At 46.3% G+C, this 61,471-nt stretch overlaps 1 protein-coding gene across 1 annotated transcript; it reads right to left on the minus strand.

The window, feature by feature from the left end:
• Positions 1-13,247: 13,247 nt before the first annotated feature.
• On the minus strand, positions 13,248-50,640 carry RIC3 (RIC3 acetylcholine receptor chaperone). Its single transcript, XM_089667278.1, has 6 exons — positions 50,405-50,640; positions 37,197-37,414; positions 32,088-32,169; positions 23,867-23,960; positions 20,877-21,022; positions 13,248-19,738 (listed from the first exon to the last, which is right to left on the minus strand). The coding sequence occupies exons 1-6, from the start codon at positions 50,517-50,519 to the stop codon at positions 19,272-19,274; spliced, it is 1,122 nt and encodes a 373-aa protein (XP_089523404.1). The 5' UTR covers positions 50,520-50,640; the 3' UTR covers positions 13,248-19,271.
• Positions 50,641-61,471: the final 10,831 nt, after the last annotated feature.

The following is a 61,471-nucleotide window of genomic DNA, read 5'->3' on the forward strand; positions in this document are numbered from 1 at the left end:
TTGTAGGATTTGATTCTGAATACAATTCCAAATGTACACTATAGTCCCTAAACCCCTTTACAGCATTGGGGGTTGAATAATTTTGGACACAACTGTACAGTATATACACACAGAAAAAGACAGAAAACTTAGAAAAAACAATATTGTTTACTTTCTACTATAAAACATATCCAATTAAAAAACAAAAATCTAATTTCTTCATAAATTTAGGCCAAACTGTATTCTGCAATATGTCTTTGATTAAAAAAAAAATCCCAGTAAGTGTACATTCATTGGCTTGTGTGAAAGTTATAAATGCTACAAATTATGGGAAATATACTTTTGAAGGGATTTGATCACCACTGGGTATTGAATATATATATATAAAGACCAACATCTTTTTTTTCAAAAATATTGTTTACTTTCTGCTATAAAACATATCCAATTAAAAAAAAAATCAAATTTCTTCATAAATTGAGGCCAAAATGTATTCTGCAATATGTCTTTGATTAAACAAAAACAAAAATCCCAGTAAGTGTACGTTCATTGGCTTGTGTGAAAGTTATACAGGCTACAAATTATGGGAAATATACTTTTGGAGGGATTTGATCACCACTGGGTATTGTCATTTTTTTTTTATATATAAACAAAAAAATGACTGAAAAATTTGAAAAAAAATATTGTTTACTTTCTGCTATAAAACATATCCAATTAAAAAAAAATCAAATTTCTTTATAAATTGAGGCCAAAATGTATTCTGCAATATGTCTTTGATTAAAAAAAAAAATCCCAGTAAGTGTATATTCATTGGCTGGTGTGAAAGTTATAAATGCTACAAATTATGGGAAATATACTTTTGGAGGGATTTGATCACCACTGAGTATTGTATTTATATATATACACACAGAAAAAGACAGAAAATTTAGAAAAAAAAATATTATTTACTTTCTACTATAAAACATATCCAATTAAAAAGAAATCAAGTTTCTTCATAAATTTAGGGCAAAAATGTATTCTGCAATATGTTTAATTAAACAAAAAAAAAAATCCCAGTAAGTGTATATTCATTGGCTTGTGTGAAATTTATAAATGCTACAAATTATGGGAAATATACTTTTGGTGGGATTTGATCACCACTGGTTATTGTCATTTTTTCTTTTTTTATATCTAAACTAAAAAAAGAGCAAAAATGTTGAAAAAAAATTTGTTTACTTTCTGCTATAAAACATATCCAAGTAAAAAAAAAAAAAAAAACTTCTTTATAAATTTAGGCCAAAATGTATTCTGTAATATGTTTCATTAAAAAAAAAATCCCAGTAAGTGTATATTCATTGGCTTGTGTGAAAGTTATAAATGCTACAAATTATGGGAAATATACTTTTGGAGGGATTTGATCACCAATGGGTATTGAATATATATATATATAAAAAGACCAACATCTTTTTTTTCAAAAATATTGTTTACTTTCTACTATAAAACATATCCAATTAAAAAGAAATCAAGTTTCTTCATAAATTTAGGGCAAAAATGTATTCTGCAATATGTTTAATTAAACAAAAAAAAAAATCCCAGTAAGTGTATATTCATTGGCTTGTGTGAAAGTTATAAATGCTACAAATTATGGGAAATATACTTTTGGTGGGATTTGATCACCACTGGGTATTGTCATTTTTTCTTTTTTTATATATAAACAAAAAAAAGAGCGAAAATGTTGAAAAAAAATATTGTTTACTTTCTGCTATAAAACATATCCAATTAAAAAAAAATCAAATTTCTTTATAAATTGAGGCCAAAATGTATTCTGCAATATGTCTTTGATTAAAAAAAAAAAATCCCAGTAAGTGTACGTTCATTGGCTTGTGTGAAAGTTATAAATGCAACAAATTATGGGAAATATACTTTTGGAGAGATTTGATCACCACTGGGTATTGTCATTTATATACAGTATATACACACAGAAAAAGACAGAAAACTTAGAAAAAACAATATTGTTTACTTTCTACTATAAAACATATCCAATTAAAAAACAAAAATCTAATTTCTTCATAAATTTAGGCCAAACTGTATTCTGCAATATGTCTTTGATTAAAAAAAAAATCCCAGTAAGTGTATGTTCATTGGCTTGTGTGAAATTTATAAAGGCTACAAATTATGGGAAATATACTTTTGGTGGGATTTGATCACCACTGGGTATTGTATTTATATATATACACACAGAAAAAGACAGAAAATTTAGAAAAAAAAATATTATTTACTTTCTACTATAAAACATATCCAATTAAAAAGAAATCAAGTTTCTTCATAAATTTAGGGCAAAAATGTATTCTGCAATATGTTTAATTAAACAAAAAAAAAAAATCCCAGTAAGTGTATATTCATTGGCTTGTGTGAAATTTATAAATGCTACAAATTATGGGAAATATACTTTTGGAGGGATTTGATCACCACTGGGTATTGAATATATATATATATATATATATATATATATATATATATATATATATATATATATATATAAAGACCAACATCTTTTTTTTCAAAAATATTGTTTACTTTCTGCTATAAAACATATCCAATTAAAAAAAAATCAAATTTCTTCATAAATTGAGGCCAAACTGTATTCTGCAATATGTCTTTGATTAAACAAAAACAAAAATCCCAGTAAGTGTACGTTCATTGGCTGGTGTGAAAGTTATACAGGCTACAAATTATGGGAAATATACTTTTGGTGGGATTTGATCACCACTGGGTATTGTCATTTTATATATATATGTATAAACAAAAAAAAAAGCCCGAAAATTTAGAAAAAAAAATATTGTGTACTTTCTGCTACAAAACATCCAAAAAAAAAAGCAAAAATCAAATTTGTTCATAAATTTAGGCCAAAATGTATTCTGCAATATATCTTTAATTAAAAAAAAACAAAACAAAACAAAAAAATGTATTTGCAGTTTCCTTATAAACTTTACAACCGTTATAAACAAAATAACGCACAGCGAAGAAATACAATATATTATCGACTCATCTCTGCGCTCTCTAATCTGCTCATCCCTGAACTTCGTATGGAAATTTTCCTTCCTCATTGCCCTGCAGCACAAGGGGGATTCCCTAGGCAAACTATTAACCACTTCAGTTTAACCCCTTTCATGACCGGGCTATTTTTTTGCTATTTAGCACTGCGCTACTTTAACTGGTAATTGCGTAACGCTGCACCCAAATTAAATTTATATCTTTTATTTTTTTCCCCACATCTTTTTTTTGGTGGTTATCTTGTCACCAATGGGTATTTTTTATTATAATGTATATATAAAAAAAAAGACTGAAAATTTTGAAAATAAAAATTGTTTACTTTATGCTATAGAAAAAAAAAAAATCAAATTTCTTCATAAATTTAGGGCAAACTGTATTCTGCAATATGTCTTTGATTAAAAGAAAAATAAAAAAATCCCAGTAAGTGTACGTTCATTGGCTTGTGTGAAAGTTATACAGGCTACAAACTATGAGAAATATACTTTTGGTGGGATTTGATCACCACTGGGTATTGAAATGTTTATATACAGTGGGGCAAAAAAGTATTTAGTCGCCACCAATTGTGCAAGTTCTCCCACTTACAGAGATGAGAGAGGCCTGTAATTGGCATCATAGGGAGACCTCAACTATGAGAGACAAAATGAGAAAACAAATCCAGACAATCTCATTGGCTGATCTGGAAAGAATTTATTTGCAGATTATGGTGGAAAATAAGTATTTGGTGAATATGAAAAGTTCATGTCAATACTTTGTTATATATCCTTTGTTGGCAATGACAGAGGTCAGACGTTTCCTGGAAGTCTTCACAAGGTTGGCACACACTGTTGCTGGTATGTTGGCCCATCCTTCATGCAGATCTCCTCCTCCATGCAGATCTCCTCTAGAGCAATGATTTTTTGGGGCTGTCGCTGGGCAACACGGACTTTCAACTCCCTCCAAAGGTTTTCTATGGGGTTGAGATCTGGAGACTGGCTAGGCCACTCCAGGACCTTGAAATGCTTCTTACGAAGCCACTCCTTCGTTGCCCGGGCGGTATGTTTGGGATCATTGTCATGTTGGAAGGCCCAGCCACGTTTCATCTTCAATGCCCTTGCTGATGGAAGGAGGTTTGCACTCAAAATCTCACGATACATGGCCCCATTCATTCTGTCCTGTACATGGATCAGTCGTCCTGGTCCCTTTGCGGAGAAACAGCCCCAAAGCATGATGTTGCCACCCCCATGCTTCACAGTAGGTATGGTGTTCCTTGGATGCAACTCAGCATTCTCTCTCCTCCAAACACGACGAGTTGTGTTTCTACCAAACAGTTCTATTTTGGTTTCATCTGACCATATGACATTCTCCCAATCCTCTTCTGGATCATCCAAATGCTCTCTAGCAAACTTCAGACGGGCCCCGGACATGTACTGGCTTAAGCAGGGGGACATGTCTGGCACTGCAGGATCTGAGTCCCTGGCGGCGTAGTGTGTTACTGATGGTAGCCTTTGTTACTTTGGTCCCAGCTCTCTGCAGGTCATTCACTAGGTCCCCCCCATGTGGTCCTGGGATTTTTGCTCACCGTTCTTGTGATCATTTTGACCCCACGGGGTGAGATCTTGCGTGGAGCCCCAGATGGAGGGAGATTATCAGTGGTCTTGTATGTCTTCCATTTTCTAATTATTGCTCCCACAGTTGATTTGTTCACACCAAGCTGCTTGCCTGTTGCAGATTCAGTCTTCCCAGCCTGGTGCAGGTCTACAATTTTGTTTCTGGTGTCCTTCGACAGCTCTTTGGTCTTCACCATAGTGGAGTTTGGAGTGTGACTGTTTGAGGTTGTGGACAGGTGTCTTTTATACTGATAACAAGTTCAAACAGGTGCCATTGATACAGGTAATGAGTGCAGGACAGAGGAGCCTCTTAAAGAAGAAGGTCCAGGTCTGTGAGAGCCAGAAATCTTGCTTGTTTGTAGGTGACCAAATACTTATTTTCCACCATAATTTGCAAATAAATTCTTTCCAGATCAGCCAATGAGATTGTCTGGATTTGTTTTCTCATTTTGTCTCTCATAGTTGAGGTCTCCCTATGATGCCAATTACAGGCCTCTCTCATCTTTGTAAGTGGGAGAACTTGTACAATTGGTGGTGACTAAATACTTTTTTGCCCCACTGTATATATATATACCTTCATACACACACACACAAAAAAAAAAACATTTTTTTTTTCAAAAATATTGTTTACTTTCTGCTATAAAACATATCCAATTTTCTTCATAAATTTAGGGCAAACTGTATTCTGCAATATGTCTTTTATTAAAAAAATAAATCCCAGTAAGTTTACGTTCCTTGGCTTGCGTGAACGTCATACAGGCTACAAACTTGGGAAATATACTCTTGGTGGTATTTGATCACCACTGGGTATTGAAATTATTTATATATATATATAGAAACAAAGAAAAAATCCAAAAATTATTTTTCAAAAATATTGTTTACTTTCTGCTATAAAACATATCCAATTAAAAAAAATCTAATTTCTTCATAAATTTAGGGCAAAATGTGTTCTACAATATGTCTTTGACTGAAATAAAAAAAAAAATTCTCAGTAAGTGTACGTTCATTGGTTTGCGTGAGACTACAAACTATGGGACACATACCTTTGGTGGGATTTGATCACGACTGGGGGTTTTCATTTTTATATATAAAATACACACAAAAATATAACACACACATATATATATATATACCGTATTTGCCGGCGTATAAGACGACCCCCCTACTTTTCCTGCTAAAATGTAGTGTTTGGGCTATACTCGCCGTATAAGACTACCCCTCTTCCAATGCACACCAGTGGCAGGAATAGTGCCCCATCATTGGTGTCAGTGGGAGGAATAGTGCCCCGTCATTGGTGTCAGTGGGAGGAATAGTGCCCCATCATTGGTGTCAGTGGGAGGAATAGTGCCCCATCATTGATGTCAGTGGGAGGAATAGTGTCCCATCATTGGTGTCAGTGAGAGGAATAGTGCTCCATCATTGGTGTCAGTGGGAGGAATAGTGCCCCGTCATTGGTGTCAGTGGGAGGAATAGTGCCCCATCATTGGTGTCAGTGGGAGGAATAGTGCCCCATCATTGATGTCAGTGGGAGGAATAGTGCCCCATCATTGGTGTCAGTGGGAGGAATAGTGTCCCATCATTGGTGTCAGTGAGAGGAATAGTGCTCCATCATTGGTGTCAGTGGGAGGAATAGTGCCCCATCATTGGTGTCAGTGGCAAGAATAGTGTCCCATCATTGGTATCAGTGGGAGGAATAGTGCCCCATCATTGGTGTCAGTGGGAGGAATAGTGCCCCATCATTGGTATCAGTGGGAGGAATAGTGCCCCATCATTGGTATCAGTGGCAGGAATAGTGCCCCATCATTGGTGTCAGTGGGAGGAATAGTGCCCCATCATTGGTGTCAGTGGGAGGAATAGTGACCCATCATTGGTGTCAGTAGGAGGAATAGTGCCCCATCATTGGTGTCAGTGGGAGGAATAGTGCCCCATCATTGGTATCAGTGGGAGGAATAGTGCCCCATCATTGGTATCAGTGGCAGGAATAGTGCCCCATCATTGGTGTCAGTGGGAGGAATAGTGCCCCATCATTGGTGTCAGTGGGAGGAATAGTGCCCCATCATTGATGTCAGTGGGAGGAATGGTGTCCCATCATTGGTGTCAGTGAGGGGTGGAATAGTGCCCCATCATTGGTGTCAGTGGGGGGTGGAATAGTGCCCCATCGTTGGTGTCAGTGGGGGGGGGGGAATAGTGCCCCATCATTGGTGTCAGTGGGGGGTGGAATAGTGCCCCATCATTGGTGTCAGTGGGAGGAATAGTGCCCCATCGTTGGTGTCAGTGGGGGGGAGGAATAGTGCCCCATCGTTGGTGTCAGTGGGAGGAATAGTGCCCCATCGTTGGTGTCAGTGGGAGGAATAGTGCCCCATCGTTGGTGTCAGTGGGAGGAATAGTGCCCCATCATTGGTGTCAGTGGGAGGAATAGTGCCCCATCATTGGTGTCAGTGGGAGGAATAGTGTCCCATCGTTGGTGTCAGTGGGGGGGGGAATAGTGCCCCATCATTGGTATCAGTGACACCAATGATGGGGCACTATTCCTCCCACTGAGACTTGCTGACCCTGTTCTCGTATGGTGCTGCTGCAGCCAGCATATGTGGTTGCAGCAGCACCTCTACACAGAACACTTACCTGCTGCTCCGGCACTCAATTTTCGCGGGGCCGCTCGGCTCCGCCCCCTCGCCGGTGATTGGCCGCCTGTGTGCCTTTCCTGAGCTACAGTTCTGGCGGCCAATCACCGGTGAGGAGGCGGAGCCGAACAGCCACACGAACATCCAGTGGCCGAACTGAAGGAGACGCCGCGCTTCCTGGACCGGATCGTCGTGGGACTGGATCCAGGTAAGAGACATCAGCCCCTGCAAACCCCTGTACTTAATGCCGCAGCCCCCCTAAACATGTGTACCGGCGTATAAGACGACCCCCGACTTTTGAGAAGATTTTCAAGGGTCAAAAAGTCGTCTTATACGCCGGCAAATACGGTATACACAAAAAAGACAGAAAATGAAAAAAAAAAAAATATTGTCTACTTTCTGCTATAAAACATATCCAATAATAAAAATTAAACAAAAAAAAAAATTCATAGATTTTTAAGAAAACAAAGCAAGTTTCTTCATAAATTTGGCCAAATTGTATTCTGCTTCATGTCTTTGGTAAAGAAAAAAAAAATCCCAATAACTGTCTATTGATAGTTTTTTTTTGAAAGTCACAGCGCTACGAACGATGGGAAATCATCGTGGAAATCATGAAGCAGACCGCAAGAAATTGTTGAAAACCTTCACAAGTCGCCATAAAGTCTTCAGAAATGGCGCCTGAGCACCGCACACAAATCAGGCGATTTTAAATCGGTGTGACCGCTGACTAAAGCTGAACGTGAAGAAAAATCGTTTTTCTTTTTTTTGTTTTACTTACACTTTAACTAAACGAATAGATGGGCCGATCGTTCCGGATCTATAAAGTACTAGATGGGCCGATCGTTCCGGATCTATAAAGTACTAGATGGGCCGATCGTTCCGGATCTATAAAGTACTAGATGGGCAGATCGTTCCGGATCTATAAAGTACTAGACGGGCCGATCGTTCCGAATCTATAAAGTACTAGATGGGCCGATCGTTCCGGATCTATAAGTACTAGATGGGCCGATCGTTCCGGATCTATAAAGTACTAGACGGGCCGATTGTTCCGGATCTATAAGTACTAGATGGGCCGATCGTTCCGGATCTATAAAGTACTAGATGGGCCGATCGTTCCAGATCTATAAAGTACTAGATGGGCCGATCGTTCCAGATCTATAAAGTACTAGATGGGCCGATCGTTCAGGATCTATAAAGTACTAGATGGGCCGATCGTTCCGGATCTATAAAGTACTAGATGGGCCGATCGTTCCGGATCTATAAAGTACTAGATGGGCCGATCGTTCCGGATCTATAAAGTACTAGATGGGCCGATTGTTCCGAATCTATAAAGTACTAGATGGGCCGATCGTTCAGGATCTATAAAGTACTAGATGGGCCGATCGTTCCGGATCTATAAAGTACTAGATGGGCCGATCGTTCCGGATCTATAAAGTACTAGATGGGCCGATCGTTCCGGATCTATAAAGTACTAGATGGGCCGATTGTTCCGAATCTATAAAGTACTAGATGGGCCGATCGTTCAGGATCTATAAAGTACTAGATGGGCCGATCGTTCCGGATCTATAAAGTACTAGATGGGCCGATCGTTCCGGATCTATAAAGTACTAGATGGGCCGATCGTTCCGGATCTATAAAGTACTAGATGGGCCGATCGTTTCGGATCTATAAAGTTTTACAGCTCGAGGTAAAATAAAGTCGGTCTTATCTCTACATTTATAAAACCAACGAGGAAGTAAAAAAAGAAAATGTAAGCAGGAAAAATGTTCCGTTTCTGTATCAGGGACACGGCGGCGCTCTTCTAATCACATGGAGTTCCTCTTCCCATTGGTTGCCAGATATTTGCATCTGCAGATCAAAAGGTAGATAAAGGGCCATAAAGAGGCCGATAGAGAGGGAGGGGCCAGGGTGGCATGTGGGAGGGGCCGGCAGTGCCGCAGAGGTGCCGAGTCAGCAAACGTCCCTTCTCTTTTTGTGCAGTTTTAGGGCCGGTGCACACTCCATGCAATTCAGTTGCTTTTTTTCTGCCTCCAGAACGCACAGAAAGTCGATGATCTGGCGATCGGTGTCATCGCTCACATCAGCGCTCGCCGCTCCGGTGCGTTCTGGTTGCAGAAAAGTGGAACAGGCTGCGTTTTTCCCAAACTGTACTGGAACGCGGTAAAACACATCGGAACGCAGATGTCGCCGCAATGTAACAAAACGCATTTCCTTGGTCTTCAGGATTTAAAATGAGCAACTTATGCAGGCCACAGACGGTTCGTTTATTGGCCGATTTTTCGTCTGTAAAAAGGAGACATCGGTCGTTCTGTTGTCAGTTGTGAAAATCAACCGTTTTTCACACATTTTCCAGCATGACCGATAAAAGAAATGAGGAGGAACCGCGAAAATCGGCCGATACCATCGCCCCACTAACAGTGCGAAAATCGGCCGATTATTCTTTCGGACGAAAAATCGGCCGATAAAGGAACCGTCTATGGCCTGCATTAACCACTTCCCGCCCGGCCCATGTATATAAACGGCCAGACGGTGGCAGTGCAGGGGAGGGTGGACGCGCTCCCTAGGAGCGCGCAGCACCGCGATCCGGTGCCCGCTGAGTCCTCCGGACACAGTGGAACACCGATCATCAGACGGGACCTCTGTGCAAGGTCCTGATCATGTGATCACTGATTCGCCAATCAGTGATCACATGAAGAGTAGTAAGCAAGATGTCACTTCTGACATCATTGCTTACTACGTGTGAAATCTGTGAATGATCACAGAGGTCACATGGTACAGGGCCATTCACAACAGCCTTGTACCATGTGACAAGCTGTGACCAATTACAGCTCACACAGTATTTCTCAATGGCTGTAGGAATGCAGCCAGAGAGAAGGAGAAATGATTCCTCTTACAGCCTTTATGGGTATAAAAGCAATCAGTGTAAAAAAAAAAAAAAAAACTGGCCACATTCCTTGTTCGAGGATTGCTGGAAGGAGCAAAGACTTGTGGGGGAGGTAGTCCTCAGAGAGACTGGGCTCAGAACTGTGTAGGACTACAAGTCCCAGGAACTGGGTGATCAGGAGAAGGAAAAAATGAAGAAGAAGCCAAGGGCATAGGAAGTCTCACGTGGAGAGTGAGAGGAGACAGTCGGAGACGCTGACTGTGGTCAGAGTTTGCCGGCGTGTCAGAGCTGGACTGTGTTGCTGCACTCACTCGGAGGCAGCTATCATCGGAGGGACTCAGCGAATCAGAGAGGAGGAGCAGCACCAGCTCTAAAGGAGATCAGGACTACAGAGCCCAGAGTTGCTGCCAATGCCAGGGTTCCTCAGGAAGCAGCCTTTGTCCGTCCATGGTTCCTCAGGAAGCAGCCTTTGTCCGTCCATGGTCCCTCAGGAAGCAGCCTTTGTCCGTCCAGGGTCCCTCAGGAAGCAGCCTTTGTCCGTCCATGGTTCATCAGGAAGCAGCCTTTGTCCGTCCATGGTTCCTCAGGAAGCAGCCTTTGTCCGTCCAGGGTTCCTCAGGAAGCAGCATTTGTCCGTCCAGGGTTCCTCAGGAAGCAGCCTTTGTCCGTCCATGGTTCCTCAGGAAGCAGCCTTTGTCCGTCCATGGTCCCTCAGGAAGCAGCCTTTGTCCGTCCAGGGTCCCTCAGGAAGCAGCCTTTGTCCGTCCATGGTTCATCAGGAAGCAGCCTTTGTCCGTCCATGGTCCCTCAGGAAGCAGCCTTTGTCCGTCCATGGTTCCTCAGGAAGCAGCCTTTGTCCGCCCATGGTTCCTCAGGAAGCAGCCTTTGTCCGTCCATGGTTCCTCAGGAAGCAGCCTTTGTCCGTCCATGGTTCCTCAGGAAGCAGCCTTTGTCCGTCCATGGTTCCTCAGGAAGCAGCCTTTGTCCGTCCATGGTTCCTCAGGAAGCAGCCTTTGTCCGTCCATGGTTCCTCAGGAAGCAGCCTTTGTCCGTCCATGGTTCCTCAGGAAGCAGCCTTTGTCCGTCCATGGTTCCTCAGGAAGCAGCCTTTGTCCGTCCAGGGCTCCTCAGGAAGCAGCCTTTGTCCGTTCAGGGCTCCTCAGGAAGCAGCCTTTGTCCGTCCAGGGTTCCTCAGGAAGCAGCCTTTGTCCGTTCAGGGCTCCTCAGGAAGCAGCCTTTGTCCGTCCAGGGTTCCTCAGGAAGCAGCCTTTGTCCGTCCAGGGTTCCTCAGGAAGCAGCCTTTGTCCGTCCAGGGTTCCTCAGGAAGCAGCCTTTGTCCGTCCATGGTTCCTCAGGAAGCAGCCTTTGTCCGTCCAGGGTTCCTCAGGAAGCTGCCTTTGTCCGTCCATGGTTCCTCAGGAAGCAGCCTTTGTCAGTCCAGGGTTCCTCAGGAAGCAGCCTTTGTCCATCCAGGGTTCCTCAGGAAGCAGCCTTTGTCCATCCAGGGTTCCTCAGGAAGCAGCCTTTGTCCATGCTTGGTTCTTTAGGAAGCAGCCTTTGTCCATCCAGGGTTCATCAGGAAGCAGCCTTTGTCCAAGCTTGGTTTTTTAGGAAGCAGCCTTTGTCCATCCAGGGTTCCTCAGGAAGCAGCCTTTGTCCGTCCAGGGTTCCTCAGGAATCAGCCTCTGTCCGTCCAGGGTTCCTCAGGAAGCAGCCTTTGTCCGTCCAGGGTTCCTCAGGAAGCAGCCTTTGTCCGTCCAGGGTTCCTCAGGAATCAGCCTCTGTCCGTCCAGGGTTCCTCAGGAAGCAGCCTTTGTCCATGCATGGTTCCTCAGGAAGCAGCCTTTGTCCGTCCAGGGCTCCTCAGGAAGCAGCCTTTGTCCGTCCATGGTTCCTCAGGAAGCAGCCTTTGTCCGTCCATGGTTCCTCAGGAAGCAGCCTTTGTCCGTCCAGGGTTCCTCAGGAAGCAGCCTTTGTCCGTTCAGGGCTCCTCAGGAAGCAGCCTTTGTCCGTCCAGGGTTCCAGATAACAGGAGGAGGCTTCACAACAGAGGTGAGAGGCAACTGGCTACAATCTCATGACCCTTCTCTTAAAGGGACAGCGCTACCCAAACTTGGGACTTCATTTGGGGATTTATGCCTTTAACTCTGCAAATTGAATTGAGCGCTCCAACGCAGGACTCTGGGCCCCAACAATTGGTAACACGCCAGCCAGTGGATAGGGGTTTTAGAGAGACTCAAGGTCCTCTCAGCCTCTAGGCAAGTATCACCTCTAGTTTGGACCCCCCCCCCCAGATTCAGGTGCCCAGCAGGGGTTTCCCACATGGATGAAAAATATATTTTAAATATAAGAAATACGAAAATGTTTTTGTTTGTTGTTGGTGGCAAGATTTTCTTTAATAAAAAAATGTCCAACTTCTTCTGCAATTCCCTTTTGAGGCTTTCCTTCCTTATGGAGGGTGTCAGTGATGGTGTCAGGTCAGCAGTCTTTCCCATGATTGGGATTCCTACTGAACCAGACTGAGGGACCATTTAGAGGCTCAGGAACCCTTTGCAGGTGTTATGGCTGAATGAGCTGATTAGAGTGGGACGCTTTGAGCCGAGATTATTCCACCTTTTCACAAGATTCTCATTTTCTGAGATTGTGGATTTGGGGTTTTCATGAGCTGTAAGTCATAATCATCACAATGATGACAAATCACGGCTGGAACTATCTTGCTTTGCATGGAATGAGTCTCATATATTAGTGTCACCTTTTAAGTTGCTGCACTGAAATAAATGAACTTTTGCACCATATTCTCATTTTTTGAGCTTCACCTGTGTATATATATATTTTATTTATTGAAATATATTGAATACGGCCAAAATTGTAGTATTTCAAATATATTTTTTTTCCATGTGGGTTTGGGACCAGGAATACTCGGTCCTCGCATCGTCAGTTGTTGATTTGTACGACTCTCTTTTGCTTTGTGACTGTTTATTGCTGTTTATTGTTTGTCGCCTCATTGGGGGGTGCAACCCGAATAAATACCCTCTCAGATAGTATGGTGCCACCTAGAGGGTCATTGGCACTGGGAATCCAGGACATGAGCAACAGCGGCTCTTCGGGGGCGGGGGGTAACAGCTATACAAAAAACACAGACAACGATTTGTTGTGCATTTTATTCGTTGTGTTTTATCAGCAGGATATACAAGGCGGGACGGCATGCAGGCGGGTGTACAGAGCCAATTGCAGATAGTTCTACCCCCTGGGGGGGGGGGGTAATAGAGATGTCATTTACAGAACACCAGGGCTTTTTTTCTACGAGAATAGGTGCAGGAAAGCCCCCTTTCTGAGTCTCCACCCCCTTGTCTCCACCCCCTACCCTTTGTTCCACCCCCTACCCACCTCTCAGCCCCGCCCCTTTTAGAGACTACAGAACAAAGTATCATTTTATGGTGATAAATAGGGACTTTAATGATAGCAAGGAAAGCAGGAAAATAGATCCTGTGCAGCCAGCAACAATAGACCCCACTCCAGCAACAATAGATCCCCTGGAGTGACAATAGATCCCCCACATAGCAACAATGGACCACCCAAAACAAACCTTCACCCCCAGAAACAAAAGATCTACCCCAGCATCATTAGGACCCCCCCTCTTTCCCCAGCAGCAACAACAGATCTCCCAGCAGCCAGCAATCTCTCCCTCAACAGTAGATCCCTACTAGCAACATAAGACCCCCCAGCAACAATAGACCCTCAAACAAAAACAGATACCCATCAGTGGCAATAGATCACCCAGCAGCCAGCATCAATAGATCCCCCAGAAGCCAGCATCAATAGATCCCCCAGGAGCCAGCATTAATAGATCCTCCAGTACACCACCCACCTCTTGCCATTACATATATTATATTGACAAAAGTATTGGGCAGTCGGCCTTTCCACACACATGGACTTTAATGGCCTCCCAGTCTTAGTCCGTAGGGTTCAATATTGAGTTGTCCCCGCCCTTCCCACACACATGACCTTTAATGGCCCCCCAGTCTTAGGCTGGCCATACACTATACAATTTTCTATCCAATTTCCTTTAGATTTACCTTCAGCTATATAGTGCAAGAGCCAGTCTAATGGGATACAACTGAAAGTGTTGTTTAGGTTTGACCTCATATTATATGGTATTTGGTAAATCTAAAGCAAAATTCTCAAGAAAATTATATAATTTATGGCCAGCCTTTGTCCGTAGGGTTCAATATTGAGTTGGCCCCGCCCTTTCCACGCACTTGACCTTTATTGGCCTCCCGGTCTTAGTCCGTAGAGTTCAATATTGAGTTGGCCCCGCCCTTTCCACGCACATGACCTTTAATGGCCCCCCAGTCTTAGTCCGTAGGGTTCAATATTGAGTTGGCTCCGCCCTTTGCAGCTATAACAGCTTCAACTCTTCTGGGAAGGCCCCCCACAAGGTTTAGGAGGGTGTCTATGGGAAGGTTGGACCATTCTTCCAGAAGCACATTTGTCAGGTCAGGCACTGATGTCGGGGGAGGAGGCCTGGCTCGCAGTCTCCGCTCTAATTCATCCCAAAGGTGTTCTATGGGGTTGAGGTCAGGACTCTGTGCAGGACAGTCAAGTTCCTCCACCCCAAACTGGCTCCTCTATGTCTTTATGGACCTTGCTTTGTGCACTGGTGGGCAGTCATGTTGGAACAGGAAGGGGCCATCCCCAAACTCCTCCCACAAAGCTGGGAGCATGAAATTGTCCAAAATGTCGCCTTAAGAGTTCCCTTCACTGGAACTAGGGGGCCAAGCCCAACCCCTGAAAAACAGCCCCACACCATAATCCCCCCTCTCCCAATTTTACACTTGGCACAATGCAGTCAGACAAGTACCATTCTCTTGACCACCGCCAAACCCAGACACGTCCATGGGATTGCCAGACAGAGTAGCGTGATTGGTCCCTCTAGAGAACACGCCTCCACTGCTCTAGAGTCCAGTGGCGGCATGCTTTACACCACAGCATCCAACACTTTGCATTGCACTTGGAAGGCTTGGATGCAGCTGCTCGGCCATGGGAACCCATTCCATGAAGCTCTCTACGCACTGTTGTTGGGCTCATCTGAAGGCCACACCAAGTTTGGAGTTCTTTAGCTATTGACTCTGCAGACAGTTGGTGACTTCTGTGCACTGTGCGCTTCAGCATGCGCTGACCCCGCCCTGTCATGTGATGTGGCCTACCACTTGGTGGCTGAGTGGCTGTTGTTCCCAGTTGCTTCCACTTTGTTATAATCCCACTAACAGTTGAGCGTGGAATATTTAGTAGCCAGGAAATGTCACGGATGGACTTATTGCCCAGGTGGCCACCTATCACGGGACCACGCTTGGAGTCACTGAGCTCCTGAGAGCGACCCATTCTTTCACCAATGTTTGTAGAAGCCGTCTGCATGCCTAGGGGCTTGATTGTATACACCTGTGTCCATGGAGGGGATTGGAGCACCTGAATCACATGATATGGAGGGGATTGGAACACCTGAATCACATGATATGGAGGGGACTGGAACACCTGAATCACATGATATGGAGGGGATTGGAACACCTGAATCACACGATATGGAGGGGATTGGAACACCTGAATCACATGATTTGTAGGGCGGGCCCAATACTTTTGGCAATATAGTGTACATTCAGCACTGGAGGTGCTGGAGCTGCGTTGCCCCACGTTCCTTCCTGAAAAAAAGCCCTGCCACTAAAGGAGAACTGCACTGTTACTATAAAGATTGAAGAGCTGCTGTGTCCCAGTAGATGGAAACATTTGTCATTTTTTAGGATAACAATGGGTTCAATTCATTTGATTTACAGACATTCACTGCTCAGCTGGTTTGGATCCTTCCCCTTGTCCATCTCTATGGGGGTATTTGTTTTGTGTGAAGGGATTTGCACCTGGGCTGTAGCCAACCTGAGCTTTGAGTATATTATCTGGGATCGTTGGGTTTCTCCTAACCTCAAGGGCATTGATTGCTTCTGCCTGCTACTGGAAGTGTTCTCCGGTAGGTAGAGGGAGAAGATACAATGTATGTGGTTATAGATAATCGTTCTACCTTGGCCGATCCCTGGGGGAAGAGGACAAACATTGTAAAGATCAAGGGTTCTAAACCTTACTGAGGCCTGGCAAACAGGAGGGTTCTTCAAAAAGTTTCCGCACTTTTTTTTTTTTTAAATAGTTAAACGTATAAAAGTGTGGAAACTCCCAAAAAAAAAGATCATACCCACACATTAAAAGTATGAGAATGGAAATTGAAATGTTGGAAGGCTTTGGATGGGGCTGGGTGTCACTGTGGGGTGAAGGGGATTCTGGAAGGGTCTATGGGAATGTCCAGAAGACTTTATAACGTTGTAAGACATGAGGTTTCTGGAGGGTCCTTGGGTCCCTTCAGGTGTCTGGGGGCTTAACAGGGGCCCTGTGGGAGACTGGAGGAGCATTTCGAGGGCTAGGAGGTACTGTGGAAGGTTGGGGGGCACAGTGGGACATTGTTGGAAGGTGGGGATGGAGACTCTGCAGCAGGCTTGAGGGCACTGTAGGACGATGGGGGCACTGTCAGAGGTTTGGGGGCATTGTGGAAGGATGGGGGTACTGTGTGAGACTGGAGGAGCATTGCGAGGGCTAGGAGGTACTGTGGAAGGTTGGGGGGCACAGTGGGACTTTATTGGAAGGTGGGGATGGAGACTTTGCAGCAGGCTTGAGGGCACTGTAGGAGGATGGGGCACTGTGAGAGGTTTGGGGGCACTGTGGAAGGATAGGGCACTGTGGAAAGATGGGGGCACTGTGGGAGACTGGAGGAGCACTACAGGGGCTAGGAGGCACTTGGAAATGTTGGCAAGCAAAGTGTTACACTGTTAGAAGTTGGGGTGCTATAGGGCTGGAAGTTCTGCAGCAGGCTTGAGGGCACTGTGAAAAGAGGGGACACTATGAGAAGCTGGGGGCACTGTGAGGGCTCTCATGGGGCCTGAGGGCACTGTGGGCAAATGTGGGAGGTTTGGGGCATCATGGAAGCTGGGACTTGTAGCTGACTAGATTCCTGGGAGGAGGGAGACCATTGCCTGGCATCAGGGTAAGGCCTGGTGGTTGAGAACCCATGTTCTAGAAGGCTCCTTTGCCTTCCAGGCTTTGTTTAGGTTTAGCTGAAGATAGGTCCAGTCTTTGCCTCCTAGCCTTCTAGACCTGGAAGATCTGCAGAAGGCTTGAGGGCATTGTGAAAAGATGGGATACTATGAGAAGTTTGGGGGCACTATGAGGGCTCTCATGGGGTCTGAGGGCCTTGTGGAAGGATGGGGCATCGTGAGAGGTATGAGGGCACTGTGGGGGCACAGGGTGGTTGAGAACCCATGTTCTCGAGGGTTCTTCTGCCTCCCAGGCTTTGTTCAGGGTGTAGCTGAAGATAAGTCCAGTCTTTGCCTCCTAGACCTGGAAGCTCTGCAGAAGGCTTGATTGCATTGTGGAAGGATGGGGCACTGTGAGAAGTGTGAGGGCACTTTGGGTGCTCTCATGGGGCCTTAGGGCATTGTGTGGGATTTTGGGGCACTGAGGGCAATTATGGGAGGTTGGGGGCACTATTGGAGCTGGGAGGCACTATACTAAGTTAGCGGATCTGCAGCCGACTAGATTTCTGGGAGTAGGGAGATCATGACCTGGCCTCAGGCCAAGGCCAGGTGGTTGAGAACCCATGTTCTCGAGGGCTCTTCTGCCTCCCAGGCTTTGTTTAGGGTGTAGCTGAAGATAAGTCCAGTCTTTGCCACCTAGACCTGGAAGCTCTGCAGAAGGCTTGAGGGCATTGTGGAAGGATGAGGCACTGTGAGAGGTTTGAGGGCACTGTGGGGGCTCTCATGGGGCCTGAGGGCATAGTGTGGGGTTTCGGGGCACTGAGGGCAATCATGGGAGGTTGGGGGCACTATGGGAGCTGGGAGGCACTATGCTAAGTTAGGGGATCTGCAGACGACTAGATTTCTGGGAGTAGGGAGACCTGGCCTCAGGCCAAGACCTGGTGTTTGAGAACCCATGTTCTAGAGGGCTCTTATGCCTCCCAGGCTTTGTTCAGGGGTTAGCTGAAGATAGGTCCAGTCTTTGCCTCCTAGACCCTTTACCTGAAGAAAAGTTCTGTTCAGATTGTTGTCAGACTGGGCTTAATGGTCCACAATAGGCCTATCCTATCAGAGAGGTCTAAAGAATTCTTACCTGGTGTGTGACGGGGACTGAAGATACTTATACATTGCCACCCGTCTGGCCTACAGAGTACATATTAGCCTTTGACAAAGGCCGGACGAGTGCTAACCTGGTTCATGGTAGAGGCCGAAGATGTTGCCACCCGTCTGGCCGACAGAGTCCATACTAGCCTGTGGCAGAGGCAAAAGATACTAGAAGATACTACTACATGGAGGGAAGTTGTTACTACTACTTTGGGTATCTTGTACCACCACCCTCTTTCCATTTAAGACATTCAATTGATACATTTTACAGAAGAAGATTAAAGGCCCCGAAGTCTGATTGCCAGTTCTGGAGGGTTGGTGAGTATCTGGGTACAGTTACAGGGAAGGTGACTAGTAGGTGAAGGCCCAATAAAATCCAGCAGCTCCTTCTGGGGTCATTGCTACAGTTGCACACCAGCAGAACAGGCCAGGGCCACGTCTATAATACACAATGCAAGTCTTCCGGAGTCCAGGAAGGAATACTACCGAGGTTGGCTCCTTGTGGAATTTTTCGTACTGTAAGCATCTCTGGTCCACCTGTTGACTTTATCGTAAGGCGAGTCACATCTGGTGCCGGCAACAGACAGCTGAGATCTACAGGAACAGTCCACCCTGAGTTCATTTACATATCTCCTTCTCGTGCTCACCAGCCAATCCTATTCCAAGCCTGATTTTAACTGGCATGTGGCCACTCAGTACAAATACATAATATAGGCGATTTTATTGGTTGGCCTTCCAAAATGTCCTGATGGTCATACGTAGGGATACGTATGTAAGGGGTACATGGGTGAGCTCGGTGGTGGGTTTGTATTTCTGAGGTCATTCTTCACCAAGTTATATTTGTCCCTTTTAGATGTTTTGCCACTCGGTGGTCGCCATATTGCCATTGGTTCTTCATCCACAATGGCAGGCTTGGTTCACTGATGATGGAGCTCCATCTATTTCTAGACTAGGAGACCATTTAATACTCAGATCCCTTCTTGCCCCGTTTTCGCAGAGTTCCCGTGTCATCGCAAACGTGACCATTGAGCGCGGCTGGTGACTGGGCGTCTGCGGTGGAGTCTGGGATGGAATCCTCTCCATACGGATCCCCTTCGCTGTCACTGGCTGTGCTGAATCCGGCGTTTTCTGCGATGACCTCTGGGTCTTCCTCGTCTTCGCTGTCACTCCACGTCTCCGCGTTGTCCTCCGGGTGCACCGCTGAGCTGTAGATGGGGGGGTCACATGGTTCACATTGGACTCGTCCATTATCACCGACCTCTGGTGCGTTTTCTGCGTACAAGCGGCTCTCTTCTTCTCCAAACTCCATCTGCTCTGCAATCTCTTCTGCGGAGGGTTGCGTGAAGACGGAGCGATCGACCAGGATGGTGTCGTGCTTCCGCCGGCGCTCGGAGGGGTCGTGGACGGGATAGGTCTCCTCCGGATAACCTGTTGATGTGAGAAACAAGAACATTGGTCAGTAAGGATGACTGAGATGGAGCGTTCTCGCCAAAACTGCGCTGAAAGATCTGGACGTTACTGCAACGTGCGGCAAAGATGGCTGCCATGGGCACCGGAACCCCCGGCTGCAGTCCCAATGATGTCACAAGGGGACTAACCCCCCCCCCCCCCCGATAGCAACAAAGATAAATGAAGAAAATAAAAAAGAAATAAATCATAATAAAAATAATAGTTACAAAATATTGAAAGTAAACCTGTTGGGAGAACATTAGAGTGTAAGCTCCTCTGTACAGAGACTGATGGGACTGTGGGGGAGGGGACATTAGAGTGTAAGCTCCTCTGGTACAGAGACTGATGTGACTGTGGGGGAAGGGACATTAGAGCGTAAGCTCCTCTGGTACAGAGACTGATGTGACTGTGGGGGGGGGGGGCATTAGAGTGTAAGCTCCTCTGGTACAGAGACTGATGTGACTGTGGGGGGGGGGGGGTATTAGAGTGTAAGCTCCTCTGGTATAGAGACTGATGGGACTGTGGGGGAGGGGACATTAGAGCGTCAGCTCCTCTGGCACAGAGACTGATGGGACCGTGGGGGAGGGGACATTAGAGTGTAAGCTCCTCTGGCACAGAGACTGATGGGACTGTGGGGGAGGGGACATTAGAGCGTAGGCTCCTCTGGTACAGAGACTGATGGGACTGTGGGGGAGGGGACATTAGAGTGTAAGCTCCTCTGGTACAGAGACTGATGGGACTGTGGGGGAGGGGACATTAGAGCGTCAGCTCCTCTGGCACAGTGACTGATGGGACCGTGGGGGAGGGGACATTAGAGTGTAAGCTCCTCTGGTACACAGACTGATGGGACCGTGGGGGAGGGGACATTAGAGTGTAAGCTCCTCTGGTACACAGACTGATGGGACTGGGGGGGAGGGGACATTAGAGTGTAAGCTCCTCTGGTACAGAGACTGATGGGACTGTGGGGGAGGGGACATTAGAGCGTCAGCTCCTCTGGTACAGAGACTGATGGGACTGGCTCAGTGATCTCTGTACAGTGCTGTGGTATATGTCAGAGCTATATCTATATATGTATGAAATGTCAGGTTGAGGATCCGTAGATTTCACATTCCGGTACCTTCCCAATCCTCCATGTATGGGGCCTCCTCAGCTTCCTGCTCCGGCGATATCCCCTCCAGAATCTTCCCCTCCTTCATCACTCGGGTGATCTCCTTCAGCCTCTGCAGCAGCTGCTGCTCCTCATCTGTGCTGACATTATCCCCCCTGCAATGAGGAGCGCCACAGATTAGTGCATCTCTGAATCTACAGAGCAAAGACAGGCGAGGATCTACTATACAGTGCAGGAAATGTGTATTTGATCCCCTGCTGATGCTGAATGTTCGCCCATCACACAGAAATGATCGGTCTAACAATGGAATGTTCGCCCCTCACACAGAAATGATCGGTCTAACAATGGAATGTTCGCCCCTCACACAGAAACGATCGGTCTAACAATGGAATGTTCGCCCCTCACACAGAAATGATCGGTCTAACAATGGAATGTTCGCCCCTCACATAGAAATGATCGGTCTAACAATGGAATGTTCGCCCCTCACACAGAAATGATCGGTCTAACAATGGAATGTTCGCCCCTCACACAGAAATGATCGGTCTAACAATGGAATGTTCGGTGTAACACTGAGAGACAGAATACAACAACAAATTCAGCAGAAATGCGTCTAACAAATGATGACTGATCTGCATGTTCATGAGGGAAAGAAGGATTTGATCCCCTTCACAAAACATGACTTAGTACTTGGTGGCCAATCCCTTGTTGGCCATCACAGAGGTCAGACGTTTCCTGGAGTTGGCCCCCAGGTTCGCACACCTCTCAGGAGGGATTTTGGCCCACTCCTCTTGGCAGATCCTTTCCAAGTCATTAAGGTTTGGTGACTGACGTTTGGCAACTCGAACTTTCAGCCCCTCCACAGATTTTCCATCGGTTGAAGGTCTGGAGACTGGCTAGGCCACTCCAGGACATTAATGTGCTTCTTCTTGAGCCGCTCCTTTGTTGCCTTGGCCGTGTGTTTTGGGTCATTGTCATGCTGGAACACCCATCCACCACCCATTTTCAATGCCCTGGTTGAGGGAAGAAGGTTCTCACCCAAGATTTGAGGGTACATTGCCCCGTCCATCGTCCCTTTGATGTGGTGCAGTTGTCCTGTCCCCTTAGCAGAACCCCCCCCCAAAGCGGAATGTTTCCACCACCATGTTTCACAGTTGGGATGGTGTTCTTGGGGTCATAGGCAGCATTCCTCCTCCTCCAAACACAGCGAGTTGAGTTGATGCCAAAGAGCTGGATTTTGGTCTCCTCTGACCACAACACTTCCCACCAGTCCTCCTCTGCATCATTCAGTTGTTAAGTGGCAGACTTCAGACGGGCCTGGACATGGGCTTTCTTGAGCAGAGGGACCGTGCGGGCACTGCAGGATTTCAGTCCTTGTCGGCGTAGTGTGTTACCAATTGTTTTCTTGGTGACTGTGGTCCCAGCTGCCTGGAGATCATTGACAAGATCCTCACGTGTAGTTCTGGGATGATTCCTCACTGTTCTCATGATCATTGACACTCCACGAGGTGAGATCTTGCATGGTGCACCAGACCTAGGGAGACTGACACTTGTTTTGTGTTTCTTCCATTTGTGAATGATTGCACCAACTGTTGTCACCTTCTCACCAAGCTGCTTGGCCATAGTTTGGTAGCCCAGTCCAGCCTTGTGTAGGTCTACAATCTTGTCCCTGACATCCTTGGACAGCTCTTTGGTCTTTGCCATGGTGGAGAGTTTGGAATCTGATGGTTTGATGGCTCCTGTGGACAGGTGTCTTTTATACAGGTAACACAATGAGATTAGCAGCACTCCCTTTAAGAGACTGCTTCTAATCTCAGCTTGTTACCTGTATGAGAGACACCTGGGAGCCAGAAATCCTGCTGAATGATAGGGGATCAAATCCTTCTTTCCCTCATGAACATGCAGATCCGTCATCATTTGTTAGACGCATTTCTGCTGAATTTGTTGTTGTATTCTGTCTCTCAGTGTTACAGCGAACATTCCATTGTTAGACCGATCGTTTCTGTGTGAGGGGCGAACATTCCATTGTTAGACCGATCGTTTCTGTGTGAGGGGCGGAACATTCCATTGTTAGCCCGATCGTTTCTGTGTGAGGGGCGAACATTCCATTGTTAGACCGATCGTTTCTATGTGAGGGGCGAACATTCCATTGTTAGACCGATCGTTTCTGTGTGAGGGGCGAACATTCCATTGTTAGACCGATCATTTCCCTTTTTTTGGGTCCGCACTAGAATCGGATCGCAGGGTATTCACACCTATGGGATCCGATTCTACACCGCATTTTGCAGACTGCTTTTGGGGTGTCGTTCACTTAACATACACACCCGCCGCGGTTCGCATGATCGGGGGGCGATTCTGATGTGGTGCGGAATTTGCGCAGAAAACACAGCAAATTCCGGACCGCTAAAGGACGGGTTCTGTTCCTCCGTCTTCCTGATCCGTGTTCAGGGGCGGACTGACCATTCAAGCACTGCCCGAGGGCCCAGGGTCAGTAGGGGGCCCCATGAGATGCCCCTGGTAACTTTTATAGTTTTTTTGGGTGTGCTTTGAGTGTGAGCAAGGACACAGGGGCCCCATGATCCCCTATTGCCCGGGGGCCCCATGAGTTGTCAGTGCGCCCCTGCCCATGTTACACATTATTGGGTCATAATTGGGAATCCGGGGTGAATATGTATCGTTGTGTCTGCTGCGGGCTGAGAATCTAGAGCAGGCCATACACGGGTCGAATCCCGAGCGATTTTTCGATTGAAAATCGAAAACATTCGTTCTGTAATCCGACGGTGCCAACAATGATTTCGAAAATCGGTCGTTTTTTTAACGAATTTTACACGAAATGGGGAGGAACCACGAAAATCGGCCCGGCTAACAGAGCGAAAAACGTCCGATTTTCAAACGAAAAATCGTTCGAAAATCAACCCGTGTATGGCCGGCCTGATGCCGGGTTAATTTTCTGCCTTCACGGGAAGATATCGATCTCCAGGTTTGATTGGGCGCGGTCGTACCGCTCGCAGTTGGGTCCGAGGCGGGAGATGATTTTTTCCATGGCCTCCTCGGTCTCGCGGAGTTTATCTTGCAGCTGGCTGAGCTCGTAGTCGGCTGAAACAACAAAGAGAAGCCGGGTGAGAAATACGGAATAATCTGCCGCCAGATACAACATTCATCATCGTCCGCCGCAAACGAACAAAAACACGCCGAAGATTTATCAATGGGAAGATTTCAATTAGGATCCCCCGTTTCCTGCAGCCGCCGCGGCGTAACCTCGCCCTTTCCCCTGAATTTCTCTCTGATATCGCCGGCGTGCGCTCGTCAGCTGACGCGGCAGATTTATTGTTTGAGAAGATGAAACGCGTTTCCTGATCTTCGCTTTGTGTCCCCAACTCAGGGCAGACCCCCCCCCCCCCGAGAATTGTTCGGCCTGGAAGCTGGAAAACCAGGAATTGTTTCTTGACTTCGTATTCGATGTGTTTATACCGGGATCGGCGACCTGCGACGCGTTTAGGGCTCATTTACACTCGCTTCGACTTTTAGCCCGGGTTCACATACATGCGGTGCGGTATATCGCATGTGATTCGCACAGGAACCGCGCCGCATTCCCTGCCAATCACATGCGGTTTGTGTGTGGTGTGATCAAAGCCAGCTCATTACTACCCCCGTTCAACAGATCCCCAGCTCATTACTACCCCCGTTCAACAGATCCCCAGCTCATTACTACCCCCGTTCAACAGATCCCCAGCTCATTACTACCCCTGTTCAGCAGATCCCCAGCTCATTAGTACCCCTGTTCAGCAGATCCTCAGCTCTTTACTACCCCCATTCAGCAGATCCCCAGCTCACTAGTACCCCTGTTCAGCAGATCCCTATCTCATTAGTTCCCCTGTTCAGCAGATCCCCAGCTCATTAGTCCCTCCATTCAGTAGGTCCCCAGCTGTATAGTACCCCTGTTCAGCAGATCCTCAGCTCATTAGTTCCCCTGTTCAGCAGATCACCAGCTCATTACTACCCCTGTTCAGCAGATCACCAGCTCATTACTACCCCTGTTCAGCAGATCCCCAGCTCATTACTACCCCTGTTCAGCAGATCCCCAGCTCATTACTACCCCTGTTCAGCAGATCCCCAGCTCATTACTACCCCTGTTCAGCAGATCCCCAGCTCATTACTACCCCTGTTCAGCAGATCCCCAGCTCATTAGTACCACAGTTCAGCAGATCCCCAGCTCATTAGTACCCCTGTTCAGCAGATCCCCAGCTCATTACTACCCCTGTTCAGCAGATCCCCAGCTCATTAGTACCACAGTTCAGCAGATCCCCAGCTCATTAGTACCCCTGTTCAGCAGATCACCAGCTCCTTAGTACCTCTGTTCAGCAGATCCCCAGCTCATTAATACCCCTGCTCAGCAGATCCCCAGCTCATTAATACCCCTGCTCAGCAGATCCCCAGCTCATTAGTTCCCCTGTTCAGCAGATCCCCAGCTTATTAGTTCCCCTGTTCACAAGATCCCCAGCTCATTAGTTCCCCTGTTCAGCAGATCCGCAGCTCATTAGTAAACCCAGCTCTGCTGATCCCCCGCTTAGTAGTAGACCCCCAGCTCTGCTGGTCCTCTAGTTTGCTGATCCTCCTCTCGCTCTGGTCCCTGCATACCTCCCGCTATATTGCTCCCATGCAGCACACCACATGTGACATTGCTAGTTTCTCCTGCTCCACTCCCCCAGCTCTGCTGATCCTCCACCACTCAGTCCTCTCTCTCTGGTCCCCGCTCATCTTCCACTATAGCATTCCCATGATACACACGTGTGCCGTCCTCTAGTTGCTCCGCCCTGGTCTGGTCTCACCTTCCTGGTTCTCCTCTCTGCACCCCAGATAAGACGCCTGCACCAGACACTCCCAGAATATAGACACATGAACTGAAAGTGACTACTGATGACGTCTTTCCGGTGCACTTGTTGGTCTCCCAGTGCATCCTGGGATATCCCGTACCTGCAATACCTCCGAAACAAAGCTGAATAGAAGCCCCTCAAATGCTGCAGGTGATGTCAGCGAGCTTTGTCATAGACTTCAATGGAGGCTTTGGGGACGCTTTGAAACACCAAGAAAGCGGCATGTCATTTTATTTAGGGGCTTCGATTGGCATTCAGAGTGCTTTAAAAAAAAGCGCGTTCAATGCCCCATTTGGAAGCACGTGTGAACGAGGCCTTAGGGGTCATAAAACATTCAATGGACAGACCTCACAAGCATTCTCCCTGTAACAAATTATCCCCTAATATGATTATTTCCTATGATCGTCAGCTCCATCTAGTGGCCACATTGAGTTATTAAGCAATTGTGGTTTTCCAGAAAAGTATCCCGTTATGGCCACTAGATGGAGCTGATAATTTTAGGAAACAATCACAATAGGCCAAATAATTCGTTACAGCTGGGAGAATGTTTGTGATATTCGTCCAGCAATTTATTTTCCAGACTCCTGTGTGTTGTGTTTCAACATATTAGACGGCTGGGGAGTCAGAGAACTTCAGCGCATTGTAGTCTGACTCTGCTTCCAATGTTTCCACTCAGAGTTGTACCTCCGATAGGAAGTTATATCATAAATAACGAACGTGAGCTGACATTCGTAGTACAGCTATGAGTGCAAAAATCAATTAACAGGTGCAGTCCCAGGACATGCCTGTCAGACCTCAGATCAGTCCCAGTGCATGTCTGTCAGACCTCAGATCAGTCCCAGTGCATGTCTGTCAGACCTCAGATCAGTCCCAGTGCATGTCTGTCAGACCTCAGATCAGTCCCAGTGCATGTCTGTCAGACCTCAGATCAGTCCCAGTGCATGCCTGTCAGACCTCAGATCAGTCCCAGTGCACACCTGTCAGACCTCAGATCAGTCCCACAGTACATGCCTGTCAGACCTCAGATCAGTCCCAGTGCATGCCTGTCAGACCTCAGATCAGTCCCAGTGCATGTCTGTCAGACCTCAGATCAGTCCCAGTGCATGCCTGTCAGACCTCAGATCAGCCCCAGTGCACACCTGTCAGACCTCAGATCAGTCCCAGTGCATGTCTGTCAGACCTCAGATCAGTCCCAGTGCACACCTGTCAGACCTCAGATCAGTCCCAGTGCATGCCTGTCAGACCTCAGATCAGTCCCACAGTACATGCTTGTCAGACCTCAGATCAGCCACAGTACATGCCTGTCAGACCTCAGATCAGTCCCAGTGCATGCCTGTCAGACCTCAGATCAGTCCCAGTGCATGTCTGTCAGACCTCAGATCAGTCCCAGTGCATGCCTGTCAGACCTCAGATCAGTCCCAGTGCACACCTGTCAGACCTCAGATCAGTCCCACAGTACATGCTTGTCAGACCTCAGATCAGTCCCACAGTACATGCTTGTCAGACCTCAGATCAGCCACAGTACATGCCTGTCAGACCTCAGATCAGTCCCAGTGCATGCCTGACAGACCTCAGATCAGTCCCAGTGCATGTCTGTCAGACCTCAGATCAGTCCCAGTGCATGCCTGTCAGACCTCAGATCAGTCCCAGTGCACACCTGTCAGACCTCAGATCAGTCCCACAGTACATGCTTGTCAGACCTCAGATCAGCCCACAGTACGTGCCTGTCAGACCTCAGATCAGCCACAGTACATGCCTGTCAGACCTTAGATCAGTCCCAGTGCACACCTGCCAGACCTCAGATCAGTCCCAGTGCATGCCTGTCAGACCTCAGATCAGTCCCAGTGCATGCCTGTCAGACCTCAGATCAGTCCCAGTGCACACCTGTCAGACCTCAGATCAGTCCCACAGTACATGCCTGTCAGACCTCAGATCAGTCCCAGTACATGCCTGTCAGACCTCAGATCAGTCCCAGTGCATGTCTGTCAGACCTCAGATCAGCCCCAGTGCATGCCTGTCAGACGTCAGATCAGCCCCAGTGCATGCCTGTCAGACGTCAGATCAGCCCCAGTGCATGCCTGTCAGACCTCAGATCAGTCCCAGTGCATGCCTGTCAGACCTCGGATCAGCCCCACTGCATGCCTGTCAAGACGTCAGATCAGCCCCAGTGCATGCCTGTCAGACCTCAGATCAGCCCACAGTACATGTCCTCAAATCAGCCCCAGTGCATGCCTGTCAGACCTCAGATCAGCCCACAGTACGTGCCTGTCAGACCTCAGATCAGCCCCAGTGCATGCCTGTCAGACCTCAGATCAGTCCCAGTGCATGCCTGTCAGACCTCAGATCAGCCCACAGAACGTGCCTGTCAGACCTCAGATGAGCCCCAGTGCATGCCTGTCAGACCTCAGATTAGCCCCAGTGCATGCCTGTCAGACCTCATATCAGTCCCAGTGCACGCCTGTCAGACCTCAGATCAGTCCCAGTGCACGCCTGTCAGATCTCAGATCAGTCCCAGTGCATGCCTGTCAGACCTCAGATCACCCCGCGGTGCATAAACAAACATCTTGCTGGCTTCTTCTGGGTTCAGGTTCTTTGGACATCTTTATTGGTCGGGCAGAGCAGCACGCAGGAGATAGTTCAGCCCAGCAGATGTCAGGATTGCACATGCGCAGCTCAGTGTACAGCATTAGATGCAGAGAGGCAGGAAAAGAGCCTTTATTGCAGAAGAGACCTAATATATACAGTCAGGTCCATAAATATTGGGACATGGACACAATTCTAACATTTCTGGCTCTATACACCACAATGGATTTAAAATGAAACGAACAAGATGTGCTTTATCTGCAGACTGTGAGCTTTAATTTGAGGGTATTTACATCCAAATCAGGTGAACGGTGTAGGAATGACAACAGTTTGCATATGTGCCTCCCACTTGTTAAGGGACCAAAAGTAATGGGACAGAATAATAATCATAAAACAAACTTTCACTTTTTAATACTTGGTTACAAATCCTTTGCAGTCAATGACAGCCTGAAGTGTGGAACGCATAGACATCACCAGACGCTGGGTGTCATCCCTGGTGATGCTCTGCCAGGCCTTTACTGCAACTGTCTTCAGTTCCTGCTTGTTCTTGGGGCATTTTCCCTTCAGTTTTGTCTTCAGCAAGTGAAATGCTCAATCGGATTCAGGTCAGGTGATTGGCCATTGCAGAACATTCCACTTCTTTGGTGTCTTTTGCAGTCTGCTTTGGGTCATTGTCCATCTGCACTGTGAAGCGTCCAATGAGTTGTGAAGCATTTGGCTGAATATGAGCCGATAATATTCCCGAAACACTTCACAATTCATCCGGCTGCTTCTGTCAGCAGTCACATCATCAATAAATACAAGAGAAGCAGTTCCATTGGCAGCCATACATGCCCACGCCATGACACTACCACCACCATGATCACTGATGAGGTGGTATGCTGAGGACCATGAGCAGTTCCTTCTCCATACTCTTCTCTTCCCATCACTCTGGTACAAGTTGATGTCGGTCTCATCTGTCCATAGGATGTTGTTCCAGAACTGTGAAGGCTTTTTTACATGTCGTTTGGCAAACTCTAATCTGGCCTTCCTGTGTTTGAGGCTCACCAATGGTTTCCATCTTGTGGTGAACCCTCTGTATTCACTCTGGTGAAGTCTTCTCTTGATTGGTGACTTTGACACACATACACCTACCTCCTGGAGAGTGTTCTTGATCCGGCCAACTGTTGTGAAGGGTGTTTTCTTCACCAGGGAAAGAATTCTTCGCTCATCCACCACAGTTGTTTTCCGTGGTCTTCCGGGTCTTTTGGTGTTGCTGAGCTCTCCGGTGCATTCCTTCTTTTTAAGAATGTTCCAGTTGTTTTGGCCACGCCTAATGTTTTTGCTATCTCTCTGGTGGGTTTGTTTTGTTTTTCAGCCTAATGATGGCTTCACTGATAGTGACAGCTCTTTGGATCTCATCTTGAGAGTTGACAGCAACAGATTCCAAATGCAAATAGCACACTTGAAATGAACTCTGGACCTTTTATCTGCTCATTGTAATTGGGATAATGAGGGAATAACACACACCTGGCCATGGAACAGCTGAGAAGCCAATTGTCCCATTACTTTTGGTCCCTTAACAAGTGGGAGGCACATATGCAAACTGTTGTCATTCCTACACCGTTCACCTGATTTGGATGTAAATGCCCTCAAATTAAAGCTGACAGTCTGCAGTTAAAGCACATCTTGTTCGTTTCATTTCAAATCCATTGTGGTGTATAGAGCCAAAAATGTTAGAATTGTGTCCATGTCCCAATATTTATGGACCTGACTGTAGATACAGTATACAGAGTATATAGACCTAGTATATAGATACAGTATACAGAGTATATAGACCTAGTATATAGATACAGTATACAGAGTATATAGACCTAGTATATAGATACAGTATATAGGTCTAGTATATAGATATAGTATATAGGCCTAGTATATAGATATAGTATATAGACCCAGTATATAGATACAGTATATAGGTCTAGTATATAGATATAGTATATAGGTCTAGTATATAGATATAGTATATAGGTCTAGTATATAGATATAGTATACAGACCTAGTATATAGATACAGTATACAGAGTATATAGACCTAGTATATAGATACAGTATACAGAGTATATAGACCTAGTATATAGATATAGTATATAGGTCCAGTATATAGTGTGGGAACTCGCTTCAAAGTGGTAGAGCTTTTAAACGCACACAGCTACTCGCTTTCTTTTTCAGGGCCTTTTTAGCCCACTTTTATTTAAATGAAACAGTTCAATAACATAAGAGGTTCCCACGCAGGGGTATCCACCATCACACAAAACAAAACTCAGCCTCCTGGCTTATACTCCGCTTGATGTCTGCCTCCTGCAGACTTCTTCAAGACACAGCTCTTGCACACCGCTGGCCACTAGCACACAGCTAGTCTCTAGCAGCCCCTTGCTGCTTTTGGCTTCCACCTCCCCTAGGTGAAGCCCACCTGACTCCTAGCTGCCGGGGTGGAGCCCTGCCGACTCCTAGCTGCCGGGGTGGAGCCCAGAACCCTGGTCCTGACCCTACAAAAGAGCCGCGCACACCTGTGCAATCAGTGTAATGGCCATTCCCAAAACCTGGTCCCAGGATTGGAGATTTCATCCCTCCCAGATCTCTTTGAAATCTCCAGGCTCCAGATCCCAAAACAGACCTTACAAACAAAGGAGGAAAGTGAAAAGCCACTTTCCTCCGTATCAAACACTTACCCTGGAGCCCCTCAACCTGCCTTGTTGAGAATCCAGGGTGACAGATCACCACACTGTCACAATAGATACAGTATATAGGCCTAGTATATAGATATAGTATATAGACCTAGTATATAGATATAGTATATAGACCCAGTATATAGATATAGTATATAGGTCTAGTATATAGATATAGTATATAGATACAGTATATAGACCTAGTATATAGATATAGTATATAGACCTAGTATATAGATATAGTATATAGACCTAGTATATAGATATAGTATATAGACCCAGTATATAGATATAGTATATAGGTCTAGTATATAGATATAGTATATAGGTCTAGTATATAGATATAGTATATAGACCTAGTATATAGATATAGTATATAGGTCTAGTATATAGATATAGTATATAGATACAGTATATAGATATAGTATATAGACCTAGTATATAGATATAGTATATAGATATAGATATAGTATATAGATATAGTATATAGACCTAGTATATAGATACAGTATATAGATATAGTATATAGACCCAGTATATAGATATAGTATATAGATACAGTATATAGATATAGTATATAGACCTAGTATATAGATATAGTATATAGATATAGTATATAGGTCTAGTATATAGATATAGTATATAGACCCAGTATATAGATATAGTATATAGACCTAGTATATAGATATAGTATATAGACCCAGTATATAGATATAGTATATAGATACAGTATATAGACCCAGTATATAGATAAAGTATATAGGTCTAGTATATAGATATAGATATATTTTTCCTAACGTTGCGCTTTGCTTCCACTTTCCCGCGGTCTCCAATCTATGTAACCAAATGGCACAAGTTTGCCGAAAACCTCCTAATTTTCGCAGCAATTTTGGTGAAGTGAAAATCCCGAATTTCACTCATCCCAACGAACAAACACATTCTGCAGTAACCGCGGCGGGATTCCTGAATACGATCGATGGAACTACACAGACATTCCTACCGACAAATTCCGCCGCCTGACCCGCGTCGGCTGAAACAAAGACATTTAAAGGGGCCACCTACTGATTTTCCTCTTGAGGTTTCCATTGCTGATCGGCGCGGTTTTCGGCTCTGCGAGTTTTGCGCTTTTCCCTTTGGAGGAGAGCTGAGAAGTCATAAACATTGGTCAGAAAATGTTATTAGACCCAATTCTAAGAAAAATGTATTTTGCAGCAAGACAGCCGAGCGAGATGGAGCAATGATATACAGAAGCAGACAACGATTATTAATTCATGTCTCATTTTACCGAAATTTTACCAAAATCATTTCACATATTTTGCATCTGTTGGGGGGGAGGGGTGCTTGAGGATGGAGGTTGGGAACCCCTGAAATACAGAATTCACCATCACCCTCCTCAAGTGTCCTGTGTTGGGATACTGCAAGCCTAAGCCCTCGCAGTGGGGTCCCTAGGCAGGTGCGGGGGGTGCGCGCCGCGCCGGGTGACACCTATCACACGGGGTGACACCAGACCGGCTCCACGAAAAGGTAAGTTTTAAAGCAAGCCGACGATCCCCGCAGGATGGATCGGATCTGTGGATTCAGCATAAAGGATCAGAGCAGGGGCGGACTGACCATTGGAGCACTCAGGCACTGCCCGAGGGCCCGGGGTCAGTAGGGGGCCCCATGAAATGTCCCTGGTACCTATTATAGGCTTTATTCAGTGTGCTTTGAGTGTGGGCGAGGACACAGGGGCCCCATGATCCCCTATTGCCCGGGGGCCCCATGAGTTGTCAGTTCGCCCCTGGATCGGAGTCCAATCCATTATGCTCCCCATTCCGCAGATCCGATCCATCCTGCGGGGATCATCGGCTTGCTTTAAAACTTACCTTTTCGTGGAGACATCAGTTAACCCCGTATTGGTTACAAGCCGACAATCCCCGCAGGATGGATGGGATCTGCGGATTGGGGAGCATAATGGATCAGTCTCCGATCCATTATACTCAATCCGCAGTTCCGATCCATCCTGCGGGGATCGTCAGAGGGGTGACACCAAGTGTTACAGCACCGGGTGACACCAACCATAGGGACACCCCTGAGCCCTCGTTCACACTGATGCGACTTGTCATGTGAATTGACCATTCAAATCACATCAAAAATGGAACTGTTCTAATTGGTGCGACTCCAACTGTGTCAAAGTCGCCCGGATGGGAAAAGTAGTTCCTGCGCAGGGACGGACTGACCATTTGGGAACCCAAGCACTGCCCGAGGGCCCAGGGTCAGTAGGGGTCCCCATGAGCTGCCCCTGGTACCTTTCATAGGCTTTTTTGGGTGTGGTTTGAGTGTGGGCGAGAATACAGGGGCCCCATGATCCCCTATTGCCTGGGGGCCCCATGAGTTGTCAGTCCGCCCCTGTTCCTGCGCTGCTTCTTCCGATTTGGGGTGCGACTTGCTTAGACATCTGTGTATGAAGTCGCACTGCCGCCCAACAGTCGCAAGTGAAGTTGCACGATCCAGTGTGAACCAAGTGTAAAAGGATAACTGGGGGCCACAGACTGGGCTGGGGTGAATATGGGGAAAACCTCGATTCATTTTGGTCGAATCCTTGCAATTCGAACAGATTTCCTCTCCAAAGATATTTACTAATAAAAAATTAAACAATACAAAAAACTTTATTTAATCAGATCCATTATTGTCTTATTATTTTATATCTATTTTTTTCTTATTTTCTTGTGTTTTTTTACAGAAATTGGATTTTATTTGGCCCTCCTAAGGCCCCACTCACATTTGGCTATTGGGAATTGCGGCCGAATCGCCGCAATTCAGCCCGCAATCTCCAAATCGCGGCAAAACGTACATTGCACATTTGCAATTTTGCTGTGATGGTTGCACATCAAAACGCGTGTAAAAATTCCTCTGTGATCAAGCCCCCCGGTGGGCGGGGCGAAACACGTCAGAGGGCGTGGCTGGCGTGATGGCTGAGGCCATCCTCTATACATGGGACTGCACAGGTGGTGAGAGCGGCGTCTCTTCTTCTCCTCTGGACTGACACTTGGGCACCGCTCCCCTGCACCTGCTGGTGAGGTGATTTCTCTGATACTCAGATTTCTGAGCAGCGCCATGACGTCTCATGCTTTAGTACTTAAAAACTTGCCTGGTTCAGTGGCAAAATGTGGTCCCTCGGCTTCTTTGGTGTGACAAATGTGGACAAGGCAGTCCATTCAAGTGCATAGGTTGCCCAATGCTCAAGACATGTAGATAGCAGGAAGCTATATGCCTGCCCAACACACGTAGCTAGCGGGCACCCATGTCTCTGCTCAACAAACGAAGCTAAACAGGAACCCATGTTTCTGCTCAACACACGTAGCTAGCAGGAACCAACGTTCCTGCTCAACACATGTAGCTAGCGGGCACCCATGTTCCTGCTCAACACACGTAGCTAGCGGGAACCCATCTTCCTGCTCAACACACATACAGTTGCAAGAAAAAATATGTGAACCCCTTGGGATTACGTGGAGTTTTGCATGAATTGGGCATAAAATGTGCTCTGAACGTCATCTAAGTCACAACAATAGAAGAACACAGTCTGCTGAACATAATACTACACAAACATTAGATGTTGCCATGGTTTAATTGCACATAACATGTAAACATTCACAGTGCAGGGAGGAAAAAGTATGTGAACCTTTGGACTTAATAACTGGTTGACCCTCCTTTGGCAGCAATAACCTCAACCAAACGTTTCCTGTAGTTGCAGATCAGACCTGCACAACGATCTGGAGTCATTTTGGACCACTCCTCTTCACAAAACTGTTTCAGTGTAGCAATATTCTTGGGATGTCTGGTGTGAATCGCTCTCTTAAGGTCATGCCACAGCATTTCAATGGGGTTGAGGTCAGGACTCTGACTGGGCCACTCCAGAAGGCGTATTCTGTGCTGTTGCAGCCATTGTTTTGTTGAATTACTTGTATGCTTTGGGTCATTGTCCTGTTGCATCACCCATCCTCTGCGGAGCTTCAGTTGGCGGACAGATGGTCTTACGTTTTCCTGCAAAATGTCTTGATAAACTATGGAATTCATTTTCCCATCAATGACAACAATCCGTCCAGGCCCTGAGGCAGCAAAGCAGCCCCAAACCATGATGCTCCCTCCGCCATGTTTCACAGTGGGGATGAGGTTTTGATGTTGGTGTGCTGTGCCTTTTTTTCTCCACACATAGTGTTGTGTGTTCTTCCCAAACAACTCAATCTTGGTGTCATCTGTCCACAGTATATTCTGCCAGTAGTGCTGTGGAACATCCAGGTGCTCTTTTGCAAACTTCAAACGTGCTGCAATATTCTTTTTGGCCAGCAATGGCTTCCTCCGTGGTGTCCTCCCATGTACTCCATTCTTGTTTCATGTTTTCCTTATTGTAGATGTGTCAACAAAAATGTTAGCATGTGCCAGAGATTTCTGTAGGTCTTTAGCTGACACTCTGGAATTCTTCTTTACCTCATGCAGCATTCTGAGCTGTGCTCTTGCAGTCATTTTTACAGGATGACCACGCCTAGGGAGAGTAGCAACAGTGCTAAACTTTCTCCATTTGTAGACAGTCTGTCTTACCGTGGACACATGAACATCAAGGCTCAAGGAGATACTTTTGTAACCGTTTCCAGCTTCATGCAAGTCAACAATTCTTGATCGTAGGTCTTCTGAGAGCTCTTTTCTGCGAGGCATGGTTTACATCAGACAGTGCTTCTTGAAACCAGTAAACACAAAACAGGTGTGTGTTTTTTAAGGGCAGGACAGCTGTCAGCAACACATCCAATATCATCACACTGATTGGCGTCAAGGTTGGCTCACTCCTGGCTCCAATTAGCTCTGGGAGAAGTCATTAAGCTAGGGCCTCACATACTTTTTCCTCCCTGCACTGTGAATGTTTACATGTTATGTGCAATTAAACCATGGCAACCTCTAATGTTTGTGTAGTATTATGTTCAGCAGACTGTGTTCTTCTATTGTTGTGACTTAGATGACGTTCAGATCAAATTTTATGCCCAATTCATGCAAAACTCCACGTAATCCCAAGGGGTTCACATACTTTTTCTTGCAACTGTAGCTAGTGGGAAGCCATATTCCTGCTCAACACATGTAGTTAGCAGGCACCCATGTTCTTGCTCAACACATGTAGCTAGCGGGCACCCATGTTCCTGCTCAACACATGTAGTTAGAAGGCACCCATGTTCCTGCTCAACACATGTAGTTAGCAGGCACCCATGTTCCTGCTCAACACATGTAGTTAGAAGGCACCCATGTTCCTGCTCAACACACGTAGCTAGCGGGCACCCATGTTCCTGCTCAACACACGTAGCTAGTGGGCACCCATGTTCCTGCTCAACACACGTAGCTAGCGGGAACCCATGTCTCTGCTCAACACACGTAGCTAGCGGGCACCCATGTTCCTGCTCAACACACGTAGCTAGCGGGCACCTATGTTCCTGCTCAACACACGTAGCTAGCGGGAACCCATGTTCCTGCTCAACACACGTAGCTAGCAGGAAGCCATGTTCCTGCTCAACACACATAGCTAGCGGGAACCCATGTCTCTGCTTAACACACGTAGCTAGCGGGAAGCCATGTTCCTGCTCAACACACGTAGCTAGCGGGAACCCATGTTCCTGCTCAACACACGTAGCTAGCGGGAACCCATGTTTCTGCTCAACACACGTAGCTAGCGGGAAGCCATGTTCCTGCTCAACACACGTAGCTAGCGGGAACCCATGTTTCTGCTCAACACATGTAGCTAGCGGGAAGCCATGTTCCTGCTCAACACACATAGCTAGCGGGAACCCATGTCTCTGCTCAACACACGTAGCTAGCGGGAACCCATGTCTCTGCTCAACACACGTAGCTAGCGGGAACCCATGTCTCTGCTCAACACATGTAGCTAGCGGGAACCCATGTCTCTGCTCAACACACGTCGCTAGCGGGCACCCATGTTCCTGCTCAACACACGTCGCTAGCGGGCACCCATGTTCCTGCTCAACACACGTCGCTAGCGGGCACCCATGTTCCTGCTGAACACACGTAGCTAAGTGATACGTGATCAGGGACCCAAGAAGAAGATGAATAAGTCAGCCCTCTACATGGTATAATTTGACACAATGCAACTTTCTACTCAGAAAAACCTTTTTCATTTGAACATCTGAGATTTACCTTGAAGAGAATATAGAGGATGTACAGCAGGATCCCGAATCCATAGATGGGAATAATCTGCCCCACCAGGCTTTGTCTTCCGCTGCTCCCTCCGCCCCCTCCGGTCTTGGTCTTGGACACAGACTCGGACAGGTGGGACCTTGGAAAAAAAGTGCCGGGATTTCTGCTGTCCGATGACTTGCCATGAGGAACGGATGACGGGAACCGACCGGGACCTCCTGAAAAAAAGGGCAAGACCTTCAGGCAACGAATATTATTTCTAGATAAATCCGGGCGAATGCAACGCAACATAATGAACGTGTGAACCAGGGGTGGACTGACAACTCATGGGGCCCCTGGGCAATAGGGGATCATGGGGCCCCTGTGTCCTCACCCACACCCAAAAAAGCCTATGAAAGGTACCAGGGGCATCTCATGGGGCCCCCTACTGACCCCGGACCCTCAGGCAGTGCCCGAGTTTCCAAATGGTCAGTCCGCCCCTGGTGTGAACTAATGCAAAGCAAGGCAATGAATGTAACAAACATTATTTCTAGCTAATCTCTAGGGGAATGCAACGCAAACTCAACAAAACGCATCAACTAACCCAGTGCAATGCAACAAACACAACCAATATGATTTCTAGCTAAATTTCAGGGAGATATAAAAATAAAAATTTAATTTGTACATTTGGAATTGTCTTTTTAAGCCTCCTCTTGGGAGGAGTTATGCAAATATCAAAATGCCTTGATGGGTGGGTCTCTGGTTTGTGTTGGAGAACGTACTGGACTGACTGGATCAGTCAATAGTTGTAGGTGGGTGATTGTGTGTGCATAAAGGAAGAAGTTCCTTCCAGTAGGTATCGTAAAGCTAGCAGCCCAAGACTGAATGGTGGTAGAGGACTCTTGGACTGCTTCCTTTCCTATATGGCCTTATGGTCGTTTCAGTGAGAAGTCTTGGGTAGGAGAGTGTCAGGAACCATAAACCAGATGGAGACAGAAAGTTCAGTTAAAATCACACCTTTAATGAAACAGCAAAAATAACAGTTCAGGAATGTAGTCAAAAACAGAAGCCAGGGTTTGGATGCCAGAGCGGGTAATCAGATGAACCAAGGTCAGGAAACCAGAAGTCAGTGTAGTCAGGAGTCAAAAATTAGGAACAGGAACCAGAATTGTCTTTTTTAGTCTCCTGTTGGGAGGAGTTATGCAAATATCAAAATGCCTTGATGGGTGGGTCTCTGGTTTGTGTTGGAGGACGTACTGGACTGACTGGATCAGTCTATAGTTGTAGGTGGGTGATTGTGTGGGCATAGAGGAAGAAGTCCCTTCCAGTTGGTATCGGAAGGTAGCAGCCCAAGACTGAATGGTGGTAGAGGACTCTTGGACTGCTTCCTTTCCTATATGGCCTTATGGTCGTTTCAGTGAGAAGTCTTGGGTAGGAGAGTGTCAGGAACCATAAACCAGAAAGTTCAGTTAAAATCACACCTTTAATGAAACAGCAAAAATAACAGTTCAGGAACGTAGTCATAAACAGAAGCCAGTGTTTGGATGCCAGAGCGGGTAATCAGATGAACCAGGGTCAGGAAACCAGAAGTCAGTGTAGTCAGGAGCCAAAAATCAGGAACAGGAATCAGAAGAGAAGTCATCCAGACAGAGTCATACACAGGAACACAGGAGGGAACACACTGGAGATCACAGACCATGCCAGGGCATCATGACTTGATGGGTGGGTTTCTGGTTTGTGTTGGAGATCATGCTTGACTGACTGGATCAGTCTATAGTTGTAGGTGGGTGATTGTGTGGGCATAGAGGAAGAAGTCCCTTCCAGTAGGTATTGGAAAGCTAGCAGCCCAAAATGGAATGGTGGTAGAGGACTCTTGGGATGCTTCCTTTCCTATATGGCCTTATGGTCGTTTCAGTGAGAAGTCTTGGGTAGGAGAGTGTCAGAAACCATAAACCAGAAAGTGCAGTTAAAAATCACACCTTTAATGAAACAGCAAAAATAACAGTTCAGGAACGTAGTCATAAACAGAAGCCAGGGTTTGGATGCCAGAGCGGGTAATCAGATGAACCAGGGTCAGGAAACCAGAAGTCAGTATAGTCAGGAGCCAAAAATCAGGAACAGGAACCAGAATTGTCTTTTTTAGCCTCCTCTTGGGAGGAGTTATGCAAATATCAAAATTCCCCCACGCTCCCGCTGAAATAAAGCCCCGCTCTCATGAACCATACTTCAAAATTGTAATTTTCTAGTCACCGGGTGCTTCTTCTTTCCTTACCAAGACTTCTTGATGGGTGGGTGTCAGTCTGGAGGAGTGGGAGTTCTTAGGCAGGCTGTATTTGCATGAAGACCACCCTAGGCAACACCGAGCCTCCATGATTGTCAAAACTGAAATGATTGGACCGGGAACAGTCAAGCTGGGTAGGAAAGATCTAGATGATGCTGGTTGTCCTCCAGCGAGGAAATGAGGAGGAGCTCTACCTGACTGGCTGAAGTTTCTAATGCACATTGTGAAATCAGAGTAGGCCATTTCAGACCAGGAGAGGAGCCGGTACACCTGTGCAAGATGGAAGGGAGGAGTCAGTACAACTGTGCAAGACTGAAGGGGAGGAGCCGGTATACCTGTGCAAGACTGGAGGGGAGGAGCCGGTACATCTGTGCAAGACTGGAAGGGAGGAGCCAGTACACCTGTGCAAGACTGAAAGGGAGGAGCAGGTACATCTGTGCAAGACTGGAGGGGAGGAGCCAGTACACCTGTGCAAGACTGAAGGGGAGGAGCCAATACATCTGTGCAAGACTGGAGGGGAGGAGCCAGTACACCTGTGCAAGACTGAAGGGGAGTAGCCGGTACACCTGTGCAAGACTGAAAGGGAGGAGCCGGTACATCTGTGCAAGACTGGAGGGGAGGAGCCAGTACACCTGTGCAAGACTGGAGGGCAGGAGCCGCTACACCTGTGCAAGACTGGAGGGGAGGAGCCAGTACACCTGTGCAAGACTGGAGGGGAGGAGCCGGTACACCTGTGCAAGACTGAAGGGGAGGAGCTGGTACATCTGTGCAAGACTGGAGGGGAGGAGTCAGTACACCTGTGCAAGACTGGAGGGGAGAAGCCGGTACACCTGTGCAAGACTGAAGGGGAGGAGCCGGTACACCTGTGCAAGACTGAAGGGGAGGAGCCGGTACATCTGTGCAAGACTGGAGGAGAGGAACCTGTACACCTGTGCAAGACTGAAGGGGAGGAGCCGGTAAACCTGTGCAAGACTGAAGGGGAGGAGCCGGTACACCTGTGCAAGACTGAAGGAGGAGGTGCCGGTACACCTGTGCAAGACTGAAGGAGGAGGTGCCGGTACACCTGTGCAAGACTGAAAGGGAGGAGGCGGTACACCTGTGCAAGACTGGAGGGGAGGAACCTGTACACCTGTGCAAGACTGAAGGGGAGGGGCCGGTACACCTGTGCAAGACTGAAAGGGAGGAGCCGGTACATCTGTGCAAGACTGGAGGGGAGGAGCCGGAACACCTGTGCAAGACTGGAGGGCAGGAGCCGGTACATCTGTGCAAGACTGGAGGGGAGGAGCCGGTACACCTGTGCAAGACGGGAGGGAGGAGCCGATACACCTGTGCAAGACTGGAGGGGAGGAGCCGGTACATCTGTGCAAGATTGGAGGGGAGGAGCCGGTACACCTGTGCAAGACTGGAGGGGAGGAGCCGATACACCTGTGCAAGACTGGAGGGGAGGAGCCGATACACCTGTGCAAGACTGAAGGGGAGGAGCCAGTACACCTGTGCAAGACTGAAGGGGAGGAGCCGGTACGCCTGTGCAAGACTGGAGGGGAGGAGCCGATACACCTGTGCAAGACTGGAGGGGAGGAGCCGGTACACCTGTGCAAGACTGGAGGGGAGGAGCCGATACACCTGTGCAAGACTGAAGGGGAGGAGCCAGTACACCTGTGCAAGACTGAAGGGGAGGAGCCTGTACACCTGTGCAAGACTGAAGGGGAGGCCGGAAGTCATATTGGAAAGCTCCGTATACAAAAGGCCAACGCCTCCTTTGACTTGTCCTTGAGTCAGCTTTGAAAATCTCACTCCAAAACTTAATTCCAACTTCTGAGTCCAGACAAAGCCGGAACACTTGTTTTCTTCAATTTTGAAAGTTATGAACATTGTCGAAGGGCCCCGAGGTTGAAGGGAGCCATTTGCTGGACGTCTAACAAACATTCCGGGATTGAATTGTATTTGAGGTTGACAAAAGGCGAGACTATCACCGACCTGTCATCCATGATGGATTGCAGCACGCTATGCTTAGGAAATAGAGTGTGGAACAATGCGTCGGAACACGCTGTAATCTTTAATTAAACGTCAATTCCTATGATGGGCAATGCCAGTGGAAGGGCCAGGTCACTGCCGCTTGATTGGGGAATGTCGCTGGATGTTGGAAGGGACCGGAGCAATCAATATTAATTCCTGTACTGACAGACAATCTACATCAAGGCCGGCTGGACTTTCCAGGGTGAACACTTCATCATCCTGGGAAACGCGTTCATCGAATGTTCCTGCAACTCAACATCACGCAAAAGACGAGATATCACTTCCATCCAAAGTTACATTGTTCCTTTCTAAAGCAATAATACAATGAGCATGTATATACAATTACATATACAATGATGGTTGCCCCGAATGGACCTGGCTGGGGGCGGGGGGATACAATACTCCTTCACTGGGGCCCAAACCAACAATGGAGGGTAAAGGCCAGCTGAAGAAAACAAGCAGAAACTTGTGCCAAGCCCTTCACTCTCTAGACCAGGGGTCTCCAGACTTTCTATGCAAAGGGCCAGGTTGCTGTTGTTCAGGCTTTAGGGGCCCGAACTGTGGTCAGTTGGAGTAGTAAATGCCCTGGCAACAGTGCCCCATCATTGGTTGTAATGGGAGGAATAGTGCCCCATTGTTGATATCAACGAGAAGTACCCCGTTGATGGTGTCAGTAGGGGAAATGGTGCTCCACCATTTCAATTCAGCTCCAAGGGCCAGATAAAGGCAAGGAAAGGGCCGCATCCGACCTTCGGGCCACAGTTTGGAGACCACTGCTTTAGACATATTATGTTCAAAGAGCTGAAGTGGCTATTATGGGAATTATGACTATTGTTTGGTTCAGGGCAGAAGATATGGGTTACAATAACACCTTAGGGCAAGGCTTTGTAATCTGATTGTGCAATGTGTATAGAGATTTTCTATTCAATCTCCTTTAGATCTATCAAAACAATGCAGTCGAAGCCCAAACTAAACAATCCACACAGGTAGGCTCTACTGCATCTTTAATTTTGGTAGGACTAAAGGAGATTGTTCTATAAGAGTGCAAGAGGTATGGTCAGCTTTAAGGTTTGGAGTTAGGATGCAGGTTAGTTAGTTCGAGGTTGAAGGCTGGGTTTTAGGTTACAAGTTAGGTTCAATGAACATTAGGTGTTAGGTTGAGGATTATGAGATAGGTTGAAGTTTTGGAGTTAGGTTGAAGGTAAAGGAGTTAGGTTAAAGGTTGATTGAAAGGATTGAAGGTTATACAGTATTTGAGTTTGAGTGTTAAGGAGTAAAATTAAATATTATGTTGAAGTTTCAGAGGTAAGTTGAAGGCAAAGGAGTTGGATTAAAGGCTACTGAGAAGGAAAAAAGGATGGAGGTTAGTTTGAAGTTGAAGGAGCTAGGTTGAGGGTTAGGTGTTAGGCTGAGGGTTAAGGAGCTAGGTTGAGGGTTTGGTGTTAGGTTGAAGGTGAAGGAGCTAGGTTGAGGTTTATGGAGTTCGGTAGAGGTGAAAGAGCTAGGTAGAGGGTTAGGTGTTAGGTCAAGGATTAGGGAGTTAGGTTGAGGGTTAAGGAGTTAGGTTGAAGGTGAAGGAGCTAGGTTGACAAATAGGTGTTAGGTTGAGGGTGACGGAGCTAGGTTGAGGGTTAGGTGTTAGGTTGAAGGTGAAGGAGCTAGGTTGACAATTAGGTGTTAGGTTGAGGGTGACGGAGCTAGGTTGAGGGTTAGGTGTTAGGTTGAGGGTGAAGGAGCAAGGTTGAGGTTTATGGAGTTAGGTTGAGGTGAAAGAGCTAGGTAGAGGGTTAGGTGTTAGTTCAAGGATTAGGGAATTAGGTTGAGGGTTAAGGAGTTAAGCTGAAGGTAAAAGAGCTAGGTTGAGAGTTAGGTGTTAGGTTGAGGGTGAAAGAGCTACATTGAGGGTTAAGTAGTCAGGTTGAGGTTTTGGAGTTACTGTACATTTACAGTTAAGGAGTTAGGTTGTAGGTTAGTTAGTTTGAGGTCTAAGGCTGGGTTCTAGGTCACAAGTTAGGTTTAAGGTTAATGAAAACGACTGAAGGTTAGGTGTTGAGGGTTATGAGATAGTTTGAAGTTTTGGAGTTAGGTTGAAGGTAAAAGAGTTAGGTTAAACGTTGATTGGAAGAATTCAAGGTTACATGTTAGGTTCAATGATAAGGAGTGAAGTTGAACATTATGTTGACATTTAGGAGGTAAGTTGAAGGCAAAGGAGTTAGGTTAGGCTACTGAGAAAGAAAAAACGTTTGAGGTTAGGTAACAGTTGAAGAAGCGAGATTGAGGGTTAGGTGTTAGGTCAAGGATTAGGGAGTTAGGTTGAGGGTTAAGGAGTTAGATTGAGGGTGAAGGAGTTAGGTTGAGGGTTAGGTGTTAGGTTGAGGATTAAGGAGTTAGGTTGAGGGTTAAGGAGTTAATTTGAAAGTGAAGGAGATAGGTTGAGGGTTAGGTGTTAAGTTGAGGGTAGTAAAGTTAAAGGAGTAAAGTTAAATATTATGTTGAAGTTTCGGAGGTAATTTGAAGGCAAAGGAGTTGGATTAAAGGCTACTGAGAAGGAAAAAAGGATTGAGGTTAGGTTGAAGTTGAAGGAGCTAGGTTGAGGGTTAGGTGTTAGGTTGAAGGTGAATGAGCTAGGTAGAGGGTCAGGTGTTAGGTCAAGGATTAGGGAGTTAGGTTGAGGGTTAAGGAGTTAGGTTGAAGGTGAAGGAGCTAGGTTGAGGGTTAGGTGTTAGGTTGAGGGTTAAGGAGCTAGATCGAAGTTTTGGAGTTACTGTAAGTTTATGGTAAAGGAGTTAGGTTGTAGTTTAGTTAGTTTGAGGTCTAAGGCTGGGTTCCAGGTTACAAGTTAGGTTTAAGGTTAATGAGAATGACTGAAGGTTAGGTGTTGAGGTTTATGAGATAGTTTGAAGTTTTGGAGTTAGGTTGAAGGTAAAGGAGTTAGGTTAAACGATTGGAAGGATTCAAGGTTACATGTTAGGTTCAATGATAAGGAGTAAAGTTGAATATTATGTTGAAGGTAAGTTGAAGACAAAGGAGTTAGGTTGAAGGCTACTGAGAAAGAAAAAACATTTGAGGTGAGGTAGAAGTTGAAGGAGCGAGATTGAGGGTTAGGTGTTAGATTGAGGGTTAAGGAGTTAGGTTGAAGGTGAAGGAGTTAAGTTGAGGATTAGCTGTTAGGTTGAGAATTAAGGAGTTAGGTTGAGGGTTAAGGAGTTAGTTTGAAGGTGAAGGAGATAGGTTGAGGGTTAGGTGTTAAGTTGAGGGTAGTAAAGTTAAAAGAGTAAAGTTAAAAATTATGTTGAAGTTTCGGAGGTAATTTGAAGGCAAAGGAGTTGGATTAAAGGCTACTGAGAAGGAAAAAAGGATTGAGGTTAGGTTGAAGTTGAAGGAGCTAGGTTGAGGGCAGGGGTGGACTGACCATTTGGAAACTCGGGCACTGCCTGAGGGCCCGGGGTCAGTAGGGGGCCCCATGAGATGCCCCTGGTACCTTTTTCTTAGGCTTTTTTGAGTTTGGCCAAGGACACAGGGGCCCCATGATCCCCTATTGCCCGGGGGCCCCATGAGTTGTCAGTCCACCCCTGGTTGAGGGTTAGGTGTTAGGTTGAGGGTTAAGGAACTAGGTTGAGGGTTAGGTTGAAGGTGAAAGAGCTAGGTAGAGGGTTAGGTGTTAGGCTGAAGGTGAAGGAGCTACAGTCAGGTCCATAAATATTGGGACATGGACACAATTCTAACATTTTTGGCTCTATACACCACAATGGATTTGAAATGAAACAAACAAGTTATGCTTTAACTGCAGACTGTCAGCTTTAATTTGAGGGTATTTACATTTAAATCAGGTGAACGGTGTAGGAATGACAATAGTTTGCATATGTGCCTCCCACTTGTTAAGGGACCAAAAGTAATGGGACAGAATAATAATCATAAATCAAACTTTCACTTTTTAATACTTGGTTGCAAATCCTTTGCAGTCAATTACAGCCTGAAGTGTGGAACGCATAGACCTCACCAGACGCTGGGTGTCATCCCTGGTGATGCTCTGCCAGGCCTTTACTGCAACTGTCTTCAGTTCCTGCTTGTTCTTGGGGCATTTTCCCTTCAGTTTTGTCTTCAGCAAGTGAAATGCTCCATCGGATTCAGGTCAGGTGATTGGCCATTGCAGAACATTCCACTTCTTTGGTGTCTTTTGCAGTCTGCTTTGGGTCATTGTCCATCTGCACTGTGAAGCGTCCAATGAGTTGTGAAGCATTTGGCTGAATATGAGCCGATAATATTCCCGAAACACTTCACAATTCATCCGGCTGCTTCTGTCAGCAGTCACATCATCAATAAATACAAGAGAAGCAGTTCCATTGGCAGCCATACATGCCCACGCCATGACACTACCACCAACATGATCACTGATGAGGTGGTATGGACGGATCATGAGCAGTTCCTTCTCCATACTCTTCTCTTCCCATCACTCTGGTACAAGTTGATGTCGGTCTCATCTGTCCATAGGATGTTGTTCCAGAACTGTGAAGGCTTTTTTACATGTCGTTTGGCAAACTCTAATCTGGCCTTCCTGTTTTTGAGGCTCACCAATGGTTTCCATCTTGTGGTGAACCCTCTGTATTCACTCTGGTGAAGTCTTCTCTTGATTGGTGACTTTGACACACATACACCTACCTCCTGGAGAGTGTTCTTGATCTGCCAACTGTTGTGAAGGGTGTTTTCTTCACCAGGGAAAGAATTCTTCGCTCATCCCCCACAGTTGTTTTCCGTGGTCTTCCGGGTCTTTTGGTGTTGCTGAGCTCACCGGTGCGTTCCTTCTTTTTAAGAATGTTCCAAACAGTTGTTTTAGCCACGCCTAATGTTTTTGCTATCTCTCTGAGGGGTTTGTTTTGTTTTTTCAGCCTAATAATGGCTTCACTGATAGTGACAGCTCTTTGGATCTCATCTTGAGAGTTGACAGCAACAGATTCCAAATGCAAATAGCACACTTGAAATGAACTCTGGACCTTTTATCTGCTCATTGCAATTGGGATAATGAGGGAATAACACACACCTGGCCATGGAACAGCTGAGAAGCCAATTGTCCCATTACTTTTGGTCCCTTAACGAGTGGGAGGCACATATGCAAACTGTTGTAATTCCTACACCGTTCACCTGATTTGGATGTAAATACCCTCAAATTAAAGCTGACAGTCTGCAGTTAAAGCACATCTTGTTTGTTTCATTTCAAATCCATTGTGGTGTATGGAGCCAAAAATGTTAGAATTGTGTCCATGTCCCAATATTTATGGACCTGCCTGTATCACCAACAGACATTAGCACTTAATCTTTCAGGTGCGCCTACGTTCTCGTGGATCGCACGTTCCTGAACTGGGCACACAACTCATAAGGAACACATCCTCCTGTACTGTTCTTTCCCAACATTCCCCATCCCCCGACATAAGTATACAAGTAGATAGGTTAGTAATCCATATACCTATACCGGGTTCTGTAATACTCTCTATGGATTGGCTGCTCTGCTATCTCCCATTGACACAAAGATATACCTGACCTCGATCTGTTATAATTTCATCCCATAGCCGTCTGGGAAGCGGGATGTACATATGGTGTCCGTGTTCGGACCGTCATCTCTATCCGCATGTATATCGGCCTTAACTTCCCTAATAAAATGTATTTTTGTTTTCTGCGCATTATATCGGCCCGGATGTTATTTTCATAAATTCCTCATTGAATGTGTCAGAGGCGACAGAAAACGACTTCATAGCGCCGAACAAAAGTCGTTCCGATTCCCAAAACAGCATCGAAGTCCAGAGATAATATTCCACAGAATATAAAACCAGGAAAGTCATAGAAGAGGATACAAAGCGATACATTCACCCACAATAAATACTGTGATACATTCACCCACAATAAATACTGTGATACATTCACCCACAATAAATACAAAGAGATACATTCACCCACAATAAATACTGTGATACATTCACCCACAATAAATACAAAGCGATACATTCACCCACAATAAATACTGTGATACATTCACCCACAATAAATACAAAGTGATACATTCACCCACAATAAATACAAAGTGAAACATTCACCCAAAATAAAAATAAAGCGATACATTCACCCACAATAAATACAAAGAGATACATCACTCACAATAATAAAAAGCGATACATTCACCCACAATAAATATAAACTGATACATTCACCCAAATAAATACTGTGATACATTCACCCAAATAAATACTGTGATACATTCACCCAAATAAATACTGTGATACATTCACCCACAATAAATACTGTGATACATTCACCCACAATAAATACAAAGAGCTACATTCACCCAAAATAATAATAAAGTGATACATTCACCCAAATAAATATAAAGCGATACATTCACCCACAATAATAATACAGTGATACATTCACCCACAATAATAATAAAGTGATACATTCACCCACAATAAATACAGTGATACATTCACCCAAATAAATATAAAGCGATACATTCATCCACAATAATAATAAAGTGATACATTCACCCACAATAAATACAGTGATACATTCACCCACAATAATAATAAAGTGATACATTCACCCACAATAATAATAAAGTGATACATTCACCCACAATAAATATAAAGAGATACATTCACCCACAATAATAATAAAGTGATACATTCACCCACGCGGTATAAATACAAGGTAAGGGATAAAATGCCGGAACATATCAATCATCAGATACTCGGCGTTATTACATCACCACCGGAGATTCACACAAAGCGATGATTCATCCGGACTGGTCAGTGTGAAAGTGAAAGCGCGTCATGTGATGATGTCATGTGATCGCTCAGAGCCAATAAAATGAAGGCTGGCAACGTGATGACGTCACCCAGAGCCAATGGGGTGCACTTTGGGGGTTAAAATGAAGAGCCAATTAAATGACCAGATTAGCTTTTGTCGCAATATTCATCTTCAGTCCCAAGATTCCCGGCATCACCTCGTTCTTCCACTAGGTGTGCTCACTCCCCTGGCCGGTATCATTCCACCCGCTTCCTCTGAGCCCAGGTTGTCCTGAACTCCACCTCATCCTGTGACTGGGAGGGAAAGGAGAAGCAGCCGAGTGATGAGCTCATCTCCCAGCTTGTCCTTCTGTCACCGCGTCTCGGGATCTGTCCAGGAGGGTTCAGAAATCGCAGCATTGTGACTGGTCAGTAGGGGGCCCCATGAGATGCCCCTGGTACCTTTTTCATAAGCTTTTCTGAGTTTGGGCAAGGACACAGGGGCCCCATGATCTCCTATTGCCCGGGGGCCCCATGAGTTGTCTGTCCGCCTCTGCCAGTGAATGAAATCTTCAGGAATCGCAGCGATGTGACTGGTCAGCAAGCCTTCAGATATCACACCCGAAATCGCAGCATTGCGACCGGTGAGTGAAGTCTTCAGGAATCGCAGCGATGCGACTGATGAGAGATTTGCGGTGTTTTTGCCCCCAGATCTCTCCGTAAAGAGAACCCGTCATCCTCATTTCTATCACTTTCCTTGTATTGGGAATAAAAGTGTAAAAAGAAAAAAGAAAATAAATAAGAACATTACCGCCCCCCCCTCCCCCCCCTCGGCGCTCGCACACAGAATCGCACACATACGGCGTTGGCAGCACACACATGACGTATCGCTGCGAACGTTACAGCGAGAGCGATAATTCTGGCGCCAGACCTCCTCCGTAACTCTAAACCAGTCACCTGGAAATAATTTTTAAAGCGTCGCCCGCAGAGATTTTTGCGTACAGTCGTTTGTCGCCATTCCACGAGCGTGCGCCATTTTACCGCGATAGGCGTCTGTTTACTCGCCGTCACATCCTCTCTCATATTATACAAATACAAATCGGGGGAATGTGCGTTTCTTGTGTTTTTTTCAATTAAATGCAGTTTTTCTCCCAAAAAAACTGCGTTTGAAAAACCGCGGCGCAAAATACCGCGGGACATTCCAAAATGGCAGCGATCGCCGCTTCTCCGCGAAAACAACAATATAGAATATTTGGGGGTTAGAAGTCATTTTTGTAAACCGAAAGTGGCAGGAAACGTTCGGTGTGAGGACTTTCCCGCATCACGCCACGCCGCCGATCGCTGATAGGACACACTGGCCGCTTGCTGCGTTGTGGAGCGTCGCCACGTCATCGATCGCTGATAGGACACACTGGCCGCTTGCTGCATCATGGAGTGTCGCCGCGTCGCCGATCGCTGATAGGTCACACTGGCCGCTTGCTGCGTTGTGGAGCGTCGCCACGTCATCGATCGCTGATAGGACACACTGGCCGCTTGCTGCGTTGTGGAGCGTCGCCACGTCATCGATCGCTGATAGGACACACTGGCCGCTTGCTGCGTTGTGGAGCGTCGCCACGTCATCGATCGCTGATAGGTCACACTGGCCGCTTGCTGCGTTGTGGAGCGTCGCCACGTCATCAATCGCTGATAGGACACACTGGCCGCTTGCTGCGTTGTGGAGCGTCGCCACGTCATCGATCGCTGATAGGTCACACTGGCCGCTTGCTGCGTTGCTGCGCCGGCGATCGCTGATAGGACACACTGGCCGCTTGCTGCGTCGTGGAGTGTCACCATGCTGGCAATCGCTGATAGGTTACACTGGCCGCTTGCTGCGTCGTGGAGCGTCGCCACGTCATCGATCGCTGATAGGTCACACTGGCCGCTTGCTGCGTCGCGCCCCGGCGATCGCTGATAGGACACACTGGCCACTTGCTGCGTCGTGGCGTCACTTTTTAGACCCGGAGTGACTTTGACGCCCTTCGTAGGAAAATGCTGCAGTAATGATGTGTCATGTGACCAGCAGCTGGCAAAGAATCCCCCAGTACTGAGGGTGAGAGGGGCCCCACCACCCTCCTCCCCTCTGGGCCCCTGAGACCACGCCATCCCAGCCCCCGCCTTACCCTCCTGCTGTACGGTGGGCTTCCCTCGGCTCAGGAAGGTTTTGGGAAGCAGCAGAGACACGCAGAGCACCAGGCCGGAGAACAGGGCCACCTTCTGGATGGTGGACAGAGCCATGGTGTCCTGGTGTCCTAGAGCCCAGCACCGACGGGAGCCATGCTCAGCATCCACAGCAGATCCACCAATCACAGAGCTCCATGCGTCTCCTGACCAACACAGGCCCAGCTCTGCCTATTGGTCCAGCAGCTGTCATCATTGGCAGATGTCATTGTCCTCAGCCCCGCCCCCCCCGGTGTCATGTGACCCTCCATCTGCTACAATGTGTCGCTGTTCTGTGCTCGGTGCTGAAAATGTAACAATGTGTTCACGAGAGCAGAGCATGCTGGGAGTTGTAGTTCTATGACCTGCGTGATGGGAGACGCTGAACGCAGGCTGACGGTTCAACGTTCAATGTTCAGGTGTAAGTCGGGATCCCCATGTCGAGTATTTTGCAAATTTATGATGTTTTCAGGAAATATAGAAGAGGATTAAAAATAAATAGATAAAATACATAAATAAATTAAAGAATATAAATAAACAACAAAAATGTAAAGAATAAACAAACAAATAAACCAAATATTAAATAAAGAAACGTAAACATAAATTAATTAATAAACAAAAATAAACAAAATAAATAAATAAATAAATAAACAAAAATAAATAAAATAATATATAAATAAACACCACTTGCTGCGTCGTGGAGTGTCGCCGCACCACCGATCGCTGATAGGACACACTGGCCGCTTGCTGCGTCGTGGAGTGTCGCCGCACCACCGATCGCTGATAGGACACACTGGCCGCTTGCTGCGTCGTGGAGTGTCGCCGCACCACCGATCGCTGATAGGTCACACTGGCCGCTTGCTGCGTCGTGGAGTGTCGCCGCGCCGCCGATCGCTGATAGGTCACACTGGCCGCTTGCTTCGTCGTGGAGTGTCGCCGCGCCGCCGATCGCTGATAGGTCACACTGGCCGCTTGCTGCGTCGTGGAGTGTCGCCGTACCGCCGATCGCTGATAGGTCACTCTGGCCGCTTGCTGCGTCATGGAGTGTCGCCGTGCCGCCGATCGCTGATAGGACACACTGGCCGCTTGCTGCATCGTGAGTGTCGCCCGCGCCGCCGATCGTTGATAGGACACACTGGCCGCTTGCTGCGTCGTGGAGCATCGCCGCACCGTGGATCGCTGGTAGGTCACACTGGCTGCTTGCTGCATCGTGGAGTGTCACCGCGCCGCCGATCGCTGATAGGTCACACTGGCCGCTTGCTGCATCGTGAGTGTCGCCCGCGCCGCCGATCGCTGATAGGACACACTGGCCGCTTGCTGCATCGTGAGTGTCGCCCGCGCCGCCGATCGCTGATAGGACACACTGGCCGCTTGCTGCATCGTGAGTGTCGCCCGCGCCGCCGATCGTTGATAGGACACACTGGCCGCTTGCTGCGTCGTGGAGTGTAACCGCACCGCCGATCACTGATAGGACACACAACAACATAAAAGAAAAAAAAAAAAAAAATTTAATAAAATAATAAACAAAAATAAATAAAAGAATATATAAATAAACAACAAAGTAAAGAATAAATAAACAAGCAAAATAAATACACGAATATATATATATTTATTTTTTGTCCATTCATGTCTTCTTTTATTTTTTTTTATTCCCTTTTTTGTTTATTTTTTAAATCTATTTATTTTTTATTTTTTTATTTATTTATTTATTTCCATTTTTTGTGTATTTATTTTGCTTGTTTGTTTATTCTTTTACTTTCTTGTTTATTTATATATTCTTTTATTTATTTTTGTTTATTTATTTAATGTTTTAATAAAATAAATGAACAAAAAATAAATAAATAAATATATATATATATATATACACACACACAAGCAAACAAAAAAAGAATATATAAATAAACAAACAAATAAAAGAATAAAAATATAAATAAACAAAACAATAAAAATAAAATAAATAAACAAAAATAAATAAAAGAATATATAAATAAACAACAAAGTAAAAGAATAAATAAACAAGCAAAATAAATACACAAATATATATATAATATATATATATATATATATATATATATATATATATATATATATATATATATATATATATATATATATATTTATTTTATTTTTTTTTGTCCATTTATGTCTTCTTTTATTTTTTTATTCCCTTTTTTTGTTTATTTTTTAAATCTATTTATTTATTTCCTTTTTTTGTGTATTTATTTTGCTTGTTCATTTATTCTTTAGCTTTTTTGTTTATTTATATATTCTTTTATTTTTGTTTATTTATTTAATGTTTTAATAAAATGAATGAACAAAAAAAAAAATATATATATATATATATATATACACAAGCAAACAAAAAAAAGAATATATAAACAAACAAATACAAGAATAAAAATATACATAAACAAAACAATAAAAATAAAATAAATAAACAAAAAGCAAAGAATACAAAACAAATAAATAAATAAACAAAAAAATATTAAAAGTATAAATAAATTAATTAAAAAAAAGAAAAAAAAGTGTCAGCTTTGCGTCAGATTTTGAGTTTTGCGTCTGCTGGCTGCTTTTTCAGGCGACACCAAAGGAAACGTTTTTTCTAACCGCTCAGTTTGATACATTTGTTGCGCATTTTAGCCGCGTGTTAAAGCGCGTGTTTGCGTTGCATCAAAGAAGCTCCTGTGCTTGTTTTGGCAATGAGATGTTTTTGCGAGTTTCTTGGCGCGTTCGATGGCCTTGGTTGGGCGACATCAGATATTATCGACACCGCATTGCACAACGCACGTTTATCACCAAGCCAGGAACGTTCCAGGAATGGGAACTCGCGATTCTGCGCACATTCCCTGAACACGCAGATATGAGCGCATTCGTGGGCAGCTCTACATATTTCTGATTGGATGGGTCAACTTTGACAGAAAATCGACCCTCATACTGCAAACCTTTAGGCTGCCCATACACCATCCAATCTGATTGTACGATACACTTTAGATTTACCAAAAATATGTAACAGGACAATTCTAGTCATCCAATCAGGCGCCTCCTTCCTACAGAGCTGATGTTGGACCTTAGAATGATTGTATGGTGTATGGAGTACATTTCATGGTACTATGATCACACCAGGGGTGGACTGACCATATGGAAACTCAGGCACTGCCCGAGGACCCGGGGTCAGTAGGGGGCCCCATGAGATGCCCCTGGTACCTTTTTCATAGGCTTTTTTGAGTTTGGGCAAGGACACAGGGGCCCCATGATCCCCTATTGCCTGGGGGCCCCATGAGATGTCAGTCCGCCCCTGGATCACACTGAACGATCGATGTCCAATTTGACAAAACAATTGAATCGTCCAGCGAGCGATGAACAACAGATGGTGACGGGTTCAACTGACCAAAGTCAATCGGTTGTAGCATAAGAAATTGATCATAGAGGAACCAGTGCAAAGACCTGCAGTGATCGGACTGTACAGTGTAACTTTGTAGAAGGAGGAGGAGGCATTTCCACAGTCTCCCCTCCCCCCAGTGATCAGACTGTACATTGTACCTTTGTAGAAGGAGGAGTCATTTCCTCAGTCTCCTGAGCCGTAGATGATGCCTGAACAAAGATGGAGCTGGATAGGAGATCAGATGGCGGCATTGTCAGGGGCAGTCCTGTGATCTCTGGGAAGGAAGGGTGTCACTCGGAGAGAAGGGTGTCACTGGGAGGGGAGGGTGTCACTGGGAAGGAAGGGTGTCACTGGGAGGGGAGGGTGTCACTGGGAGGGAATGGTGTCACTGGGAAGGGTGTCACTGGGGGGGAGGGTGTCACTGGGAGGGGAGGATGTCACTGGGAGGGGAGAATGTCACTGGGAGGGAAGGGTGTCACGGGGAGGGAAGGGTGTCACTGCGAGGGTGTCACTGGGAGGGAAGGGTGTCACTGGGAGCGGAGGGTGTCACGGGAAGGGGAGGGTGTCACTGGGAGGGAAGGGTGTCACGGGGAGGGAAGGATGTCACTGGGAGAGGAGAATGTCACTGGAAGGGAAGGGTGTCACGGGGAAGGGTGTCACTGGGAGGGAAGGGTGTCACTGGGAGGGGAGGGTGTCACAGGGAGGGTGTCACTGGGAGGGAAGGGTGTCACTGGGAGGGGAGGGTGTCACTGGGAGGGAAGGGTGTCACTGGGAGGGGAGGGTGTCACTCGGAGGGGAGGGTGTCACTGAAAGGGAATGGTGTCACTGGGAGGGGGGGTGTCACTGGGAGGGGAGGGTGTCACTGGGAGGGGAGGGTGTCACTGACATCACTCACCATGCTGCGTCCTTTATCTGATGACAGGTCCACTTGAACAAAGAGAGAGGTGCAGTTCCCCGAAGCTGCCAGCAGATGTCCTCGGAGTACATTGTTTATGACACATCGTGTATTTCTTGTAGTTCCATCTTTGGACAGTGGGGGTCGCCCGGCTCCGCCCATCCAGTGCAAAAACCTAAAGAAACCTTCAGAGCGCCTCCATGAAGAGCTGAATTCTGCGTTCGGTCGTTTGTACTCCTGCGCAGCCGGCGGACGCATTCTGTGCAGGAGGGGACTGACAACTCATGGGGCCCCCGGGCAATAGGGGATCATGGGGCCACTGTGTCCTTGGCCAAACAAAAAAGCCTATGAAAAAGGTACCAGGGGCATCTCATGGGGCCCCCTACTGACCCCAGGCCCTCTGGCAGTGCCCGAGTTTCCAAATGGTCAGTCTGCCCCTGATTCTGTGACACCCCGGGGCTCTGACTCCATGCAGATTCCTCCTACAGTCCTGAGTCTGAAGCTTTCCACAGCTGCCTACTCTGCAGTCCATATGGAACAGGAGACGCGTGCTCCGCCCGCCGCGCTGCGCACAATTGCGCTGTTGCCTCCCACATGACAGATTTGATTCACCGCCACTTTCTTATATTTCTGATGTCCAGAAGCTGCAATCTCCTTACGGTGAGACTCGGCGTCTGCGCGGGATGACGTCGTGGCTGTACGTGATAATGAGATTGATATCTGGGGATCGATTTGTGGACAGATATTGCTGCATGCGGCTGTCCCATCCTATCAGAACGTCCGGCTTCACGGGACGCAGCGATCGATGGTGGGAATCTGGTGGAGATCGGAGGGTGCCGGTCATCCGGGGCCCAGAGATCTCCCCGAAATTCCAGCAGAAATCTGGAGGTTTTTGTGAAATTCATCCACACGTGTGTCTTGTGACAGGGAGGTTAATGCGCACAGCACGGTAACGCACCAACTCCATGCGCAGAGTGCGGCGGCGCTGTTCATTGTCAATGATGCCCCTGAACTGCAGAGCCCCACGTAGTGCAACGCATGCAGCGCAACGCATGGAGCCCTGCGCTCCTAGAATGGTCATGGACGATTTATTCATCTGTTGTGTTGGCGGCTCGTTCATGATGGAGAGACTGACATGACGCAATGCATGTCAACACATCGTAACACGGGATGACACATGTACACGGGATGACACATGTACACTGGATGACGCATGTACACGGGATGACGCTTGTACACACGGGATGACAGATGTATGCAGCAATGGAAAGCTTCAGTGTGAATGCGTCCAGCGGGGGAGGGGACATGAAGGAACATGTTCAGTGTTATTGAAGATATAGTTTAATGAATTTAAAGGGGTACAGAAGCTCCTCCCACCCGCCCTGGACCTGTGCTTCAACCAATTAATGCTCCTCAAAAAACGCCCCTCAATGAACACCCCTCAAGGAAGGAGAGGGAGGGAGGAAAGGGAGGGAGGGAGGAAGGAAGGAGAGGGAGGAAGGAAAGGGAGGGAGGGAGGAAGGAAGGGATGGAGGAAGGAAGGGAGGAGAGCGATGGAGGAAGGAAGGAAGGGATGGAGGAAGGAAGGAGGGAGGGAGGAAGGAAGGAGGGAGGGAGGGAGGAAGGAGGGAGGGAGGAGAGGAAGGAGGGAGGGAGGAGAGGGAGGAAGGAAGGAGAGGGAGGGAAGGAGGAAAGGGAGGGAGGGAGGAAAGAAGGAAGGGATGGAGTAAGGAAGGAAGGGAGTGAGGAAGGAAGGAGAGGGAGGGAGGAAGGGAGGAAAGAAGAAATTAAGGAAAGGGATGGAGGAAGGAAGGAAGGGAGGAGAGGAGAGGGAGGGAGGGAGGAAGGAAGGAGAGGGATTAAGGAAGGAAGGAGAGGGAAGGAAGGAAGGGATGGAGGAAGGAAGGAAAGAAAGGGAGGAAGGAAGGAAGGAAGGAAGGGAGGGAGGGAGGGAGGAGAGGAGAGGAGAGGAAGGGAGGAAGGAAGGAAGGAGAGGGATGAAGGAAGGAGAGGGAAGGAAGGGATGGAGGAAGGAAGGAAGGAAGGAAAGGGAGGGAGGGAGGAAGGAAGGAAAGAAAGAAAGAAAGAAAAAGAAAGGAAAGGGAAGGAGGGAGGAAGGAAGGGAGGAAGGAAAGGGAGGGAGGGAGGGTGGAAGGAAGGGAGTGAGTAAGGAAGGAAGGAAGGGGAGGGAGGAAGGAAGGAAGGAAAGGGATGGAGGAAGGAAGGAAGGACAGAAGGAAGGGAGGAGAGGGAGGGACGGAGGAAGGAAGGAAGGAGAGGGAGGAAGGAAGGAAGGAGAGGGAGGAAGGAATTAAGGAAAGGGATGGAGGGAGGAAGGAAGGACAGAAGGAAGGGAGGAGAGGGAGGGACGGAGGAAGGAAGGAAGGAGAGGGAGGAAGGAAGGAAGGAGAGGGAAGGAAGGAAGAGATGGAGGAAGAAAGGGAGGGAGGAAGGAAGGAGAGAAGGAAGGAAGGAGATGAGAGGAGAGGGAGGGAGGAAGGAAGGAGAGGGAAGGAGGAAGGAAGGGATGGAGGAAGGAAGGGAGGGAGGGAGGAAGGAAGGGATGGAGGGAGGGAGGGAGGAAGGAAGAAAGGGAGGAAGGAAGGGGGGGATGGAGGGAGTGAGGAAGGAAGGGAGGGATGGAGGGAGGAAGGAAGGGAGGGATGGAGGGAGTGAGGAAGGAAGGGAGGGATGGAGGGAGGAAGGAAGGGGGGGATGAAGGGAGTGAGGAAGGAAGGAACGGAGGGAGGGAGGAAGGAAGGGAGGGATGGAGGGAGTGAGGAAGGAAGGAACGGAGGGAGGGAGGAAGGAAGGGAGGGATGGAGGGAGGAAGGAAGGGAGGGATGGAGGGAGGAAGGAAGGGAGGGATGGAGGGAGTGAGGAAGGAAGGGAGGGATGGAGGGAGGAAGGAAGGGAGGGATGGAGGGAGGAAGGAAGGAGGGAAGGGAGGGATGGAGGGAGGAAGGAGGGAGGGAGGAAGGAAGGAGAGGGAAGGAAGGAAGGGATGGAGGAAGGAAGGGAGGGAGGGAGGAAGAAAGGGAGGAAGGAAGGGGGGGATGGAGGGAGTGAGGAAGGAAGGGAGGGATGGAGGGAGGAAGGAAGGGAGGGATGGAGGGAAGGAAGGGATGGAGGAAGAAAGGGAGGAAGGAAGGGGGGGATGGAGGGAGGAAGGAAGGAAGGAGGGAGGGAGGAAGGAAGGAAGGAAGGAAGGGAGGGAAGGAAGGGATGGAGGAAGAAAGGGAGGAAGGAAGGGGGGGATGGAGGGAGGAAGTAAGGAAGGAGGGAGGGAGGAAGGAAGGAGAGGGAAAGATGGAAGAAAAGGAAAGAAGACAGACACTAACAAAATACAACAGATTGTATATATGAAGCGGGTTGCGAAGCCTGAAGCGCGTTGCGTCCCCGCCGCCCGCGTTACGTAACGTCTCACAATTATCTTCTTCCCCCCAAGTTTAAAAAGTCGTTTGCTGCAATTAATTAACAGAACAGATGCAAATCCCCCGCCTGAGCCAAACTTTGCATATCGGTAATCCGCGCCGCGTTTTATGTACACTTTACCCTTGAGTAACAATTTGCTGGCGTGCGAACGCCTTTCTCCCATAATCTCGCTAAAGCACGCGCTCGCCCATAAATATTCATCGCCACTGCCAGAACGCTCGCCAGCCCTCCCAAAGGTGAACTATACGTTAAGCCCGGGCGTCTCCGGGGGATACATCGCGTCCAATCCGTTGTGCGGGATATGAATACACTAATTATTCCGCCGACCCGTCTTATGAAGGGTCAGCGGCATGATGGGAATTTATAAAAAATGTAATTACAGTAATTGGATACTTCATCTAATTAAAGCGCCTTTATCTTTAATGGAATTATTCCTAAAGAGGCTGAATGACAATTGACTTTTAGATAATCGACGGGTTTTTTTTTTTTCCTTTTAGACGGAGAACGCACTTTGTCAGGGAGCCGATCGCGGAGGCGCCATCTCCGGAGTGACATTTCCCGCACATCTCTCACAATTAAGTAACCAAATACCGCCGAATTCTGGATTTCGGAGGGAGAGAAACTTCATTTATTCCCCCCAAAAAATAAACATTCAGCAATTTGTAACATTGGAGAGACTTTATAACAAATCTAATCCTAACTCCATCTTCTCATATCATCTGTTACATTGTTACATCCAGACGTAGTATAGTTATATAGACACCCTGCAGCCTCTGTACCAGAGGAGCTTACGCTCTAATGTCCCCTCCCCCCGCGGTCCCATCAGTCTCTGTACCAGAGGAGCTTACGCTCTAATGTCCCCTCCCCCGCGGTCCCATCAGTCTCTGTACCAGAGGAGCTTACGCTCTGATGTCCCCTCCCCCGCGGTCCCATCAGTCTCCGTACCAGAGGAGCTTACGCTCTGATGTCCCCTCCCCCGCGGTCCCATCATTCTCCATACAAGAGGAGCTTACGCTCTGATGTCCCCTCCCCCGCGGTCCCATCAGTCTCTGTAACAGAGGAGCTTACGCTCTAATGTCCCCTCCCCCGCGGTCCCATCAGTCTCCGTACCACAGGAGCTGACGCTCTGATGTCCCCTCCCCCGCGGTCCCATCAGTCTCCGTACCAGAGGAGCTTACGCTCTGATGTCCCCTCCCCCGCGGTCCCATCATTCTCCGTACCAGAGGAGCTTACGCTCTGATGTCCCCTCCCCCGCAGTCACATCAGTCTCCGTACCAGAGGAGCTTACACTCTGATGTCCCCTCCCCCGCAGTCACATCAGTCTCCGTACCAGAGGAGCTTACACTCTGATGTCCCCTCCCCCGCAGTCACATCAGTCTCCGTAACAGAGGAGCGTACACTCTAATGTCCCCTCCCCCACAGTCCCATCAGTCTCTGTACCACAGGAGCTGACACTCTAATGTCCCCTCCCCCACAGTCCCATCAGTCTCTGTATCAGAGGAGCTTACACTCTAATGCCCCCTCCCCCACAATCACTTCAGTCTCTGTACCACAGGAGCTGACACTCTAATGTCCCCTCCCCCACAGTCCCATCAGTCTCTGTATCAGAGGAGCTTACACTCTAATGTCCCCTCCCCCACGGTCACACACTATTATACATTATCTGACATATACAGGGGTGGTGATGTCACTGGCTCCGTGTTCTTTGTAGTTGTATTGATGATTGTACGCAGTTTTCTGATTGGACTATGTTTCTATAACTCGCGGTGATTTCATGCGCGTATCTTCAGAGTCTCCCTCTGGCTGAGATCGGGATCATCCATCCAGTCATCGTGATATCTCGCAGTTATCAGATATTAAAGACAAACGGAGCTAATTAGATGTATTTTATATGAGTTTATTGAGGTTCGAAGAAAAGTATGTCATTGAAAGGGGTGGGGGGCGTTATTAACACGTGGCTGAGCCACTTTTTTGATAGAAAATATTCTGCACACTGCAAGGCAATCCCATACAGAACATGGAGACTGGTGGTACTGTCATTTGTCCAGCAGGTGGCAGCAGCAGAGCAGGAAATGCTCTATACCCCGCAGTACGGGAGTTTAGGATCTGATCTCAGTCCTTAATGAGCTTCTTCTGATCTCCATATTTTATCATTTATTTTATCATTCTGATCTTATTAAACGATTGATTGTCTTCATTTCTTCATTCTGATTCTATATTTATAAATGGGGAACGCAGAATCATTTTATATCAACAGTACAAATGATGTGCACAGAATTCCGAGTTCCTGGACCCTTAACTCCATATTCATCTTATATAATTATTATTGTTATTCTTTGTTATAATTATGATTTTTACTCACTAATATTAATATTGTTTCTCTCTAATATTGTAATATTTTAACTCTTTATCATAATTATTATTGTTACTACTTATTATTATTACTCTTTATTATCAATGTAATTGTAAATATTATAACTATTATGTTTGCTACGACTACTAATTATTATTATTATTATTATTATTATTATTAATAATAATAATAATAATAATAATAATAATAATAGTAAAAATAATGCTAATAATAATTAGTAATCGTAGCAAACATAATAGTTATAATATTTACAATTATATTGATAATAAAGAGTAATAATAATAATAATAATAATGCTAATAATATTGTTACTACTTATTATTATTATTATTATTATTATTAATATTAAGAATAAAAGTAATAATAGTAAAAAAAAGTAACCAGATTAGTTATATTAGTTAAAATTATATGGATAAGAAAGAGTAATTATATAAATAATAATAATAAAAAAGAGTAAAATAATAATTATGATAAAGAGTAACAATATTATTAGCATTATTATTATTACTATTATTATTATTATTATTGTTACTAATTAGTATTACTCTTTATTATCAATATAATTGTAAATATTATAACTATTATGTTTGCTACGATTACTAATTATTATTATTATTAGTATTATTATTAATAATAAGAATAAAAATAATAATAGTAACAATAATAATAATAATAATAGTAATAATAATAATGCTAATAATATTGTTACTCTTTATCATAATTATTATTTTACTCTTTTTTATTATTATTATTTATTATTTATATAATTACTCTTTATTATCCATATAATTTTAACTAATATAAAAAATATGGGTACTTTTTTTACTATTATTTTTATTTTTATTATTAATAATAATATTAATAATAATAATAAAAAAAAATAATAATAATACTTTTTGTTTTAATCATTACTATTGTTACTCTTTTTTATTATTATTATTATT

This window comes from Staurois parvus, unplaced genomic scaffold, assembly GCF_062004578.1.
Source record: "Staurois parvus isolate SC_StPar_1 unplaced genomic scaffold, SC_StPar_1.0 ptg003145l, whole genome shotgun sequence".
NCBI lineage: Eukaryota > Metazoa > Chordata > Amphibia > Anura > Ranidae > Staurois > Staurois parvus.

Bases quoted from the DNA above. Each gene is read 5' to 3' on its own strand.
- RIC3 (XM_089667278.1), bottom strand. From the start codon at position 50,519: ATGGCTCTGTCCACCATCCAGAAGGTGGCCCTGTTCTCCGGCCTGGTG. The intron at 37,415-50,404 runs GTAAGGCGGGGG...CCTTTTTTTCAG, and splicing joins GCCCACCGTACAGCAGGAGG to GAGGTCCCGGTCGGTTCCCG. The intron at 32,170-37,196 runs GTAAATCTCAGA...ATGACTTCTCAG, and splicing joins TCCTCTATATTCTCTTCAAG to CTCTCCTCCAAAGGGAAAAG.